This window comes from Cajanus cajan, chromosome 2, assembly GCF_000230855.2.
Source record: "Cajanus cajan strain Asha chromosome 2, NIPB_CcT2T_4, whole genome shotgun sequence".
NCBI classification, from domain to species: domain Eukaryota; kingdom Viridiplantae; phylum Streptophyta; class Magnoliopsida; order Fabales; family Fabaceae; genus Cajanus; species Cajanus cajan.
The window spans coordinates 80,481,184-80,553,272 of record NC_138518.1 but is presented as its reverse complement, the minus strand read 5'-3'; the positions used below and the strand labels follow the sequence as shown (position 1 = coordinate 80,553,272).

Here is a 72,089-nt window from a genome sequence, read left to right as displayed (position 1 = left end):
GCCCATTTACCAACTCGAGAATGTAAAACAGGTTTACACAACATATACTTAATCACATTACTTCGACAAAATATTACAACATCACGAGTCCTAATGTAATACTTCAACTTTGTACAAGCAACATATAAACTTAAACACAATTTCTCTAAAGGGGAATATCTAATTTCTGCTCCTACTAACATTCGACTTAGATAATAGATGACTCTCTCGATGCCATTTTCATCTTCTTGCGCCAGCATGCCCGCAATAGTCGAATCACTAGTTGAAATGTACAACTTCAGTTGCTTCCCTTCAAAGATTGGTGCGAGTACTGGAGGATGAGCCAAGTACTCTTTGATGTTATCGAATGCTTTCTGGTGATCTTTATCCCATCGAAATTCTTGTTCCTTTTTTAAACGTAAAAGAGGAGAAAAGATTTTAGTTTTACCAGACAAGTTCGATATGAATCTTCGCAAAAAGTTCACTTTACCTAGGAGAGATTGAAGTTCCTTTTTGTTCGATGGAGGTTTAGTCTCCATAATAGCCTTCGTTTTGTTTCGATCCACTTCAATTCCTTTCTGGTGTATGACAAACCCCAGAAACTCTCCTGCTGTAACACCAAAAGCACATTTTAGTGGATTCATTTTCAAACCATGTTTTCTTATTCTCTCGAATGATAATTTTAAATGGCTTAGATGATCCTCTTTTCGTTTCGACCCAACAATTATGTCATCAATATATACTTGTACAAACTTACCAATTAGATCATGAAATATTAAATTCATTGCCCTCTGATAAGTAGCACCAGCATTTTTCAATCCAAATGGCATCATCACCCATTCATAGACGCCTAAGGCACCTGGACATCGAAAAGCAGTTTTCGACACATCGTTAGCTGCAATATAAATTTGGTTATACCCAGAATAACCATCAAGCAAACTCATAATTTCATTACCTGCTGCGGCGTCTATCATGTTTTCAGCATTAGGCATAGGATATTCATCCTTGGGCGTTGCTTTGTTGAGATCTCGAAAATCAATACAGACTCTGAGTTTTCCATTCTTTTTGGTCACAAGCACAATATTCGAGACCCACTCAACATATCTTGAAGTTCTAATAAACTTCGCTTTTAGCAGTCTTTCAATTTCTTCTTTAATTTTCTCGACTACTTCAGGGGCAAATCTTCGAGGGTTTTGCTTAACAGGTCTCTTTCCAGGAACTGTGGGTAACCTATGTTCCACCAATTCTCGATCTAATCCTGGCATTTCCTCGTAATCCCATGCGAAGCAATCTTTATACTCATGTAAAACTCGAAGCAATTCCTCCTTTAGATTTCCTTGCAAGAACTTGCTCACGTAGGTTACTCTTCTAGCCTCACCCGTTCCTAAGTTTACCTCTTCAAGTGGATCCTGAGATTCTAACTTATATTCCTAACTTATATTCCTCTTTCTCCGTTCTTTCGAATCCCAACGGTGAGTCGTCGAAGATACAATCCAACTTGGGATCTAGCTCTTGCTCTTGGTTTTCTGTTGTTTTTTCGACCGCGTGGCCTTTTCCATTCCCTCGATCTCCTTCTTTGCTCGAGACATCTTGGTCTCCTTGATTTCCTTTTTTTTTTTTCGTTTTCTTTTTTGTTGGAAACTCCCTGGTCTCCTTGATTTTCTATTTTTTGTTTTTCATCGACCCATGTGGTCGTACTGTTTTTATCAACTTCCTTAAACAATGCTTTTTCACTTTGCACTTCTTCGGCCATATTGGCCGTTCGATCGGCTACGTAAGCCGATATTCGAGCTAAAAAGCTCGAGTAAGGATCTTTATCCTTCATTCTTCAAGTGGAGCCGAATCCTTCTCGGCTCGAATCACAAAACCTCTCCTTACATCCCAGCAAAACATCTTCTTAATGCCTTCTTCTTCATCCATCATTCTAGAATTGTAAGCATCGAAAGGTTTAGTTTTCGCAAACGCTGTCAGTTGTTGGTCCGCGAAATACATCCCAACTTCATAGGTTTTCTGATCAGCTTCAAGCATCTCTAACCCTTCATCATCATTCCAAAAAAAAATCTTTTGGTGTACAGTGGATGGAACAGCTCCTACTCCATGAATCCATTCTCGACCTAGCAGGACGTTAAAGTTTGCCTTAGATGGCGTTACTATGAACATTGTAGTCCTCCTTACACTTCCAATTTGTACGTCGAGCAGAATCATACCTTCAGGCTGAGAAGACTTTCCGGCATAATCCGAAATCATTATGTTGTGAGGTTTTAAATCCGCTAAGGACTTTCCAAACCTCTTCAGCATTGTCTTGGGTAGGATGTTCACAGCTGCCCCTCCATCAACAAGAACCTTATTTACCTCTTGCCCCTCAATCAACAATGTCAGCAATAAAGGCTTGAGGTGTCCTTTCATCTCCTCAGTAGAAGAATCGAACACAACAGTGTTAAACTTGGGAATAACCCTTGATATTTGATTAACCCATACGATTTTCGACTCATAATTGGGGTCCTCGAAGAAGTCCTCTCGATGGATATCTTCTTGTTCATTCACAGCTTCCATGGCTCCAGCATACTCAGTTGGTAAGATCGAAACTACCCCACAAATGTCCTCTAAAGAGTCCTCGAAGCCACTCTCGAAGCAATCAGTGATCATGTCCTCATCATCGTCAACGAACTTTTGAGATGACTCTCCTCTCTGGGGAACAGGGATCGAAAAACGATTTCCTTTTACTCCTTCAAAAGTAGCTTTCCGCATCCTTTGTTGTCTTCTCCACTGAGTTTTACTCAAATTGTTGAAAGGTTGTCGAAAGCCACGACCATAACTTCCCGTTGGGAATTTCCCTAGATTTCCTTGCACTGGGTTCCGTGGATAAGCCATCACTTGTTTCCCTCGACCTATTCCTCCGACCATAGGTCTTGGCGGTGCATTCCATTTGCCAATAGGCACATTAGCATTTGGCACAAAAGTGTTGCCAAACCTCGATGAATTATACATCTCCATCTTTCCTACTGGAGCGTTATATTGAGGCATGTGAACCTGCCTCATAGTTAACCCAGCATTCAACCCGACATTGGGCTTAGGCTTTTGTCGAAGGTTTTCAGCCTTATAATTCATCATCATATCTGACTCCTCAAAAGCCTTAGCAGCAGCCCTATCAAATACAGCACTACATCGAGGGCATAACATCACTTCTCTATCAGCTTCTTTCTTTTTCGACAAGAAATCAACTAAGCTATCCCCCTCTTTAGGATAAATGGGCTCCTGCTCCTTAACAAAATCTTCCATTAGTTCCTCGAGCTTCTCGTCCGAAATGGGCTCAATATTGTCATCCTCTTCGACAATGACATCCACCATATTGATCCCTCCTATCGAGACTGGCTCGACATATCCAGTATGAGCAGCAAATGGGTCTGTGTCCACTTTCATATCTTTCTCCTCAAAAGCAAGGCGACCATCAGTAATCGCCTTTTCGATAAAATCCCTGAAACGCACACAATTGTTAGTCCAATGACCATACATATTATGATATTTACAAAATTTCTTTCCTTTTCTTTGCTCGAATGGGGGAATTTTATGATTTTCTGGGAGTACGATTTGTTTATCTCTTAATAAAATATCAAATATTTTTTCCGCTTTCGTTACATCAAAACTATACTTCTTACTCGAATTACCTTCTACATTATCTCCTAGTTTTAACATTTGACACTGATACGTAGGGCCAGGGCGTAGTTCGGCTAAGTTGATCTCAAACTCCTCACTCGAGACTTCACAATTAGAATCTTCCCCAAGATCTGAATTTTCTAAATACGCTACCTTCTCCTTTCGAACAAATTTGTCAAATTTTCTCAACCTTTCTTTTTCTAGTTTAATTTGTTCGATCCTTCTCACTTTTTCAGCCAGTTGGGCCATATCCTTCAACTGTTCATTTACTAACTTCTTGTGTATCGAGAAATCTAACCCTGTCGCCGCAATCCTAACTAGTTCATGTTCAGGTATATTGGTGTAACATCGAGATTTTAATTGCCTGAATCTATTCAAATAGTCATCCAAAGTTTCATTATCTTGTCTTTTGATATTCATCAGATCGACTATACTAACTTTTGTTTCCTCTCTAAAGAAGTGTTCATGGAAACTACCCTCTAACTGTACCCATGTGTGTATCGAATTAGGAGGTAAGGTAGTAAACCATGTAAAAGCATGTTTAGTTAATGAACTAGGGAAATATTTCATTTTTAAATATTCGTTATTTGCTAAATCCCCACATTCGACTCCATACCTAGCTATGTGTTCAACTGTTGACTCAGTCAATTCTCCTGCAAATTTCGAGAACTTGGGTACTTTTACTCCTCGGGGTAGTTCTGCTTGGGTAATATAATCAGGAAAAGCTGACACGAAATATGGGCGTTCGTTTCGACCTACATCGAATCCATGCCTATTTAATATTCTTTCTACCATCTGGTCTAAATGATCATTGGGATTCCCATTAGGTCGAATTACATTCTGAAAATTTCCATGCCCCCCAAGGTTTTCTCTGTCATTCAAGTTCGCACTCATGGTTCTCGAAGGTGTTCCCTCACCTAGTTTATCCCCTATTTTGTTTATCAATTCATACAGGGGAGTCATAATGTTATGCATTTGAGTTGACAACAAATTGACCATGTCATGATTACTATGGTCTATTTGCTGTCTAAGAGCCATCATAGCCTGGTTACTAATTCCAGTGGGTACGTAACTGCCTTGTCGAATTAACGAACCTTCCTGACTCGTTCCTATATGTTGATAGGGGTCTTGCATATCAAATCCTGGGTTCTTTTTATTTAGACTAGCATACGAACGTATTTCAATTTAGGTGCTTTACTGTGTTATCGTGTTCCCGCGAATGGAGAGTAGGATGAAAAAGTCTTAGCAACTACTTGTTTCAAAATGTTCTTCGATTAAAACAAACAAGCAATGTTCCCGCATGCAAATAACAATATGAATAGAATGAACAATGTATACATTCGCAATACAAATCATGTTCAGATTACATAATGTTCAAGCATTACAAGATTGAAGTCTATGACTACGTAATTAAAAGAAGAGAAGAGAAAAGAAAGACTGCACTAATCCTACTCCTAAAAAGAGAAAAGACAAGTGGCCGAGAAGTGATCATACCCAAAGATGATTCCTCGCATGGAAGCCATATGTGCAGGCAGAGAATGCTTCAGAATTTGGTTAGAGTATGAGTTTTCCGACCTTCGTAAAGGTCCGTACTCCTTGTATTTATAGAGCAATCACGGGCGGTTAATTCTGTACATGTACGCTTTTGACTCATAACCGCTATCCACTATATTTGCTACGTGGTCTTGACTCACAACTTCCTTTAACCGCTCTTCCCACGTTCCTTGTTTCCTTGATTGATTTTTTGGTAACCGTTTTGGCTTAACCTCCATGTTCTAAGAGTCTCAACTTTTTAACTATTCTCGAGCAACACTTGTTTTTTCGAGTCCCATAATTTCGAGTGCTCTCACGCCCCACATGAGATTAGTCACAAGTATTCAGCATGTGTTGATTTTACTTCTCAGGCAGCGCTATCAATTTTTTCGAGTCACATGATTTTCGAGTACGCCTAACAACAAGATATATAACTTTGTTCCCGAGTACTGCCACGTTTCGCCAATTACATTTTATTAAGGCTGTTTTATTTTAATTTTAACTTGTTTTTACTTGATAAAAATATTCATTAAGGGAAAAAATATACTTTAACTACATTGACACAATACCAACTCATAGTAAAAAAAAATTATATCAGTATTAAGACTATTTTTTTCTGGATAACCTAAAACAATAATTAAACTGACTCACACTCTTTCATTTTTTTAAACACATATATTTTACTCTCATAAAGCATGGATATCTACTCTTTTCTTAATTTTATAATATATGTTATTGGTTTTTAAATAAAATGTTAAGTGTGTCGTAGTTACACTTGTTTTAATTAACTAGTCCTAACATGCATGTAGATAACTTTTTTAAATATTACTTTATAATTTAAAATATAATATTATTAGAGGTGTTTAAAATTGAATTGATTTAAATAAATAATTGCAAATCAATCTAAAAAAAATTGAAAATTGATAATAAAAAAACACAAATTAATGATTTATTTCAGTTTTAAAATTTTTAAAATCATGCGGTTAGGTTTAATTTTCAAATTGAAATGTGAAATTCAATCAAACAGCACTTAACTATAAATTTTTTTTTCAAACACATAGTACATGTATACAAAATCAACCTACATAAAATATGTTTTATAAAATAGTAAGTTAATAAAAGACTTTTTCTCTCCAAATATATATTATAATGTTTAAAAAATATCTTATTAAATTGTAAGTCACTAATTGAATTTTAAAATGGAAAATTATAAATTATTTATAATATTTTAAAAAATTAATGACAAATTATATATATGAGAAAAAATATTTGATATGATAACTAAAAGTGTATTAAAGAAGTATTTTAATTAAAATAATAAGATAGGGTTTGGCGTTAAATACATTATACGATTGAAATATTTTAGTATGTGTATATTTTTAATTTAATTTTTGACATACAATCTAAAATAAATAACACAATATTATATATTTTTAGTTGATTTTTAAATAATAAATTTTAAAAATTACAAAAATCGAACCAAATCAAACTCTAAAAAATTAGTTTGATTTAATTTAAATTTCATAATTCATTGACATCGAACCATAATTTTTTTGTTTGTTTCAGGTAACTTATAAGACAACAATTGAAACAAACTGTACCATAAATACCACTAAATATTACAATAAAAGTCTTGGTAATGAATAAAAAAAATTCAATTATATATTAGTTATATTTACATATGATAATATTATTAAACATTAACAAATTGTTTATAAGAGAATAGGTTATATATATTGAGAGCGCAAAATAATTTCATACTATTTTTAATCACAGATCACCGTGTACCATAAAATTATTAATTTTTATAATAATTAACTTTAAGTCATATTAAATATGATTTTTAATCCATCGATAATGTAAAAATAAAACAATGTCAAATAATTTATATTGATAATGGATTGTCATTGAAGCCATTATATAATAGCACTGAGTTGTAAAAATAGTAGTAGATAAATCTTATCATTACATTTACAGATCATATATAATTTACCGATTTATTTGACTCATCCTTATATAACACTAAAGAAGAATTCATTGGAGTTGCCATTACTTTGGAGTCGTTCATTTTAAATTTTTTCAATAATTTATTGGTGAATAAATATTTCTCTTTTTTTATTTTATTTGCAACCTAAATCAAAATTTGAGTTCTTTCACATGTTCATTTCAAAGTCACTCTTCATTTTCTTAGAGAAAAAAAAATAGATATTATTTTGAACTGATTAAAGTAGTGTAATAGAAGACCTTTTAGAAGATAAAATGCACCATGCCTAATCACAATGTATTAGGTATCTAAACTGATCTAACAAAAGAGCTAAGTGGATAGGGCATCCCCACACTTAATTAGTTAATTGCATAACCAACTTATTTCTCAATTAAGTTTTTAATAGAAAAATCAATTTTGGTAGATTCCAAATAGGAAATTACCATTATACCGAAACAAAAGAAAATAACAAAAAATAAAGCAATAAGTTGCGCCTCAGTAAAATACATATTGGAACGGTATCCAATTGATAACAACCAAGCTATATTTATATAATGCGAAAAAACTGAGTCAACAATGTTATGATAGTCCAAGCAATCGGATTAGACATATTTAGCATAAACAAAGAATAATAAGAAAATAAATTGGTCTGCAAAAACAAAACTTCCCAAACTGGAAAAAGTGGGGAATTTTAAACTACTCTCGTATATATGAGGATCAATCACATTAATACCAAATAAACACAGTTCGCGAAGGCAAGCCTGTTCTCAAACAGCACTTTCAGTCGTTCATCAGCTGAGATGTCGATCCCCCCTTGAATGAAGTCCAGCTCTAAAATATATACAGAATTCCCCCTAGATTAAAGAATTTATCTGAAATTAATGAATTCCAAAGAATATCTCACTGGACAATGATAATGACATTGACACACAGTCATCACAACCTCAATTTAAACTTCCGAGAGGATAGTCACTTGAGCTGTACAAGCTACAAGCTTAGAAACAAGCCAGTATCACAAATGACTTTCCAAGATCATCTCTCTCTCTTGCAATTTCCAGGCAAGAGAAATTTATACTCCTCAGCATTTTCCAGAAGAAAAGCAGGAAGATGAACTGCAGAATAGGAATGGGGTATTGGTCCCATTTTACCAATGATATCCTTGAAAGTGTACTCCTCTGGCAGCATATCAAATAAATCACCCCCTTTGCAGATTACTTTCTGAATTCTTTCAGGATTTAAATAATGAGAGAACCTGACTCTATCATAATGACTGTAGGCTTTCATCTTGAAAATGAAATCGCTGATTCGACGAAAGCAAAAGCTACAATGCCAGCCAGCATCTGCCAACATGTCATCAGACTGGCGATAATGTGCATACCTTGTCTTACCAGATTGATACCTATGGATTGAAGCCCTCCAGCTCTTATCATCCACGCGAAATTCGAATGAATAGAGATAATTTTTCAGCTGCAGATGAAGGATTGAGGGTACTTCATCACACCACCTCAAGAGGTTAAGAGTGTGAGCACTTGGTATCTCATCCACATCAGACATAATCAACAAGTCATCATCAGTGATACCAGCTATCTTGAGGAGTTGGTCCAACGCCACACGCTGATATGCCTCCTCAACAAATGGGTTTTCTCCTTTCTTAAATCTCCCACCAATTGTCCCATAAGTTAACCGGGGCTCGACAAAGCTGAACTGCTCCCTGTTGCTCTTGAAAACCAGGGGCTTAGGCAATCCGGTAAATGTAGAATTTGACTCCAGGAGAACAAATTCAGTGATGTAAGGGTACAATTCTCTCCAGCGCAAGTTAAGTATTTCCAACTCATTACTGAACAACACAGCATCATAAACACGTCTAGGGTACTCCCGGACACCCCATCCATGAAGTTTGCATAGAGTCTCCATGGTGACATTTTCGTTATAGTAATGAGGGATGACATTGAAAGGCTTGGGTGGTTTCTCCCATAGCGGCCGCAGAAAGTAGGAGATCTTCTGCCCATGTATATAGATTCCAAAGATGCACATTGGGACAACAGCAAACATGAATATATAGGTTTTCACATCCAACCCACGCAGAATGCAGCGAACTCTTGACATGCCCGATACTTGACTTGATTCCTGCATAAGTAAGGAACATCAAAAATCCACCTTCAAGAATGGAAAATCATGAAAAAATAAATATATTATGCGACTTCATTAAATCATACAAAGTTATCAAAATGCCAATGCTCATCTCTATTGATGAAATTTTTCAAGCATCATTTAACTTAAATCACCGATTGTAATCATAAAGCCAAACTGTATCCAGAAGAGACAAGAAACATGCCCACAAAAAAACCCCGAAACGCAAGTTATTCATCAGATAAACCTTGCACACACTCAAATCCTATTGTGGATGCAACTAAAACGAAACCCCTTTTCCTCCCAAATGAATCTCCCAACATCGGGAGGAAAAAAGGAAAGAAGGTAAAAGGATGTCTTTGTTCACAAACCGCAAAAAAAAAAAAAAAAAATAGTTCAGCAGATTTTTTTCAGTTACAGTAGTTCAGCAGATTTGCAAAATTTAGAAAATTAAAATTAAAATTAAAATAAAAAAGGGGAAAAAAATAAAAAGCTAAAACCTAAAAAACTTAACCTTATCCTGTAGCTAACTTCAGATCACGAAAATCTCGCAGCACAGACGAAAAAACAAAAAACAAACAACAGCAACAACAGAAAACAGAGCAAATCTAGGACAAAATTTCCATCAAAATCTAGATCAACGAAATCCGTAAACTAAAAGAGCGAATCGAAGCCACAGCATGAAGATTAACTCATATCCAAAGCACATGAACGGAAAAGTAACATGGAAAAGAAAAGAAAAAAATAAAAATTAAAGTAATTTTAGATGATATACCTGGCCACAAACATTGCTGCACAAATCATCTTTCTTCTTAGAGCAGTAATTGCCACCAGTCTCGGCCATCATCCACCACATTTTGGCGACCCCTTTACGCAGCGTTTCACTCCAAATCAAAAGCGGATCGCGAGCAGGCAAAATGAATTGTGGCAAACTTAGTGTATAAGCGAAGAAGCGCGTGGTCCTTCCAAACGCGTTAAAACGCAGAGGAACCAAAATCTGAGGTTTATATCCTTTGAGAGCAAAGGATATGACCTCTCTGTGTCTTCACGAATGAGTGGCACTTGTCGTCTCCACACAGATATGGGAACTAAGGAAAAAAGTTCCGTTGCAAATTACAATTACAAGATCGATGATTCCCCTTTCTCTGTGCTATTGTTTTTTTTTTTTTGTTTTTTTTTATATTCTCGGTGCCGCTTTAATAATATTCGTTTATCCTAATAATACATATTTATAACCTAAAGTCTTGAAACTACTTTTACCGAGTCACTCTTCCTCACGCGTCATATGTATCGAGTATTGACTCGCTCGCGACAACTGGTTCTTTTCTGTGTGTTAATATTATTTGGTCTAATAATTATAAATATGGAAACAAAATGTGTTTTTTTATTCGCTTGGGGTTTTGAGAATTTTTCAAGGCACAGTACACGTGGCAGCCAGCGAATGTGTGCCCGGTTTTGCTTTATTATATTCAAGTAGGAAATATTCGTTGCAATAGACTTGGCGAAGGAGACGACGTCGTTTGGAATTGAAACCGGTGAAGGTCGCGTTTGGGTCCAATGGAACACTGGCACGAGGATGATAAAGGGATTTTGGAGCATTAAGTTAAGGTGATTAGAATAATGGGAAGTGACTAATGAGGAACACGTTAGGAGTGGGGGCACGTTAAGCAATGAGGTGGAAAGTGGTTGTGTTGTGGGCCCCCACCACGAGCTTGTCGCTTACCGTTTGGTCCGCTTCGTTCGGATGTGGGCCTGCCCTCGAACCGCCAACCAAGTCATGCTTTAACCAACGTCTTCTTCCAAAAGGCCCAATACTTTATTATTCTTATTTTATAATTATCAATTTCATTGACAGGAAACAAAAGAAACGTTGATGGGGAATATCGCAATCAACTCATACACGACTCAGAGGAGCACTACTAACGACGTACTTAAAATTTATTAGAAATTTAATTAAAATAAAGGAGAAGATCATTAAACAGAAAGCAATTTTTGTTTAAATAAATTTCGATAAATAATAAAGAGTGTGTTCATGAATAGTCAATCGATATCTTACTCCTAAAACAAATAATTTCTTGTTATCATACATAATAAATATAATATATATATATATATATATATATACTTATTTAATCATATTCTATTTAAAGATTAGGATTTAGATATAGGTAAATACAATTATTTAATATTTTAATGGTCACTAAATTATAATACTTTATTATTATACAATTAAACTAAATGATATTTTATATTGGTCAACTTTTTTGAAGTTTGATATTTCATACAATCTTATTTTAATATACACAAAATCTCTTATCGATTTTGCTAGAAATGAGTACAATCAAATATGTAGAATTGTTATAATCTTTGGCAATTTACAATAATCAAAAATAATTTTTGTTAAATATTTGGTGGTGGAGGCATCAACATCTTACAACATACTTATTGGAAGACCAAACTTAAACCAACATAGAACAATTGTCTCAATTTTCAATTTATTAAAAAAACTTAAAGATTTTTATTAAGATGATCAATGTGAGCAAGCATTTTCTAATTTCAATTTTTTTTGTCAATTCCTCTGATTTTGACCAAGCCGGACTACCAAGCTAACCTTTTGTTATATTTAGCAGTTATGAGAATGTCATTAGTGTTCTTTTGGCACAAGAAAAGGGTAAAAAAACCAAGTTCTCATTTATTTTATAAGTTTTGTTTTGCAAGATATATATATATGTATATATATATATATATATATATATAAAGATATCAAACCATTGAAAAAATGGTATTGGCATTGGTAACTTCATCTCGTTGTCTTCGTCCTTATTTTCAAAGTCATCAAATTGTAATCAAAATTAACTACCAAATCAAGTAAATACTTAGAGAACTATAATTAGTGGAACATATGATAGTATGGTCAATGGAATTGCCCAAATGTGGATTAAAGTATGAAATTAGAGAACCATTAAAAGTTCAATGTTTAGCCGACTTCGTTACCAAGTTGACTCTTGTGCTAAAACAAAAAGAACAATGATAGACCATAAATGTTGATAGATCATCTAATTTCAGGGGTAATGGAACAAACAATATTCTTGAAGGACCTAGTGATATCATGTTGGAACAAGCTTTCAAATTCAAATTCAAAGCCACTAATAATCAAGCAGAATATGAAGCATGTTGGCGAGATTAAGGTTGGCCAAATATGTTAGAGTTAAAAAGTTGAAATATTGTAGTGACTTGCAATTGATCACAAAATAAGTTGGGAGAACTTATCAAGCAAAGGAATCTCAGCTTCAAATGTAATACCATATAGTCTTTTAGTTAATTTCTTACTTTGATGACTTTAAGATTGAGCATATTTTCAAAGTACAAAATTCTAGGGGTGATCTCTTGTCTAAATTGGCTAGCACCAAGTGTCTTGGTCAACACTAGACAATCATCCAAGAAGTTGTTACTACTCCAAGTTTCAAACTTAAAACTATCTTCGTTGATGAGGTTAGGGATAGATGTTAGATGATAGATATTTGGAATCATCTTAAAGAAAAACTACTACCAGAAAACAAAATGGAAGCCAAAAAGATCAAGACTAAATCATGAAATTTCATCATTGAAACATGCAAGCTTTTTAAGAAAAGTATCTATTATCTTTTTCTCAAATATTTAACAAAATATCAATCACTATATGTAATTAAAGAGATCCATAAAGATATTTGTGGTGTGCATTATGGAGCTCGATCCATGGCTACTAAGGTCATCCAAGTTGGTTATTATTGGTCAACCATAAAGTCGAATTACAAGGACTGTGTACATAAATGTAAACTTGTTAAGAATCTGGCAATTTACCACTAAAAACTCTTCATCAAATGCAATTGTCTTTCCTTTCACTTGATGGGAAATGAACATACTTGGTCCTTTCCCATAGCAAAAAGGCAATTCAATTTATTGATAGTGACAATTGATTACTTCACAAAGTGTATAACGGAAGAGACTGTTGCAAAAATTACTGCACCAAATGTGCACAAATTTACATGAAATAATATAATTTGTAGGTATGGTCTACTACAACTATCATTATTGACAATGGAGAGCAATTTAGGGACAAAAAAATTGAATGTTTTCTAAATCAACTTATGGGGCAAACACAATGATTCTAGTTGAAGTAAGTGAGAAAACTCATAAAAGATTAACTTTTCATCAAGTTCAAAATGAATGAGAATTACAAAATGAACTTGATCTTCTAGATGAGGTAAGAGAAAATACTCGAATAAAGGAAGAAACTTGCAAATTACATGTCTCACACAAATACAATTCCAAATTAAAGCTAAGAAGTTTCTACAAGGGAGATTTAGTTTGGAAAGCAACTGAGGAAGCAAGGAAAGGTACCTTGACAGGAAAATTTGCAACAAACGGGGAAGGCTCTTACTGCATACTATAAAACTTGCATAATGGTGCATATAAATTAATAGTTAAATGACAAAGTTATATCAAGAACTTGGAATGCTACTCACTTGAAGTTATATTTTAGTTTTAAAAAAATTTGTTTTAACGAGACATCTCAAACAAAAATGGTAAAGGATTGTATGAATACAATTATTATCTTTAGCAGTGAAACATCTCTTTTATTATGACATGTTTGTTTCAACCCATTTATTTTAAATATGCTTTTATTTTAAAATTTGCATTTTACAACATGATCGAGTTTGAAGCCACAATATAATTGGTCAAATTTGAAACTAACTTATAAAATTTACTAAATTTAAATGTTAATCGAATCCAAAGTCAACTTATGAAATTTATCAAATGTAAAGGTTGATTGAATTCGAAACAAGCTTATAAATGAATTTAATATCAACTTATATCTTTTTTCAAACTGATTTAGAGTTTCACTTGTAATATTGTGATGGACACTGATAAAAAAGTAAGGAATTTTTTTTATAATCTTTTTTTATTTTTTTATTTTTTTATTTTTTATTTTTTAAAAATGAGATAATAGAATTAAGATAATAAAATATTAAATAAGGATTTTTTTAATTTAAATTTAAATTTCTAAATATTTTTAATTCAATTATATTAATCTTAAATGACTAAAATATTGAGACAGATGGAATATTAAATAAGGATTGTATTGTACCCCAAAGAGTCAAATCCATTCCTTTAAGATATCCGACAGTGCAAATGGCATAATAATTATACAATATACATATACTGTACCTGCTTAAGGATACACTCGTAGTCTTCTTGGTAAGAAGGGCCGAACGGATACTTCAAACGGATTCTTCAGAGGGGGGAGGTACCTGCAAAAGGCAATCCAACGCTCAAGTCAGGATAAGCACGATATTCTAGGATAATTAATGAACAGTGACATACCTTGTTGTGTGTGACCTATTTATAGCATCTGACATGGGCCTGAGCGTGATGGGCCCTCTCAGATATTTACCAAATTAGGTAATACGGTACTAATTGGTTGTTAGGCTCTAATCATGTACTTACCTTTCTTAATTGTGATTACCGTTATGACTTGTTTAACTCTTCGGCAAGAGGCCGAGCCGACTATTCAATACTAGTCTGAACGACAAATGACCGAGCCGTCTAGTCCGTATACGGCAGCTTGTATACTTTCCGGTACGATCTATGTCGGAACGGTACTTGACCGAGTCGACTCGATGAGTGATGATGGTCCATATTGGCATTAATCAGACTGATGTCGGTTCTCGACCTCATGCCGAGCCGACGTTGATGGTGATGCTTGTACGTGGCTTACTATGCATGAGTGTCTGACGAAATGGCACGTGTTGGCCCACGTGACCGATACGGTCTCTCCGGTACACAAGCCCCCCAGCCTTTGAGGAGCGAAGCGACGCGAAAGGTTAATGAAATAAAAACAGGATTTCTGAGTTGGTGTCTTGAAGAAGAAGCTAAGGGTTACAACTGATGGTGGGATATGAAGGGTTGTAACCGTTGGGCATTTGATGGCGTACGCGAGAAGTTATGGTGGGAAGCGAAGGGATATAACCGCATGCGAAGAGTTGCGCGCCCTAGACCGTTGGATCTAAATGATCCAACGGTAGGCACGAGGGGGTGTCTCTTCAGTTGCCTATTAAGAACGCCTATAAATAGATGTGTAGGAGGAAGGGTTTCCACATGCAAACTTACTAGCTGCTCCGAGCCGAAGATATTTGAGAGCGTTTTGAGTACTCAACAGCAATTGGTCAAGTTCAATCATCAGGTACGTAATGGCTAACCTGGACATTGTTCATGTTGACTCCTCTGGGGACGAAGAGGAATCTAGGTTAAGGACGACGCCGAACCAGGAGGTAGCGTCGGCTTCAGCTTCGAATGGGGGCGATTCCGCAGAGTCGGCTTCGGGGTCCGATCGGTCGCAAAGCGGGGATGATTCGGCATCGGCTGTGGGTTCTGAAGATCAGCCGAGTCGGGGTGGGGAATCGTCAAGAATTTTTCCTCCCATATCGATTCCCGGGTATTCGTGGGTACATGGTGAAGTTGGTAGTGTATACTCTCGGTATACGAGCAAGAAGTCTCTTGTGGACTTCGTATCAGCCATAAAGTTTCTAAACTTTCCCGAAGATGAAGAACCTTCTGCTGTCTTTTTCCAACCGTGCCGAGGTGACGGGGCTTCGAATCCAGACTTCGTTTATTTGAATCAAGGATCGTCCAAATACCCATTCTTTTACGTGTATGATTATATGTTCCGGGATCTGAAGATATCCCTCCCTTTTGACGATTACTTCATGAGTATACTTCGACTTCTTAATGTGGCGCCGAGCCAACTTCACCCAAACACCTGGGCCGCTATGCAAGGGTTTAGGCATTTGTGTCTAGCCCTCGGTCTCCAACCCACTCCACATCTATTCCTGCACTTCTATACGTCTCGGCCGACGAAAAAGGCTAAGTGGCTGTCGTTGATTCGTCACAATGATTGCTTGCTGCAACCTTTTACCACCTCGTACAAAAAATTTAAAGTGGGATTTATGAAGGTGATGATTCGGCCAGAACCAGGAAAAAAGTATTTCTTTGATGCCAAAGGGAATCCCCTATTTCCCTTGTATTGGACCCGGAAGCCGCGCAAGTACGACACGGTTTCCAAATCACGCATGTCCCCGGAGGAGAGAATGAGTCTAAGTTTTTTAGACAAACTACCTCGGCCTCTACCATGTCGTCCTCTGATCCGGTTGTTTGAATCGGCCGATGTAGTCGAGGAACTAATTGGTATAGTACTTTTCTTATTTAATTAAATTTGTGTGTTATCATTGATTTTGACTAATAATGTGCAGGTATAATGGCTGCCCATGGAGATGACGATCTAGACATCCGTAACCTGATCCGGAATCAATTGGCGGCGACTACTGGAAACAGGACTTTAGCCCCGATGGGTGGGAATCAAGCTACCGTCCAAGCTGGTGGGGTAGGGTCTTCGGCTCGGAAAAAGAAACCCACTCGGCCCCAACCTGAAAAAATAAGGCCGGATGCAAGGGCCGAGGAAGAAAGTCGCCGGGCCAAACAACGCCGAGTGGCTAGCCCCCCTGTTCCAGAAGGTCTATCTTCGCCAAGTTTTTTCGCCGGGGACGTCAACGCTCAGGATTTCCTGAGTCAAGACTTAACTTCTGAAGCCGGCCAAGGGATGCTGAGTCGCATGAGCTCGGCTCAAAAATGGAGCTTCTTCTGCGAGTTCCAAGTGCGGGCCGTGGCAATGGCCCAAAGCATAGTTATGCAGCCGAACGGCGAGGCTGATGGGCTGCGCCGGCAGCTTGCTGAGCAGGAGAAGTCTCTTCAAGAGACGCTGGCGGCTTTAACAGACGCTCAAACATCCAACAGCAAGTACCAGGCTGAAATGGATCGCAGAGGGCGGGTTGCCGACGACTTGGCCTTGAAGGTTCAGCGTCTCGAACTTGCTTTGAAGACCGAGACCGACAAGGTTACTGCACTAGGGAAGGGGTTGGATGCTGAGAAGACCGCTTTCGAGGCCTATAAGGAGAAAGCGCGTGCCAAGGTCCTTAGCCAGCATCAGGCCGGCTTTGCCCAAGCGGCTCGGCAAGCCTGTCATTTCGGCGACTTTCCGCCAGACTTCCATCTTGACATGACGAAAGATTTCTTTCAAGGGAAGCTGGTGGACCTCACTTCTATTCCTCCTGATCAACAAGCCGACGAGGAAGCTCCGGCTCGGGCGAACGAGCCAAATGAGGATGTTACAATTCAGGAGGAAGAAGCGCCTGAGGCTGGTCCGATTCCTGGCGAGGCGGAGGTAGTTTCTTAGGTTTTTGCGTTGTAATTTCGGGCCAATAGTGCCCGTTTTTTTTTGTGTTGCTAGGCCGATAGTGCCTTTTAATAAATTCGATTTTTCTTTTCGTATACTGCTTTGAATTCTTTTCGCAATGTTTTTCTCATTGGCCGAGAGTCATCTCGGGTTAGAAGATCTAAAACTAAAGCTGCATCCTTGGCCGAGAGGCATCTCGGGAGGGAAGACGTAGGATTAAAAGTCACATCCTTGGCCGAGAGACATCTCGGGAGGGAAGACTTGTAGGATTGAAAGTCACATCCTTGGCCGAGAGACATCTCGGGAGGGAAGACTTGTAGGATTGAAAGTCACATCCTTGGCCGAGAGACATCTCGGGAGGGAAGACTTGTAGGATTGAAAGTCACATCCTTGGCCGAGAGACATCTCGGGAGGGAAGACTTGTAGGATTGAAAGTCACATCCTTGGCCGAGAGACATCTCGGGAGGGAAGACTTGTAGGATTGAAAGTCACATCCTTGGCCGAGAGACATCTCGGGAGGGAAGACTTGTAGGATTGAAAGTCACATCCTTAGCCGAGAGACATCTCGGGAGGGAAGACTTGTAAAAACTAATGTTAAAAATGTATAGTAAGTCAAAGATAATTGAACTGTGTTTTTATTGATTGGATGCCTCATTAAAAACCTTGCCGGCCAAAACCTCTTTTCACGATTTTTTAAGAGGAGAAAAGACCGGTTCAAGGAAAAGAGTGCATCATTATACATAGTTGAAATGTAAATACATGATGTTGATTCAACTGTAATATGTCTTCAAATGAGTAGAATTCCATGTCCGAGGAACGACCTTGCCGGACAGCTCTTCTAACTTGTACGCTCCATTGTTGAGGACATGCCGTATCCGGAAAGGGCCGTCCCAGTTGGCTGATAGCTTCCCTTCTGAAGAGTTGCGTCTGGCTGACCCGGTTGCTCTCCATACAAGATTACCTTCGTGAAATGTTCTCGGCTTAACACTTGAATTGAAACGGCGTGTCATGCGTTGTTTACATGCCTCGGCCACAATCTGTGCTTTTTCCCGTGCTTCATCGAGGACATCAAGCTCGGCTCGGAGCGAAGCATTGTTAGACTCCTCATGGAAGTGCTGTCTTCGGAATGATGGCTCTCCGACTTCAACCGGGATCATGGCGTCTGCGCCGTAAGTCAGGCGAAAGGGTGTCTCTTTTGTTGTTGATTGTGGTGTACATCGATACGCCCAAAGGACCTCTGGCAACTCTTCGGCCCATGCCCCTTTTGCCGAACCGAGCCGTTTCTTTAATTCGGTGAGGATAACCTTATTGGCCGCTTCGGCCTGGCCGTTCGACTGGGGGTGTTCAACTGATGTAAACCTATGCCGGATGCCAAGGTTTTCGAGGAAAGAGTTGAACTTTTTGTCCGTGAATTGTAGGCCGTTATCCGAGATGATGGCATATGGGATGCCAAAACGGGTAACTATGTTCTTCCAGACAAATTTCTGGACATTAGCGGCGGAGATGCAGGCAAGCGGCTCGGCCTCAATCCACTTTGTGAAGTAATCGACAGCTACGAGGAGAAACTTAACTTGTCCCTTCGCCACCGGAAATGGGCCGAGTCCATCAATGCCCCATAAAGTAAACGGCCATGGAGAGCTGATGCTATGCAGTTCAGCAGCTGAAGCATGGATGAGGTTCCCGTATTTTTGGCACTGAACACATTTTTTGACAAAGTCGGCGCAGTCCCCCTTCAGAGTTGGCCAATAATAACCGGCCCGCAAGACTTTAGCTGCTAAGGTTCGTCCTCCGGAATGGGAGCCACAAATACCCTCATGGACTTCCCTCATCACGTAATCTGCTTGGTGACTATCTATGCATTTGAGCAGCGGGGTGGAGAACCCCCGTCTGTAGAGGTCCTCAGCTATCATGGAGTACCGAGCCGCCTGTGTTCGCAACTTCTTAGCTTCCAACGGGTCGGCCGGTACTGCGCCGTTAGTGATATAGTTCCGAATGGGTGTGGTCCATGAGGGTGATTCATCTATTGCCATGCACTCGGTTGTTACGCTTGGGGAGGGAACTTCAAGATGAATAGTGGTGCGCAGCTGTCCCGGCTTCCGGCTGCTGGCGAGCCGAGCTAACTGATCAGCTCGTTCATTATTGCTACGCAAAACATGGCGAACCTGAACCTCGCTGAATTCATCCTTCAATTTTTGGAATAGATGATAGTATTGTAATAAGTTCGCATCTTTAACTTGGAAATTATCATTGACCTGCTCGGCCACTATCTTTGAGTCGGTCCAGCATATGACTCGCTTCACATCCATCTCGGTTGCCAACCGCATCCCAGCTAGTAGGGCCTCGTATTCCGCTTGGTTATTGGAGGCACGAAAACCGAACCGAAGGGACTGCTCAATTGTGACGCCTGAGGGACTAGCCAGTATCACTCCTGCTCCGCTGCCTTGGGCGTTAGAAGACCCATCGACATGCAAGGTCCATGATTCGTCTTCAAAACGCCCCGAAGGGGTAAGCTCGTTAACAAAATCAGCCAAGTGCTGCGACTTGATTGGACCTCTCGGCTCAAAGGACAAATCGAACTCTGACAACTCGACCGACCATGCCATCATTCGGCCGGCAATCTCTGGTTTTCTTAATACTTTTGCCACTGGACAATCGGTCCGAACAATTATCTTGTGGCTATGAAAGTATTGTCTCAGTCGACGAGCAGTGTAGATGAGCCCTAAGGCTACCTTTTCAATTAACTGGTATCGTCGTTCGGCCTCCTGCAAAGTCCGACTGATGAAATACACTAGTTGTTGCTCTTCTCGGTTTTCTTGTATTAGCGCAGCGCTAATTGAGCTGTCGGAAACCGCTAAGTATATAATCATGTCAATGTTGGCAACTGGTTTGGAAAGGACTGGGGGTGTACTAAGGCGCTCCTTGAAATGTTGGAATGATGTTTCACACTCCTAGGTCCATTGGAATCGCTCGGTCTTCTTGAGCAAGAGGAGGATGGGTCTAGCTATCTCAGCTAGGCAAGGAAGAAAGCGGGAGAGCGAAGTGAGCCGGCCTGCCAACTTCTGAACTTCTTTCAGGGTACTTGGGCTTTTCATGCTTAGAATGGCTTGGCACTTGTCAGGATTTGCTTCAATGCCGCGACTGGACAACATAAACCCTAAGAACTTGCCGCCTGAGACCCCGAATACGCACTTGTCGGGGTTGAGTCTCATTTGGTGGTGCCGAAGCGCGTGAAACACATCAGTCAAGTCCTGTGCGTGTACAGATACGCTACTTGACTTTACTACCATGTCATCAACGTACACCTCCATACATCGCCCAATGTGGTCACTGAAAATTTTGTTCATCAACCGTTGGTAAGTGGCTCCGGCATTTTTCAGGCCGAAGGGCATAACTCGGTAACAGTAATTGGCTGTTTCGATGATGAACGCCGTTTTCTCTTCATCCTGAGGGTGCATTCGGATTTGGTTATATCCGGAATATGCATCTAGGAATGACAGGAATTTGTGGCCAGATGCCCCATCGACGAGCCGATCAATGTTTGGTAGCGGATAGGCATCCTTCGGGCAGGCTTTGTTCAAATTAGTGTAGTCAGTACACATGCGCCATTTCCCATTCGGTTTCTTGACCATTACTACATTAGCTAGCCAAGTTGAGTAGTGTACCTCCCGGATGAACTTGGCTTCTAGCAACTTACTCACTTCGGCCTCTATTGCCGCCTTCCTGTCCTCCCCAGCCTTTCGACGTCGTTGAGCGATCGGTCTTGCTTCTTTGCTTATGGACAATTTGTGACAGAGGAAACTAGGGTCAATGCCGTGGAACGATTCCATCTTGCAAATTGCAATTGGCGAGTCTACTACTATGAAGACCGGAACAACTCCGTAGTAATTTCTAATTTGGATAGCTCCATTCATATTTAAATGATCGTTGAGTTAGCTCAAAATTAATGGTATACTTTATGAGTGAGGAAAACGTCAATCATAGTCAATATCACACATCGTGGTATGGAAACGTTCACTCCCAAATTAATTTCTTAAAAAAAAAACAAGAGAAAATGGTTTTTGCAAAAAAATAAAATAAAATTCATTTAACTCAAAATGCAATAGCTTATCAAAAAAAAAAAACCTCAAAATGCAATATCGATCTTATTAATTCCTTAAAATATGCATTCGGGATCAAATTAATTTTTATTATCGTTTCAATGATTATCACAAGCTCATTTTTAAGTGAGTTCGTTTTTTTAAGATTTTTTTAATTTTATTAAATCACTTAATTTTCTATATTATGCATTTTACATTTTTTGTTTAGTTTAAAAATTATTAATTAGATTTAATTAATCTTAATTTAAATTAATATTTTGACATATTTACATATCAGATGAATAAACATAAAAGTTACACGTTTTCTTTAAATATTTGTTTTTATAATTTTCTTCTTAAAGTATGTTTGATTCATTTTTTTTAATATTGCTTATTTTCCTCATTTCTAGAAAGAGTTTTTAAAAATAAATAAATATTTCCTAAAAATAAACTTAATCAAATAGATATTAATTTAAAATTTAATTTATTAATTTAAAAATTGAATGTATTTAATTTATTAATATAATAAAAAAAATATTTATTAATAGCGAGAGCATATCTTATTAATCTTTTTTTTTCCCTTAAAATGTCAATTTTCCATTATTTTCTAATGATAATCTTTTATCTCTTTTGTATTTTAATTTTAAACTCTTCCTTAAATTTAAAAATACATGTGTAATTAATACATGAAAAAACTTATTTGTATTTAAATGTTCATTCTTAGCTCATAATTGACGGTATACTATCTTTCTAAACGGTTCCAACTTGCTTGTGTCTTCTACCTGAGTGTAGTACCTCTATTCTCTATAGTGACTTAGTGAGTTCTATTAAAAGACAAATATATCATGTTACACATATTTTAACTAGTACATCATGATTATATGGTAGCAGTACTATTTTATTTTGTTTTAATAAATCCCTATTCATATTTATTCTCTTAATTATCATGAATGAAATAAAATAAGTATATATGTTTATGTAAAAATAAAATAAAAATAGAAAATCGATGGTATACATTTTAAGTAAGGAAAACATCGGTCATAATCAAATACACTCGTTCACTTCATTATATAAAATAAAAAATATATAAAAATATATAAAAATAAAAAAAACCTCATTGACGAGAAAAGTTCATTGTTAAATTATAAAATAAGTTCTCAATTTAATCATTAAAAATTATGATACATGTTTTATTAATTCATGAAAATATATATTCTGAGACGAATGATTTTAAGAATGTAAAATTAGTTAATCATTCATATATTGTTAGTGTAAAATTTTTTACATTAATAACTAATTATATTTTTTAAAATGACTTATTTTATTATTATTTTATTAAATAAGTGATTAATATGATACTATTAAAAAATATGATTAATTATTAATGTAAAAATATTTTATATTAATAGTGTATAAGTGATTCACTTATATAAAATTAAGGATTGATGGTGAAGAAGAGTGTTGACTTGCGTGAAAAGGGGGATATATACGAATTAAATGAAGGAGAGTAGGAAATTGGGAAGAAGGAGGATATGTATAGGTCAAAAAGTGAAAGTCACGTGAAGATACCGCGAAGCATCGCCAACCAGACTCATCCAGACAACCACGCACTCCATCTTAAGGATATCATAATGATACCATCTATAAGCAACACTCTCACAAATTACTAACACTTTATTTAAATATAAATATAAGGTAGAAACCTTTTTTTTTTTTAAATGTTCTTATTAAAATAAAGAATTTTTTTCAATAGATAAATTTCTAAAAAAACACTTATAAACTTATATTCTAATAGTAACTTAGCTAATGAACCGAATATTTGGGATGTGTTTTTATTTTTTCACAATTTTTTAAATCTTACACAAACAATCAAAATATTTGACAAGTGTTTTTTTTTTAGAAAGTATTTTTTTTACCATTATGAAGAATAAACGCACTCTTAATCAGTTATATATAAGAATTGTTCCTTTCAAAATATTTAAATATTTTTTTTCTCAATATTTTTAAACAAGCTTTGATCCTTTTGTAAAAATTTTTAAAAAAATCATATTAACAACATACTCTGTAACATATTTTATTAAATATATATTTAATTAATTATTGACTAAAATTTATTAAAAATCATTAAATTTTATACGTCTCACTTATTTGATGAGCATCACCCATAATCTTGTAATGTTCAATAAATTTTAACAAATAATTAAAAAAATATATAAAAAAAAAAGAGTGTTATTGTGTGAGTATATTGCTAGCCATAAAGAAATGCAAAACAATTGTTGGCTATGCTTGATAAACCAAACTCTTCGTGGGTTTGCCCCTTTCTGGGCCTCAACAAACCGAAATCTTTTATTTTGATGGACCATTAACATCTGTATTGAGCCTAGCATGACTTACACATACCTATTATACAAATAAAAAAAATATAAAAAAAAGTTGTAGGAGGATGACATTTTATTATCAAATAGTAAAGATATTTCTGATCATGTAAAATAGGTCAAAACCTATGGGGGAAAATAGAAATAAACTTTATTTTAGTATTATAATAGGAAGTTCTGGTATTAATTTATATATCAAAATCCAATCAAGTTTAATCTCGCACACTAAGGGGGGTGTATTGGTTTAGGATTTCGTAGGATTTTAAAAGACTTTTTTTGAGTAAAAAAGTCCATTGGTATTCAATCAGGATTTTATGTCACTTAAAAACAATCCAGTGGTATTCAATCTGGATTTTCAAGATTTTTTAAAGAGTCCATTAAAATCCACTGGTATTCATTTGAGATTTTTTACAACTTAAAAACAATCCATTGGTATTCAAAAATATAAGGATTTTAAAGGATTGTTGTGTGAGAGGGATTTTGAAGGACTTTCTAGTGTTATCTATAAATACCAGATTCTTAAAACAATCCCATCCAAACCCAACGGATTTTGAAGGATTGTTTGAAGTGATTTTTCAAGTGTTACAATAATTTTCAAGTGGGTTTTTCATCTTTTTTTTTCTATGCTCCTGTCTTCTCCATTTTTTCTCTACTAATAATACTATATTATTATTCATTGCTCATATATAATATTGTAGTACTGTTCTCATCCCATTCTCCTATTTTGTGAAACTCTGATATGTAAATGATAGTGTCATTGACTTGCTCTATTTTTCTGTTCGTTCTCTTTAATTGACTTGCTTTATTTTATTCTATGTAGTTGCTTTATTGACTTGCTCTATTTTTCTGTTCGTTCTCTTTAAACTCTTTAATATATAACTAAAATAAATATAAATATATATATATATATATATATATATATATATATATATATATTCTCTATATCTAAATACTCCCATTTATATAAAAAGATTATATATCTAAATATTTTCTCAGTATCGAGTATACTAATTTTTTTTATATAAAAAATTATCTTTTGTTTCTATATTTTCGTTTTTACATTTTTTTTATAATGATTGAGATATTTGATCCATTTGGATAGCCAAGATATATTCGATCTTGTATAATTGGTGTGCTTCTAAAAATAATAATATAATTTTATTGATTTTGTCTCTTATCCATAATTATTTATATAACTGGTTTTCAACATATATTATTTTAGTAATTCAAATGGGAGATTCACATGAAAATAATAAAGAAAAAGGAAAATAGAAAGAAAACTATGAAGCTTAGACCAAGGAGGATTCCGATGAATTGTTACAATTGATAGTGAATGCTATAAAAAGATGATAGAATATTATGGAGAATTATTATTATTATTTATCTAGACATTATTGTTTTTTTTAATTATTTTATCTTTGACTCTTTTTAAATTTGAATGTATGAATTTTTTTTTAAATCTTATCAAATGTCAAAACTCCACAAAATCCCACAGAATCCATTAAAATTCTGATTTAAAAGTCTTGTAGAATCCATTAAAATCCTGATTTTAAATCTTGTAGAATCCTGCAAAATCTTAAAAGTCATGAAAATCCTGCAAAGTCTTTTAAAATCCGCAAGATTTTTTTTCACTAAAAAAGTCCTTTAAAATCCTAATCCAATACACCCCCCTAAGTTATCCAATATTTTAATATAGAAAAATCATATTTGTACAAAAAAAATTATTATACTACATCATTACTCTTCGATAATGTATAAAAGATATTTGGTAGATAAATTTATATAATATAATTAGCAAATTAAATAAATAACAAATTTATAATATATTATATTAATTTATCTTATCATATCTAATATAATGTATGAATTAGGGTAGAGGAATTTAAAAGAAGGAAAAAATTTTCAAATCGTGATTTATGAGAATTACAAATCTTGACAATTCATGGTTCCTATAAATGATTAAAATGTGTTTGATTGATTATAAATATTTTGATAAATATTTATATATATTATTAGGGAATCAATAACTTTTATTATATTAAATAGGACTAAAAAAAAGTAACCTAACATTTATACTAGAATAAAACTTTTTATTTAACTCAAGAATGTTAGATTCTTATCTACTTTTATATATATGAATAATTTTATAGAAAATATAAATTATTCGAAACAATATTTTTTAAAAATATATTTTTCTTAATTAGTATACCAAACAAGAAATTAACTTTCCTAATTTATTCTTGAGAAAGTAAAAAAAAAAATACTTGAATCGAACGCAGGTGTTGATTATTTTAGGATGAGAACTGTGCGATGAAAAAAATTATTTAAGGACAACGTATGAGCATTTTTTTTATTTAATTTTTATTGTAAACGGAGGTATCTTTAGCTGTGAAAATCACAATAAGCATAATGGAACTAGATTAGTTGGTGGACCCGTCAATATGCTTTTGATGATTTGCAGTTAGCTCCATTTAACTTATAGGCATATAGTTGAACAAGCATAGTCAATGTCATTAAGTTTGGCCTAATGGTGTGATATGTGATTGGAGGTACGTATATGCTCTATTCTTATTATCAATACTGTACAAAAAAAAATTGTTAGACTAGCAATTATGATATACAAAAGAAGAGGCAAAGTAAGTCAATACGTCACATTCCTAACTTTGTATGCTATTGAAAAAAAAAACTTGAGTTTTTTTTAATGACGATAATAAAATTAAAATATATTACTTTAATTGTTTTTTTTATTACTAAGTCATTCTTAGTGAATAAATATCTTAAAATTAAATCTTTCAAATCACTCATAGAACATACATCCTTATAAATCATCAAATTAGTAACACACTAACACCAACCATGTGGTGCTATTGTCACTTTTTTTGGGAGGGGAGATATTGATTAGATATAGATATAAATATCACCTTTGAGGTATACTAGGTAAAATAGAAAATAAAAATATAATGCAATTATATCCTCATAATTTAACCAATTTAAAGTTTGTTTAGATATAAGTTTGAAGTATTTTTGAGAGTCTCCCACTAAAAATAAATAGTATTTTTTAGTAGAGAAGTTTTAAAAGATGTTTTTAAGCTTACGTCCAAATATATTTTTAGACTTGTTTTAGCTTCAAGCATTTTAGGTTTGAGGTTGATAGGACTATGTATCATCATAAGTCATCATTGACTTGATTAAGTCGACCTTATTGTCGTAGTTGGTATTTGGTTAACTTGGTCACAACCAAGTTGGGACTCTTTTGGGTAGATGGATGAGTAGTTATAAGTATTGGTTTGGTGTAGTTGTAACAGATTCAGAGTTACTAGTGATCACCACCATGTTCTTCATATTTTGATATTTTTGTAAAGATAGTTTGTCTTTTATATTGGAAAAAAAATTGCCTTTGAGACAAGATGATATTGAGGGATTGAGACATAATCCTCATAATCTGTTATGACGACATGTTATAATAAAATACTCCAAATACTATAATGATAAACTTATCTATTTGTATTCTTTAGTATTGAAAAATCAATAATTGGAAGTGGTCAACCAAACAACTTTTTACTGACTTGGTTCACTTGAAATTGCCTCACTCGATCCATCCATCTCAGGATTGGCAAGACAATTAGTTATATACTGACCTCACTATATTAAGGTTTTGATCTTGTATCAATAAGGAACTTGATTTCCGATCAAGTCAATCTCACATACCAATATAAGGGGTCAAGTTTAAACTAACCTAACATGTTGCTCTTTGACCAACATCATGATATATAACAAAAGAATCATCTTTCTAAATATGTAGATTGACTACTAAAATACATAGTTAAGATTTTCAATGCTTATTTAAAAAATCTTAGGATTTTGGTACATAAGTGTACTAATCGAGTTATTGCATAACTCAACAAAATCAACTTGTATAACTCGATACATATTAATTTCAAATTTATCAAGTTGTTAATATTAGTATATCAATAATACAAATAAAGCTGAATTATTTTACATGTGGCTTGGTAATTAAAAAGGAAGAATAGATAGTTTTGTCTGACTTAGATATGTACAACTATTTTGGATACAATTATCAAGATAAAGGAAAGAGAACTTAATGATTTTCAAATAGAAGAAAATACATGGACGTTAATATATAAGACAAGAAAAAGAGTATAATTAGATTTTTGGAATCATTTTTGTAAGTACCCAACCTTTATTTTTAGAAGTACTTAAAAGAAGACAATATTAAAGAATTTCTTGCATGTTTTTATTTTGATGAGAACAATTAATGTATTTATATATAATTTAGTCTTAAGGTATAGAGTTAATAGGTTACACACTTTAAATATTTTAAAATTTACTAGATTAGTTTTATAAAGTTTCACCGTATAGAAAGAAAGCATATATGGTAATTAAGAGAAGTCTAAAGAAAAATGGGATTAAAAGAGGATATGATAAGTCATAAGAAGAGAAAGAGGTAAAATAATAAATAAAAATGGTGTTTGTATGTGATATATATATTTAGATGAATTAAGAGAAAATGTTAGAAGAGCGTTAACCTCCCAGAGGGAAAGAGGAGAGAATCATAAGCAGTGAGAGGTGGAGCAGAAAAGCGATCGGAGTGACTAACTGGGAATCTTGTAGTTTCTATACGCACCTTACCCTCTTCTCTATACACCTCCAACCCAGCCTTATCCTTAACCTCTCTCACTAACTCCCACAATATGACTTGTTCCTTAGTGGGCCGGGGCCCTTCCATCATGATCATATTCATGCCCATAATCCTCTCTTCACACTCCTCCAACCTCTTCAAACAACAAACCAACTCCACCGCTTCCCCAAACTTCAACCCTCCCAACCTCTCCTTAAACTCGCTCACTCTGACGCGCACCTCACTTTGCAGCACGGCCCAATCTTCACGGGCCAGGCCCACAATCTCCTCCACCAGGCCATTCTCGGTGGGCTCGGGCCTCTTGCAGATCCCCTCCACCACCGCCACCAGAGAGTCAAACTCGGTCAACAGGTGCGCGTTGGTGATCGCCGAGACCCTGTCTTGGCTATCGGAGTTGGCTCCGAGGAAGAAGAAGCCGAGGGCTCTGGAGGCGCAGAGGAGCTGCTCCACGTGCTGCGCGAACCACCGCACCCAGGAGGAGAGCTCCCAGGAGGTGGGGTCGGCGGTGCTGCGGCGGAAGTTGGAGAGGTTGAGGTGGTTTCTTCCGCCGGAGGAGGGGTAGACGGAGAGCTGGTCCTGGAGGATGAAGGTGCCGTGGCGGACGATGTGGTGCACGGCGATGAGGCACTTGAGGGCGACGGCGGCGTGGTGCGTGGCGTTGAGGCGGTCCATGAGGAGGTCGACGAAGGCGGAGGCGGTGGCGCGTGAGCCGTCGGCGGAGGAGAGGAGCGTGGCGAGGTGCTTGCGCGTGGGGGGCGCGGAGGAGTCGTGGCTAGTGGCGCGGAGGAGGGAGAGGGTGGTCCGTTGGGAGAGTAGCGCCGCCTTGCTCTGCGATGCTTTGTCTTTGATTATTCCGATTAGGTGGGTTAGCTTTGTCATGGTTTTGCGTGTTCAACGATAAACACTCTTGCGCATGCTTCTGCGTGTTAAGACTTTAGCGTTTGGAGTTGGGAATTAAAATTAATTAATGTATTGTATTGCCTCATTTGATAGTGAAATCTCATTCTCATGTTGCCTTATCTCCTGTAATGGAGAGCAAGATTTTTATATGCCTACTTCACATTTCCACATCTTCACATTCAATGCTTCATCTCTATTCTCTAGTCTACATCCTTCATCTTATTCTTACGTCCTCTCTTCTTTTTTCATTTTCATTATTTTTAATATCTCTTTTCAATGTAGGGAGACTCATAAATTTATAATCTAATTTTGTTATAGCCTAATTTGTTATATATGTGACTATATACGGTCGTGTTTCTTAAATTTAGAAGAACATTTCTTGTTGAAAGATGTCTTAAGAAATCTATGTATATCAAAGTCATTCTCGGTCTAGATTCAAAAAAATATCTTGTATCAAACATACAGGGTCAATTTGATATTTTTAAGATTAATTTTCATTAATATTAAAATAATATTTAGTTAATAAAAGATATTTCAAGTATAAATTTGTCTTTGATTGTATGTTTTAGAATATTATGTGAATCATCTTCATAAAAAAAATATTATCTTAAACACAGAAAATAATATAAAAGTAAAAACCAAATAGAGATAATTCAAGTAAGGAAAAAAAAGTTATGTATTTACATGATGATTAATTGGTTGACTTTTATAATAATAATTATCTTATAAATCTCACTAATAATAATTTTTATTGATTAATAGTATAAAAAAAACTATATTAACCATTAAACCCACAATATGAACTACCAATTTCATAATGCTTGTTGATTAAAAGATGCTTTATATATAATTAATGGGATTCACAATAAGTGAGATTCTAATAATTCTTTAAGTGTACAAAAAGTTTAATATTTGTGAAGTATGAAAAATATACAAAATGCATATTATCATATTCTAAGAAAAAAATTACTTGAAAATAAAAATTCATAATTCTAAAGGAAAAAAATCATAATGTTTATGCAATATAACTATTCAAAAGTCATATTAAAATGGTAAATAATTTTTTTAAAATAATTTTAATTTGCTTGTATTGTAAATTGAAATAACCCAATTCGTTATATTGATTTGGTTAATTTAATTTATCCATATCTATTATAAAGGAAATAAGTTTTAGTAATTATCTTTTTTGTTTTTATTTTTTTATTGAACACTATTATCCTTAGATTTAAAAAGAATTTAAATTTTTAAAAAATAAATTTCTATTTTTTATATTGGATATTATTATTCTTAAATTTAACAAAATTTATTCTTTTAAAATTTTTTCAAAAATAAATATATAGAGGTACGAAGTGCCTCTTTCTCTACTAATCCCTATAAATGGGTTCTTTGGATGTGAGTTTGTTTGGTGGTCTCTTTTATTCAATATATAACATATTCACAAGTCACAAATAAATTATTCTATGCATTTTAAGTATTTTTATCAATCTAAGCTCTCGTTTGTAGCGTCTCTATTTCATCTTTCTTTGAAGTTCAAATGGACGCACAGAAACAATAGTACGACAATACAAAGAAATCAAAGAATAAAGACAAATATAAGTAGATCTTTTCATAAATTTATTACTTTTACTTCTTTGATTCTCGTTTTTCTCTTTGTTATATGAACTTTTTTATTTTGTCATACACAATACCTCTTTTATCTCTTACTTTTCTTTTCTTTATTGTATTTTGTCTATTAAATTGGGACATGATTATGATTGTTTTTCCTTTCTCTGATTATGTATTTTATTGTTTGGGTATTGAAATTTATAAGCTATTGATATTGAAATTATATTGTCTTGGGTTGCAGATAAAATAAAATGCATCTTGGAAAAAGAAACAGTTGACCGGCAGTTTTTTCTAAAACTAATCTGATAATCGTGGACTTGTAAACGGACTAAAAGAATAACGATTGATTGTCCATATGCTATTAAATATATACAATACACTGACGTGCTTGTTAAAAGATTCGTCTGCTTGGTTTCAAAAAAAAAAGAAAAGAAAAAAGACTCGTCTATTCAATTGGATTAAGTTTTTTTTTTTGGTAGTTGAAAATTGGATTAAGTTTGGAAGAGAGAAGTAATTTAATTCAATTTCATTATATCATTTATTTAATTTGATTTAAATTTAAACTTTATTCAATTTAAGTTAAAGTGGTGTGAATTGCACCGTTCGTTTTTTAAGATTGAATCAATTGTTAATTAGGACTTTGTTTTGTGTTTTAAGGAAACAATAATAAAAAAACTTAAGATATATAATAAATAATTTTGTATTCGAAGGATCAAAAGTTTTATAAGTTAATTAATTGCTACTAGCTTGATAAAAACATAGAGGCTGGAAAATATAATACAACATGTCAAGTGTTAGCCTCCAAACTTAGGAGGGTACACTTGTTGTAATCACCCGTAACAATGGATGGTTCCTAAAATAATGGAAAAAACACGACCTTTCATTGATGTCAAGTTGGACGCATTTCCATTTGTCATGATAAACTTTAGAAAGGGGTGCAAAATTTTGGCCCAATACAACATCCAGGAAGGAATAAATATCTAATCTATTAATCTATGGACCCTAAGATTCTGTTGGGATGCAAATAAAGTCTCATATTGTTTAAACAAGAGGATGATCATGAGTTTATATACACATAATTGTCTTTATTAGCTGAGAGGTCTTTTGGATGTGTTAGTACCGGAAAATGAATTTGGAGGCACTCGAAATACAGAGGTGCTCAAAATCCTAGGTGATCAGAAAATGGCAAAGAAGTTTCTGAGGAAGGACACGAAGACACTTTTTGTGAAACTCTCGAAATTGTTGAACCAGGAAGGACACGAAGACACTTTTCGAGAAACTCTCGAAATCATTGTACCAGGAAGGACACGAAGACACTTTTCTAGAAACTCTCAAAATCATTGTACCAGGAAGGATACGAAGACACTTTTCGAGAAACTCTCAAAATTATTGAACTAGGAAGGACGGTGCTCAAGAGAAAGGCTCACAGCCTCGCAACCTCTCAAAGTACAAGAAAAATCAGGAAACACTCGAGTAGTATATTTTTCGGTGGTTACTCGAAATCCCAAGAATCCGGACATACACGAACACACTTCGCAACCTCTCGGAATGAAGAACTTAAAGGAGACACGATTTAAGAGCGGTTGAAGTAAATCATGGGATAAGTGTCAAAGGCTGCAGAACGGTTTGGGGAAGTTAATGAGCATTTCCAAGAGTTATCCAAAGACGTGCCCGGGAATAAGCCACGAGGTCGAGGTGGAAGTTTAGAACGGTTATGCACTTCCGGGGCACGTCAGAAACAGTTACCTTTCCCAAATCTTTGTCTATAAATTAAACGAGCCATGCTCGTAGCAAGGGGTCGAAAGTCTAATTCCCACAATACCTCACATGCACTCCGCAGCCTGTGCATAAGGCATATTGTGCGTACGAGACAGCTTTGGGTACGATTTCTCGACCACCTTTCTTTTTCCTTTTTTATGAGTAGCATAGCATAGCGTAGCATAGCATAATCTAGTCTAGTGTAGTGTAGTCATTCTAAACACGTTTCGTTACCCTTACGAATTGTAATTCTGTTACCATTTAATGAAAACTCTATTTTTTGCTTGTACGATTTTATTTTTTTCACTGAAAGTCTTCAATTCTGTCATGTCACGAACACGCATAAATTGAAACGTGAAATCGTGCTAGTTCGAATAAAAAGAATCCGTGAACAAATTCCACCGTAAACAGGATGGTGTCCAAAAACAAAACTGTGAGGACTTGGGCCCAAAACGGACAATATCTCACCAATATAGAAACATATTTATATGTGTGGTAACCCCCTAATGCTTAACAAGTGATATTAGAGCCTGGTTCGATAAGGTGACCGACTCGACAAACCACAAAGGGAAACTAAAAGGATTTCTCCATATCAATTAGCTCCCAACTCAATTTGTCAATTATGGTTGGAGCGTCAAAGTATGTATATGATTTTGCTTTTAATTATTAGTTGATTTCAATCAACCAAGACATAAAGACATTTTTTCTTTATACTTAAAAAAACTATTTTATTAAAAAATCATTATTCAAGGAAGAGATTCACTAAAAGTGCTCAATCAAAGTCCTCAATAAAAATTAATTATTGACAAAGTCAATAAATAATTTATACTAATAATATGATTAAAATGTTTACTTATTTGAGCATTGAAAAAAATTTCTTAAAGAAACATCTTATTTATCCACCAATAGAAAACCCTCGTTGTTAGGTGAAAAATTAAGAAAGACTATTTTATAAACTCAAATACAAGAGTGCAAATAGTTTATGTTCTTGTTCAATCACCCTTTTAACAATAAATATGAAGTTCGATCACTAAGAGACTATTAATTACGAACAAAAATGAATCAGTTTAATTTTTAATATTTTGTAAAATTAAATCAATTTATTATCACCTCAAACACTAAACAATCAATATAATGACCGATGAAGAGTTTTACCAATCGTACTCTAATGAACAACGTTAAAAAATCAACTCAATTATACAATGGGCCATTTTGGGTTCATAAAATCAGGTAAACATCAGTTTCTTATTATTGCAACACTCACGCGTGCTTTCTAATTTCTATAGCCACTTAAACGATCTTGACCCGAATACCTTCAATTAATTTTCAAATAGAATAATTCAAAAGAATTGATTTTGAAAATAATTATGATTGAAACTTTTAATTTATATTTTGTTAGGTTGAGAAAATAAAATTATTTTTAACACGCACATATAAACATATTTATAAAATGTTAATAGATCCAATAAGGTGAATTGATTTTAATTACTTTAAAATTAAAAATTTACTTCTTTGAAAATCAACTCTACTCCCGACAAAAGTTAATTTGAATACTACTTTATTTTATTTTATTTTTTCTTAAAATGAGATTGCAACAGCGTCTGAGTAATTTTTCATAGGTTGTATATATCGCGCGAAACTTTAAATATATTTTAGTCGCTAATTGAGTGGCTATTTTGCAACTTACGTTTCCATTCAGTCGCTAAGTGTGACATGTATTTGCTCACTTTGATTGAATTTCAGTCGCTAATTTTATACTAACAAATTTTTATTTGTTTTTATGTTAATTTTTATTTTTAATCTACTTAATAATTAAAAACAATATATGAAAGTATTAATCACACTGAAATTAATAATGTAAATATGTAAATATTAATCACACCGAAATTGATAATGTGTATATAATAAAAATATTGATGATATTAAATTTGATAATATATAGAGTTTGATTAACATGATGTATTATTAATATAAAAAAATTTATAAAAAAAATGAGGCTGTTTTGGTATAAAATATACCTTAAGATCATCCAGAGGTCGTCCAAATCTAAAAACATTTAAACAGTTATCTAAACAAATCTTCAACCTAAAACCTAGATTTTATATATGTGTAAGTGCACCAACTTCCTAAATTTCCTATTAGAAATTTCCTCAAAAATCTCAAAATAACCATTTGTCCACCTCAATATAATATAGATTAAATACTTTATTAACAACTCGAGTTTTTGTCTAAATGAGAAATGTCTGACTTAAAAAACAATTTTTTTTATCCACTTGAACAAATATTAGATAAACATACCAAATCAACTAAAGTGCAAAAAAAAAAAGACAAATAATTTTTTTTATACAAGAGTGTGAAAAGACTTATGAATTGGTTAAACACACATAAGCTTGATCCCAAATGATAAAAAAGTTTTTTTTTAATGTATTAAAAATTAATAGGTCATTACTTGAGTTATAAATAATAAAAAGATGAAACCGAATTTTCAAAGCTATGAGCCTCGTGGTGTAATTAGTGTGTCTAATTTAGAGTTGATAAAATGAATCAAGTTTGTTTATATAGTTCAAATCCGCCTAATAAATTATAATTAGGATTTGCATTTTAAATTTTAAGTCTGAATTAAGTATAGACTTTTTAATTCAATATAATGAAATCCATATTATAAATGAGTTCAAATCGAACTAATCTGATTAGGCCAAGAATTGCCCATATTTTTTATTAAATTTTGGTGTATGACAACTTTAATAATTAAGAGAGTATGACTAAATGAAGTTATAATTCTTATAAACTATTAACCAAATGGTTATAAAAGTTATAATTTTATCACTTTTATAAAATAATAGATAATATTAATTTATTATATATAAGTGTTTTATGTTAAAAATAATCATAACAATTTTTACAATTATTAAATTTTAATCTCTTTCTTAAATGCAATAATAAAATAAATTAGTTATTAGTATTTGATTACTACATTACAATAATATATCAATAAAAATAATTATCACAATAATTATTTAGCTTGAACTTCAAAAAAAAAATTAAAAATTAAAAAAATCGAAACCTACTTTCCATATAGAATCGAATTTCAACTTCAATTTAGAAGAATGAATTAAATTTACACGAATCATTATAACTTGTGACCTATATCAAACTAGCATTTAATAGATTGAGTAATCCAGTTTATCTAATTTAGTAATTCCCGATCAAACGACATAATAATGAATAAGAAACCACTCATGCAATTAGATACCCATTTTGAAGAAGCTAGGAAAATGGCCACATGGGCTTGTTGTAGAAAGTTCCACTCTTACGTCCTTACTTCAATATCTCCATCCAAAATAGAGCAACATCTTTTAAAATTAATGATTGAAAAAGAAATACTATAAATGAATCATACTTGTCTCAAACTCATGGATTCTACTCTTGTTTCAAAATCAATATCTCATGGATTCTACTCCATGTCTTGCAGATTGTGTTTTAAATATGAAGTGCTGAAGTTGTAAACATGGATTGAATTTCTCTAAAATTGCTTTGCGTAATAAGAGTAACAAGGAGAATATCATGAGCTGTCAATTACGCGTAAAAATGCTTTTGGATCCTTGATTATATATTTATATGGACTATATGATATGATATATATTCTCACTGACGATTGGGCTAAAACGATGTCCCAGTTCTATATAACTTTACAACATAAACTTTTAAATTAAAGTTGATTAATTATCCAAAGACATTTGTCGGGCATGAAAAGGTCGACGCAATACTTACAGATTTTACCAAATATTCTAAATTATAAATATATTTATAAATTAAATGAAATTGAATATATGAATTAAAAAAATTAGAAAATATTAATTCAATTGTTGAAACTTTATTTTTTTTAATATAAATATATGTCAAATTATAAAAATATAACATCCGAAGCTTTGACTTTGAAAACTTCTAAAAAAAATTAATTCAATTGATAATAAAATATTTATGTTTGATTTAGTAATATTTTTCTGTCTTATATTTTTTCATGTGAACTATTGCTAAGAAGAGAATAGATAATTTATAATTCGATTGGAAATCCAAAAAATGTTAATAGTTAGATTTGACTTTATATGAAATCATGTCTTATTTTAATTTAATTCTTTTTTATCAATAAATAAATAAATAAAATACCATTTAAGTGTGTAGTTACTTAGTTGGTGAGTTGAATCGTTTATTTGTTGCTGATATAACTTACTCCCAATTGTCAGATTAACCAACGTTAACATTTGTTATCTTATTGAGACTATAAGTATTTTCTAATAAAATTTTATTCGACTAGTTAAGTATAATTATTATATACGATAATTTTTTTTTAAATATTTAATGTAATTGTATATTTAGAATTCAATCTCAAAATATCTAACTAAATAAAACAGTCATACACTAATTGATTCACTTTTTATTTATTTATTTATTTTATTTCGCATAAATATTTTAAGGTTTTGTTTTAAGTTATTCTGATTCAATCAAAAAATAAATAAAGTCTAATTAATGATATAAATATAGTCTGATTAATGACTATCTCGGTATTAGGCTATTTTTATCTGTTTGTTAGGTAAAAATTGGATTAAGCCCATGATCCTTACATCTTCTCTATTCCCATTCATGTGCTTTGGAATTGAATTTATCTTAAACACAATTGCCGTATTGATGATTCCCGTACTGTGATCGATGATTAATATATATATATATATATATTCAAATTAAATTTAAGATTATTATAAAAAGAAATATTACGTACAATGACATATAAAAAATGTCATTATAGATATAAAATACGTAAATATAAATTTATTTATAATATAATTAAATATAATTTTAATAATTTTAAATAAAATTTAACAATATATATTATATGTCACTATAATCTATATTTATATTTTTTAATTGTATATCAACATGTATTTATATAAGTAGTGTAGATTAAAATAATTTTTTAGTGATAAATATTATGTAATTATAAAATATGTATTATTATATAATAATTTTGTTATAATGAATACTATGTTAAAATAATGTTTAACAGTAAAAATCATATTTAATAAATATAAATTAGTTCTTGATTATTAGTTTTAGAATAATGCATCAAATATATTAAAAAAATCTCTTAATTTGATACCGTTAAATATTATACCCATAATGGAGATAGTGCTTTACCTAAAATGTTAATTCAATTATTGTGCCTCAATATATACATTTTGGGAAGAGCTAGTTTGCTCTAAAGAGACATTTCACCCCAATCGCAACTTATTTAATAATTTTTTAACATCATTTTGATTTACATTTTTATTTAGTTTCACTCAAGCTTTACTGATCCCAATCATAGAAAAATTACTCAAGTTTATATCAAGTTCGCAAGTACCAACTATTATACTTACGAAATCTTTTTTTTTTTTTCCTACTTATGATCGAATTCAAACTCGTACAAAGGAAAAAATCCACGTCTCCTTTTTTTATTATCTAAAGTTTGTCTCTCTTGTTTTAGGGTTGAGATAAACTCGTGTACAAAAGTTATCCCTTTTTACAAAATTTAAATTTAAAGTTTACATATAGACGAATTAAATTGTCTTGAATAAAGGATGGGCCAGTCTAACTTTCCTCACGTTCGACAAAAAATTGTTATATATTTTCACACCCATTTCACTCTTATTCTGCAATTCTAATTTGTGGAAAAAAGAAGATAGATAATATAAAATTTAAAATACCAATGAATTTAGTTCTATTGGTTAAGTACGTAGAATATGAGAGTTATTGTAAAGACTTTGATAAAGTTTAATTTTGATAGATAAAAAAATTTAAATTTTAACTTTTCTTTCTTTTCTATTATCAAAAGTGGAAAGCTTAAAGTGAAGAAATAAGTATAAATAAATTTAGTAAAGTTACTATATCTAGAGAAGAAGAGAGAAAGAGAGACAAGTTCCAAGTTAAAAAGCATTTTGAATAAAATAACATTTAATGTGTTTTATAGATAACTTATATTTTAAATATGTGGTCATAAGTTCAGTCTTTAGTTCGTTAATGTGGGATAATATTTGTTGAGAGAATTGAATTTCTTAAATAAATTTTTGTTCACCTAAAAAAAAAAAAAAATTGTATATCAAGAAATTAATCTAAAACTTTTGAAGAGTAAAAAAATATAGATTAAATTAAACTTTTAGTCATTTATCTTTTTTTTTTTATAGATTTATTTGGTCATTTTTCTTATAATATTTATTGTGATTTTTTATTTCGTAAAGTTGAATTGATATTTAGTCATTTTAAAATAATAATAATTTTTTAATTTTAAGATATGATTTTAAATTATTTTTTTATTAATTCAATATTTAAAATTTGATTCATTATATCCACTTATACGAAACTTATTGAATGCAATAGATGTTCAAACAAGAAAGTGTGATACATGTGGTAAAAATCGCATAAAAAATTATGTCCAAAAAACAATAAAAAAAATTCAAAACAAAAATATAATTTCATATTTTCTAGTTCTCGTATGTTGTGTTTTTTTATACGATTTTTACTATATTCGTAACTTTTTGGATTTAAATGTTGATTGAATTTCATAATTTTCATATAGATAAATATAATATCACAAGTTTTACATCTTAAATTAGTTAAAAATTGATTTAAAATCATGTTATAAAATTGAAAATTATCATTATCTTATAAGAAAATTGTCATATAGTAACATACACTCTATAGTGACATAATAGGGGTCATTAAAAACTATTTTTACCCATACAATAAATATAATATATATTGGTATATTATAAAAATATGGGTATTGATTATTATAACACACAAAGTATGTTGTTAAATCTCATTCAAAACACTAAAATTATATATAACTATATATTAAATAAATATATATTTATATATATTGTACTTATAGTAACACTTTTTTTATGTCACCGTAATATTTCTTGTAGTATATTTTAAAAAGATTAAATTGATCTAAATATAAAAGATAAAAGATAAAGAACTAAAATAAATATTTCTACATATAAAAGACTAAAACAAATCTAAAAAAATAAGATAAAAAATCAAAAATATAATTTAACTTTTGTTATATTATGTAAGTTCTAATAATTCAATGATTAGGATGGGTAAGTAAATTGAAGTAAGTTTCTTTACTTCGAGTTTAATTTCAATTGATAAAACAAAATCAGATTTTACACAATAGACACTGATCATTCATTTTATCCCACAAAACGAGAACAATGTGAAACTAAGTAGTTAATAATTTTAATTGCATGAGAGGAAAGACCAAAAAACTGTATCAGCTTACGGTTTTCCTCCAAAATCATCACAATTTGTTAATAATTTTAATCAAATGTTCTTAATTAATCTTTTCTAGTAAATTAAAAAACTTAAATATATATCATATAATAATTTGTTGAGACTGATAGTTTGTAATCCTGAACTAGTTTTCTCTTGCACACAACTGTGAGCGTGAAAGATAAAATTAAGATTTCAAAGGATAAAGCCATGCTTCTAGCTCTGGTCTGGTTGACCATAATGATTAAACACAGCTCAAAAAGCTGAAGAAAGTGGTGGAAAGAAAGAAAATAATAAAATAAAAACAAAAGGTCACCTGGACCGAAAAAAGAAAATACTAAGCTCCTGATCAATGTCTCCCTCTGGATCAATCAAATGGAAAGATTCAGAGTTAGCTGAGCCACGAACTCTCTGAAAGTTTGCTCTAAGGTACATAAGTTGATCATCTTCTTTATGCACGAAATCCTTGCAGTTCATCACCCCAGTTCCCTCAACAACCGAACGCATCAATCTTAATGCTTCAAAATCAGTTTTCGAGGGCCTGCGCTTAACGGCATACCCCACCTTCCTCCCATTGCAGTACATTGTCCACAAAGGCGTTGACAAAAGAGCGTTTGCGTTTTCATCATCATTATTATTATCATTATCATCGCACTCTAGTGCAATTCTGAGAGACCCTTCTCTCATTTCCTTGGCTAAGATGGTTGTAGGAACTGCCAACTCTAGCAGAAGAATTGGGTTGGTGGAGCTGGCGTTTGCCTGAATGCAAAAACTCACCTTGCCTCTGCGGTATCCGAATATGGTGCCTGTAATGGTAGTTGAATTTGTCAGTGATGGTGAATGATATTTGGTGGGGTTTTGGAGACACACGTTTGATGGTGTTACAGCTTGGTGTTCTTCTTCTATAATGGTGGCGCAGTTGCACGTGGGAATTAGTAGATGCATGAGAGAACGTAGCAGCCTCCATGATCTAACTTGTTTCTCGCAGTCCACTGTAGTCACCACGCCACTGGCCATGTAGATCTAACTTGTTCCTATTGTTTCACTCTACCTCTTCAACATGGTTTAGGGTTTGTTTATATAATGCATAGATGATGTAACCTACACTGGATATATTATTTTTTTTCTCCACCAATATATAACCACTTCTCAATTCTCATATATAAAAGAAATTTAAACCTTAATTGACTATGATATGAGAAATTAACGCCTTTATATTAGACTTAAACCTAGTTGCTTAATATTATAGTGTATATACATTATATATTATGGATAAAAAATTTATAATCTGTGGTTATCGTGGTAACAAAAAATGAATAAATAGTTTTGTTAGTATACAAAATATTGTTGTGCTTTTTGTTTTTTGGATTTAATATTTAACGGTTGACCTCATGTACACTTGTTCAAAAGAAATCCACAAATTCACGGATCAATGTGTGACATGTGTCGATTAGTGTGAAATCAGCCAATCAGCTTCGATATTTTTGGGCTGCCAACTAAAAGGTTTATCTAATGCAACCCCGTTGCTTGATTCTGAAACAACTCATGCACACGCTTTCAGTGGATTGTTCTTTCTTTTCCCTGCTTTTCTCATTTTCCCTTATTCTTTGAGCCTTCTTTTCGGTTGTGGACACAAGTGCGTGTACACCTAGCTGGAGCAGCTATATCTGAAAATAATTAATATGTTAATAATTAGTTTTTTTCTCTTATTTTTGCAAAATTAATTAACATTCATTTCAAATAGATTGGTGTAATGATTAGATACTTTGCTTTATATTTTACTGAGACGATCTATCTAGTAAAAACTGTAAGAAAAAATCGATCAATATATCAATTACAAATTTATAATCACAACATTACATATGAGATTAGTCTATGTCTATTGAACTAAAGAATAATCATGACAGGAGAAAAAATTCAGCCATTGAAAAATGCAGAAATTTTTGTACAGCGATTTCCGTACCACCATAACCCACCCATTCACTATCATTCAATCATTAGGGCACTAGATTTCGGACCATAAAACTCCAAATTCTGATCAATTCTTATTTAATTTGATATATGCACACAAACGGGCATCTTTTTTATGCTTTTCCTCAATGATAAGACCTGCTGCGCCAGAATAAAAAAGAGAAAAAAACAATATGTCGGACTTATTATAACAAACCCACAAAACTAGCACTAAATCTCATTTTCATGTATTATTTTGCATATAGCATGTGAGATGAACTTTGGGGGCAAAGTGTGTTGTTTGGAGGCTAAAAAAATGTGGATGTTTTTAGCTTTCTAGCCTGGTTGCTCCACTCTTGTCCTCTCCTTTCCTTTTGCTTATTTGTTTGCTTCTGAACACTGTCACAGGAAATTGATCTTCCATATTTTTTAGCTTTACTATTAGTACGAATTTTGTGCTACAAACAGATAAATTTAGAATTCATCAACCAATTTGAAGGCATCATCATATATGGAAAAAGATAATGAATGATTTACTGAACTGTCTTGTAATTATCGTTTTCAACATCTTTCGTGCAATCACCTAAAAAAAAATATATCTTTCATACAAAACATTCACTACAATAAAATTTATTATTATCGATAATTATTTAATGACAATAAATTAATAATTTTTATTTTATTATCTAATAAAAATATTAATAACTAATATATAATAATTATTAAAAATATATTTACATCACACCAAAATTTATGATAATTATTTATTGAAAAAAAAACTTAAGATAATTAAAAAATATATAAATGAATGATAACTCTCATCTTATAAGTTTATTTTGTAGGGTTGAGTTAAACTTATAACTTACTATTCTAAATTAGTATAAATTAAATATTTTAGTGATATTGCATACAATAACTGATGTGAAAATGTTAATGAAATATTTTACCACACTTTTTATTACAACTAAAAATTATATTAAATATCACTAAAAGTTCATTTTATTATAGAGATTTCATAGTTTTTTCATGTAACAATATTTTCTTTTCAAACTATGCATGTAATTGTTATGAGTTTTTCTTAACAGGATTAGAAGAATCAATAATTATCAAAATTTAATATCAATTTACGGCAAGTGTAACTAGATATAAGAGTTAACCATAAATGCATAAGATAAGATTCAAAATTATATAATTCTAAATATATATATATATATATATATATATATATCAACAAGATTAATTAAAAAGAAATTAGGTAAGTTACTTATGCAAGAATAATGGTGATAAATCCATGATCCTTTCGTTGCAGCAATTAATAAGAAAATAAATTTATTCACGTAGGTGAGTTTAGTAACATTTGTCGGTAAATGAACATTTGATTGTTTTTATTATAAAATATGGTTTTGTCACGTTAACGATTGTGACGTCGCAATAGCAACACCACATCGATTGAAAAAAAAATAAAATAAAAAAGCAACAAAACAGCAGCCACCAATCAATTAAAAAGAACAAGGCTAGCAACTAACACGTGCAGAAAACCCCAACTTCAAAAAAATAAAAGCTTGATTTTGGATATGCATTTGGTATGAACATTCTTAGAGCTTATATTAAAAGTGATGTCACATAAGCTATAAGCCGTGGCCTTCAATTTGAAAATCTTGAGCATAAGCGCTTTCCCTGGCAATGAAGCTTTTGATGTGAAATTCAAGGTTCCTACTAGAACATCTGACCAAAACTTGGAATCATTGATTAATTTTCTCACCATAAAATTTGTATAAGTGCTCACATTTATGTGGCTACGCCCTGGGACTAAGTTTGCCCTTATTGGAACTTCGCCTACAATGATATCATGAAAATTGACATAACCAATAGACTTTGTATAGTCGAAGCATCCATAGTTTGGATTCTCTATAGTGATCAACGTGTCTATACTCATGTTCATGGTCAAAGTGGGTAAAAGGGAAAATTCAAAGTGTTGTAGGCCAACAGGGTGAACAGTGATGTTAGGATCCTTGGGTTTAAAGATCAGAAACAAGACCGCAAAGGTAACAATGTTAAACAATAGTAGAGACATGATCAAGCAAACTTTGAGCCCTCCACTAGCCATGGTTTCTTCTGATTATGGGTATTGAGGGGATGCAAGAAACAAAGACTCGGATAAATGAACAATAAAATTTGAGATGAATGAATGGAATTATTTAAGGAGGCTATCCTTTGTTGAGCAAAACTAGCGGGACCGTAGGGTGCCAAAAGTTCAAACATTGTATGGAAATTTGTGATTCTGATTTGTCTGTTTCCTGTTCAAAGATTGAGGTGTATATGTTTCCCATTTGAATATAGATATATAGATAAATTTGATTCAGGGAGATATATATATTTTTTAATTGACATGAATCAAAATAAATATTGGCTCAAAACGTAAATTGTTTATATTTTCCTAGTATTTTGGCCTTTATTTATTTATTTTTATATCTATACTAATATTTTAATTTGTGTACTATACATGTTAAATATTTATTGTATATAACTAAAAGTTATAAAACAAAAATTATATACAAATAATTTTATTTGAATATATAAATTATATTTAAAAATTTGTATAAATAAGTATTTTTAATATATAAATTATATTTTAGATTTATGATAAATAATTTATATTGAACACAAGAATACATAGTCATATTTATTTCAAAAATATTAAAATTTAATTTATAAATAATTATAATAAATAAAAATTGAATTAGATAAGAAATTAAAAAAAATTTAAAAACATTTTTGTGCCAAAAAACATTTATGTTTAATATATAAGTATTGATTTTTCTTTTGATTTGATTTTTCTTCAACAAGTATTTTAAATTTTATTATTATTATTATTAATTTTTTTTAAAATTAAATTTTAATATTTTAAAATGATGATCAATAGTTATAAATAATCTCTTTACCCAAAAAATAGTTATAAATTGTGAGACCCTACCCATTTTGCATTCCCATTTTACCCTTAACCATTTTTACTCTCACTCACTTGGCTGAACCACCTTCGACTCTCTCATTTTCCTTCCTCACTCTCCTCACTCTTGCCCTTTGGAAACCATAGGTGTTGTTGCTGAGTAGGGATTCAGACTTCTTCTTCTCCTCCGTGTCAACTCAAGCATTCGCCGTTTGTTCAAGCTCTTCTCCGTTCTTCCCCGTTCTAGCTTGTCTCCTTCCCGGAAACTCGGATCTTCGAACTGAGGTAAGGGAAGTTAGTTTTGTTGCGTTTCTGGCTGAAATGAGTCTAGGAACTCATTGTGATTGCGGATGAGTGATGGTTCTTGGCTGATTTGGTGAAAATGGGGTTTTTATGGGGTTTTCGGGGTTTCAAGAAATTTTGGGGTTTTTAATGAATTGTGTTTGCATGTTGAAAATGAGGCGTTTTTATTGACATTTGATGAGAATGGGAACTTTTGGCTGGATTGCATGTGGTTTTGCTGTTAAGTTTTGCAGGATTTGGACAAATTTTGAACTTGGGAAGAGTTGATGCTGAGTTCGCGCTGGGCGCTGTTCTCCGCGCCGAGCTTGCAAATGGGAGTCTCTAGTTTGCCCACGCCGGGCGTGACTTGAGCTGCGCCGGGCGCGATATCAAGGGTGACATGTTTTGGGTACTCTGGTGCCGCGCTAGGCGCGCGTTTGGGCTCGCTGGGCGCGGAGGCTCCTTGGGAGTCTCTGCCAAGAGAGCGTTGGGCGCAATGCGAATTGCGCTGGGCGCAATGCGAATTGCGCTGGGCGCGAGACCTTGGTAGGTCTCTGCCTTCCCCACGCTGGGCGCGAGTTAGGCCACGCTGAGCGCATGAGACTCCTTAGAGTCTCTGCCTGGCAGGCGCTGGGCGCAATTGGAATTGCGCCAGGCGCGTGAGAGTCTTGGACTCTCGGGTTGAGTCTCGCCGGGCGCGAGTATTCTTGCACTGGGCGCGCTGGCCCCTGGTGCTCTCGGGTTGAGCCGTGCTGGGCGTGATCTCGAGTGCGCCGGGCGCGCAAGGAGGTATGGTTATACATGTTGTTAGCCGTTGAATTTTGCTGAGGTTGATAATCAATGTTGTTATATGCTGAACTAGGCCAAACTTGATGAATATGCTGTGCTGACTAGGTGATAAGGCTGAGAAAATAATGTTTAGCTGTATTAGAGGTATAATGTTGTGCTGAGTTGGGCCGTGATCGATGAATTAAAAAGTTGAGTTATAGTCTTGTGGTACTATGGAATGTTAGGTTGAGTTGTGAGTAATAAGTGTGTTGAATTGTTGTGTTGTGTTGTGCTGAACTGTATGATGTTATCGTCGCTAAGTCGGTGTTGTTATTAGCCACATATGTGGTGCTATTATAGCCACTAAGTCGGTGCTGTTGTTGCCGCTAAGCGGTGCCGTTATAGCCACTATTGTGGTACTGTTATTGCTGCTAAGCAGTGCTGATATTGCCGCAATGCGGTGCTGAGAATGTTGTATGCTGTGAGTGGTATAAGCAGTGCTGGTATGCTGATAGCCGTAGTTGTTTTCTATCATCATATTACGCATATATGTATGTTGATTTTATTTACACTAGCTTACCCTTTGTTGTTTCCACGATGTTTGGACTGCAATGATCATACTATGTATGGGAGCAGAGCAGGAATAGGTGAGTGACTAGTGGTGAGTGACTAGTGGTGAGTCTTCAACGGACCGGTGGAGCTGATCTCTTTTGTGATTGTTTTGTTATTGAGCTACTTGGGTTAGTAGCACTTGATTGTATTTCCGTACACTTTAACTCTGTTCAGATTGGATCATGTATATGTATATTCTAGACTCTATGTGTATACACTTGTTCTTTTCTGTGCGGTGTTTCTAGTATGCTGTGTCGTGCGTAGTGACCAGCCGGGTTGTTACATAAATGACATTGTTGCTCAATATAAAATATTTATCATAAATCTAAAATATAATTTATTTGATAAACTTTAACTTTTAAAATTTTTAATTAATTATAATATAATTTATATATTTAAAATATTTTTTTATATAATTTTTAATCATATGATATAACATAAAAATATACCCGGTGCATCAGGCTAAACTACTATAATTGCGTATTACCTATTTTAGTTTACACAGTAGATAACTATTTTTTATATAATTAATTAATCTTATATTTTTAAATATAAAAATTAGATTAAAATTTATAATAAATAAATATATTTGAATATATAAATTTTGTTTTAAATTTATTAAAAATGGTTTATATTATGATATAAGGTTCCTTTTAACTATTGATATTTCAAAAAAGTATTAAAATTTGATTTTAAAATAAAGATGAAAAAATAATTTAAAAAAGATTAAAAATTCTTAAAACACTTTCATTGAAAGAAAGAAAAAACTCATATTAACACTTTAATTAGTAGCAGTCTCGTTTGAAGAGTAACTCTTACAAATATTTTCATTCAATATAACTTTTATATAAAGAGAATTATTAGTACTTTTTATAAAGATAACAACAATAATAATTCATAATTTGATACTTTACATTGGTAATTTATTAAAATTAAATTATTTCCCCCTTACCATACTGCGTATGAATTTATTTATTTATTTCAAGAGAATTTGTATCCAGAACCTTATCTAAATTTGTTGTGTGAATGAAGGAGTAAGCTTGAAAGTCGAAAGCAAGATTTTCCATGTCTTTAGCAGCCACGTGAGCAATGGGAGGACAGTAAGGGCAATGGGCATTTGACGGTGGATTTAGAGAAATTATTAGATAGTCAACTCCATTGTTCCTTTGTTTGTCTCTTCTTGTGTATTTAATTAAAGAATGACATTTTGCCAGGTAGAACTAGAAACTAACACAATGTTAATACTAATTTATAAGATTTTTGTAGTAAAATATGACTTACTAAATTAAAATAAGAATTCTTAAAGGTTGGATTACTTGGTGAAGCAAGCACTCACCTAACTGTCCTGAGTGGTTCGTTAGTTAGAGGCATGAAAGTGAAGTAACTGAAGATGGACAAAAATAGCATGCTAGCCTAACATAACATGTCCACCTTCTATTCAAATCTCCAACCATCGAACAACATGTTCTCTTTTTCTCAACTCCTCTACTTCTCTTCACCTCCTATTACTTCAATTCAATGCTCCTATGGGAAGAACCAAAGTTTCCACCCTCTCTGCCAATAACCACAATAATAATTACATGCTTCCTTATTCCAACCCTATAAGAGAAACTCTCGTTAAAAAGCCACATAACCTCAAAGATCGATTCCCCTTTTCACTCTTTGAATTATTCCGCCGCCTCATTCATTCAAGTACCCCATTCTCCTTCCATTTTCTCTCCTTTTTAGTTATACTTCTCTCTAGCTAGTTAGTGTATGTTAAAAGTACTCTTACTTTAGAAGGAACGATTCTTTTTCATTTGTGCATTGGAATTCACAAAAGTATTTTTGCAATGGTTATCCAGACATAGCCTTGGTAGTTACTGTTATATACTAAGGTGTTCTGTTTTTGATACTTCACTTATGTGGGTTGAGTTCAATTGTAGGGAAAGTTGATGGGGGCTCACGAACTGAGGAAGAGGAGAAAGTCTACTCTTGGTTACACACCTTGGCTCAGTCTGACAAAAACTTGGTCTTTGAGTACGTTAGGTCCACTGAAAGAGGCAAGTACTTTGTGAATTATACTTTTTGACCTCGTAAGACAATCATATCTATGTGTTATGCTTATCTAGAAGTAAATGATTACAATCATACCTATGTGTTATGCTGATGTAGTAAATGATTACTATCATATCTACTTAAACTTTATAATTAATGTTTGAATCCGAACTTTTTTGAATGCAAATTACTTAAATTTGCTAGGAAGGTTCTAGGAGGTTTGATTACATGTAAAGTAGACTACAGGGTCCAGTGTTTTCAGATTTTCATTGTTGTGGTCAGTGAAATAAACAGCACCCTCTAGTTTTATGTGTCATATGAAGGGTGTTCTTCAATTTTGTGCAGGCTTAAGTTTCACAGAAGCTGAGAGGAGACTGAGGGAAAATGGGCCAAATGTTCCACTTGAGTATTCTTTTCCAAAATGGTGGCATCTTCTATGGAACGCTCTTTTCCACCCTTTCAATCTCATTCTGATTGTTTTGGCTGTTTTATCATTCATTACCCTTGACTATCCAAATGGAGCAATCATGCTCGTATTGGTTTTCATCAGTGTCACCCTCCGTTTCTATCAGGTATTTCTACATCAGTATGTTGCATTGAAATAGTGGAGTCCCTTTAATCTTGAACCTTTATTGTGGCTCTTAGGAATACAGCAGCTCAAAGGCAGCGATGAAGCTTTCAGAATTTGTAAGATGTCCTATAAAAGTTCAAAGATGCGCGGGTAGAATTGTTCAGAAAGAACTTGTAGTTCAAGTTGATCAGAGGGAAGTAGTTCCAGGTGACATTGTGATTTTTGAACCTGGTGACCTTTTTCCTGGAGATATCAGGTTGTTATCTTCTAAACAACTTGTTGTAAGGTACGTTATTTATGTCAAATGCAAAATCTGCTTGTTTAGTAGATGACAGTGGACACTTTTATTATTCCGTTTGCCTTTTCAGATAACAAAATATCAGATGGTGATTTGATACCTTGTTAACAGCCAGGCCTCACTAACCGGGGAATCTTGGACAACTGACAAAACTGCTGATATCAGAGAAGATCTCAGCACTCCTTTATTAGATTTAAAGAACATCTGTTTTATGGTAAGTTACTTAGCAACACAATTCCCTATTAGTATTTTGTTTCAATGGAAGTTATAGCTTCAGTTCCTACAAAGCCCCAACCAGAGTATTTCATAGAACATTAGAACATATGCCTGGAATGGATTAGTATTAGACTACCAGTATTACTATTTATTTCCATGTTATTTCTTTTAAGTAGTCCAATCCAAGAAAAAACCCAAATGCAACTCCAAAGCCAAGCTCAAATAAGAAAGCCAATTTGTGCTGTGTACATTGCTGTTTTTTTACGTACTTCTTCATGCAAGTATTGAATCATGAAATGTGTTTTTATCTCTAAGAGGAAAGTAAGCTTAACATTGCCCAAAATTAGAATGGATGTGATTTTTGTTTAGCTATAAAAACTTTAGCAGCATTAGAACTCAGTCTGGATGCTTCTGCAAGACAGAAACTGCAGAACAAATTTATTAAGTTTAAGGATGAGACTATAGTACTACTAAAAGACAAGAATCTGCTTGAGGCTAAAGAGACTCTTTTCCCAGTTCAGATGTCAACATAGTGCATGTTGCTTCATTTTTGTTAGGCTAAAGGGATTTAATAACTCATAATCAGAAATGAGGCATGAACACCATACCAATCTTAAATCTGTGTGTGCGCGTGTGTAAGCTACTAAGGAACACCATACCAATCTTGAATTAAGGGTCTATACAATATCTCTTTATCTGAGGTTCCATTCTTTCCCAACTCAAATTCCTCAGTAAAAAATAGTAAGCTTATTTCTCTTATTTGTCAAAGATAATTTCGGCTGGACCTTATACAGTCTTGAGCAGGCTATCTTGTTATGCTGATATACAGACTAATTTACTTAATTTAATAGTTATGCATTGTCAGTATGAAAGATTTTACATTGTCAATCAATTAAAAATCATCTTTAATATGACTTTAAGATAGTTATTATCAAAGTTAACAAACTTATCATATATATATATATATGGTGATTTATGATTTACTAATGTGCATATACTATTTTTTCTAATTTATATCTCATTTTTTGCATTGCGAAACCCAAAACACAGTAATATACTAAGGTTGCTCTACTTAATTCATGAGGATCCAAATATGTATCTCAACTCATTATTTGCTTATTTTAGAATTTTGTAATTTTCTATATCTTTAAGATATTGTGGCCCACAAAAATATTAAATTTCCGATGAGCAATTATCTGATTGAATGGAGAATTTTGCTGAGAAATGATGATTAGTTATGAACATCACAGGGCACAAACGTGGTATCAGGTACTGGAACAGGCTTAGTGATTTCAACTGGATCCAATACTTACATGAGCACCATGTTTTCAAAATTTGGGAAGAAGATGCCACCAGATGACTTCGAAAAGGGCCTCAGATGGATATTTTACTTGCTTATTTCTGTTATGCTAGCAGTCGTTACCATCATGTTTGTGATAAACTACACTACATCTCTTAATTTGAGTGAAAGTGTTCTTTTTGCCATCTCAGTTGCATCTGCTCTGAATCCTCAGATGCTTCCCCTCATCATTAACACATGCCTTGCAAAAGGAGCACTTGCTATGGCTAAAGACAGATGTATAGTAAAGAGTTTAACATCTATACGTGAGATGGGATCAATGTAAGTATAAATTCGCATTAAAAACATATCTTAAATTCATATGCAGTTGCACAAATTTGAACTAATTTATCTTAAAAATATGATTTCATGTTTCCATTCTGACCCAGCATTAGTTACCCTGTCCTTGCCATCAAAATCAAAGAAAGGGGAAAAGAGAAATGGAACCTACATTAATGATTAGATTAGCAAGCATTTTAATTTCAGACTAAACTAGGGAAAATCAGAATGTAAAAAGAAAGAAAAGGATGCAACAGCATCATTAACAATAAATGAAAACATATGGTCCAAAAGTAATGCAATGAATATAAGATTAAGAGGCTTGTCTTGTTCCAAATATGCATCTTTCTAGCAAATACTTTTTCTATGTACTTATAATTATTTTCAATGTTGCAGGGATATACTCTGTATTGACAAGACAGGCACACTTACGATGAATCATGCAATCATGGTTAACCATCTTGACTGCAGGGGTTTATCCCAAGAAAAAGTTTTACGCTATGCCTTCCTCAACTCTTACTTTAAGTCTGATCAGAAGTATCCTTTAGATGATGCAATTCTGGCATATGTATATTCAAATGGATTCAAGTTTCAGCCATCTAAGTGGAGAAAGATAGATGAGATTCCTTTTGATTTCATAAGAAGAAGAGTATCTGTCATCATAGAAACAAAAGACAGACACTCACAATTCTTTGGCAGGTTCATGGTAACAAAAGGAGCATTGCTAGAAGTGTTGAGAGTTTGTTCTTTCATTGAGAATTTTGATAAAGATGAAATTTCCATCTTCACTACATATGATTATCAGCGGATTTTAAATCTCTCAGAAGATTTGAGCAATGAGGGGCTAAGGATTATAGGAGTAGCTATAAGGAAGCTGGAAATGGTAAGTTTTTTCTTCTTTCATATTCTTTCTTTTCATGCAAATGACATCGATTTTGCATCTAGATAGTTTAAGAAGATTAGAACCACTTCTTGTGTCTTCTTTAAATTTCTCTTCCAATATTTTAGATAGAACAAGTTCACCAAAAAGACGACATTCTCAAAACTATTCTAGTAGGAGAGCTTATTCTTTGGTTCAGGATCTATATGTGTCTATGATCTCAGTTAACCTTTACGTAACACATAATTCAGCTTTTCAATGTACAAGGATTATTAAAATCTGGTTACGTGTCATGGGCAGATTAGCCAAGACTATGGATACATGTTGTCCCAAACCATACAATAATTTTCATTCTTGTAGGGAATGGTCTCTCGTGTTGAATTTTCATATGACAAAATTGTGTCTATCTCTTCATAAGAATTAAATAGGAGGATTTTTTTTTAATATGATTAATTACACTTTTGGTCATCTATATTTCACATTTTAAAGAATTTTATCATTCAACTTTTAAGATCATATATTTTATTATTTAATTTTTAAAATTTTATCACTTTATTAATTAACTATTTGATATTATTAATTAATTATTAACATGAGACATTAATTATAGACATAAATTATTGATATGACATACATATGATAACGTGAATTTGACATGTTAGTCGTTAATGTATTATGTTAGTAGTTAATCAATTACATCAATGTAATAACATCAAACCATGAACTCACAAAGTACAAAATGTGTGAAATTTTAAAATTTAGTGGAAAAATGTAAAATTTCCAAGCAACAAGGTGATGTAAAAATTCAATATGAGAGGATAAGAGAAGAAGGAGCTCCTCACTGGCTGTAGCTGACTCACTTTTCAATTTACATGTAACATTGCAGCTGCAAACACGCGAAACAAGTAATGAAAGCAAAAGAGAAGACGAGGATATTGAAAGAGACATGGTGTTCCTTGGCTTCATAACCTTTTTCGACCCTCCCAAGGACTCAGCAAAGCAAGCACTGTGGCGTTTGTCTGAGAAGGGAGTGGAAGCCAAGGTTCTAACCGGTGATTCTCTCTCCTTGACAACAAGGGTATGCAGGGAAGTTGGCATAAGCACCTCACATGTAATAACAGGTCCTGAACTAGAGCAACTAGACCAAGACACTTTCCATGATACAGTTAAACGAGCCACGGTACTAGCTCGTCTCACCCCAATTCAGAAGCTCCGAGTGGTGCAATCCTTGCAAACAATTGGAAACCACGTTGTTGGGTTCTTAGGAGATGGAGTGAATGATTCACTGGCCTTAGATGCTGCCAATGTAAGCATTTCTGTGGACTCGGGTGTAGCCATTGCCAAAGATATGGCAGATATTATCTTACTTGAGAAAGACCTCAACGTGCTTGTTGCAGGAGTGGAGCATGGTAGACTCACCTTTGGCAACACAATGAAGTATGTTAAGATGTCGGTGATTGCTAACTTGGGAAGTGTCATTTCACTCCTCATAGCAACACTGTTATTCAAGTATGAGCCCTTGACTTCTAGACAGCTTCTTACTCAGAATTTCATATACAGTGTGGGACAGATTGCCATCCCTTGGGACAAGATGGATGAGGAGTTTGTTAAGACACCTCAGAAGTCCTCAGAGAGAGGGTTGTCCATGTTCATACTGTGGAATGGACCAGTGTGCACCCTCTGTGATGTGACAACACTCTTGTTTCTTTGGTTTTACTACAAGGCTTACACTGATGTGACTCAGAAGTTTTTCCATTCAGCTTGGTTCATTGAAGGCCTACTCTTGCAGACACTCATCATCCACTTGATCAGGACTGAGAAAATTCCTTTCATACAGGATGTTGCATCTTGGCCTGTGATTTTCTCCACTGTTGTGACATCTGCAATTGGAATTGCACTTCCATTCACACCCATTGGAAAGGTCATGGAATTCACCCTCCTACCTCTCTCATATTTTGGATTTTTGGCAGTTCTTTTTCTGGGATATTTTACAGTTGGCCAGGTGGTTAAGAGACTTTACATATTGGTTTATAAGAGATGGCTTTGAATATCAAATTCACATCCCAGTTTTTTTTGCATGAAATGCTGTCATGAAGTCAATGTCATGCACAAAAATTTTGTTTTGCCAGATGAGAGTATGCATGATGATAAGAGGCAGCGGGACACATGCAACATTGTTGTAATTGTACCCTACAGTTTTCAAAACAATAGGAATAACATGCATGAATGAATAATACGTGCATTGAAATTTTGTATAGTATATTTAGCTAATTTAAGATAGTTGTGTAATCAGTTCTAGATCTGCTTATTACCTTCCTTCAGACAATAAGCATCTGTGTAACATGTGGAAGTGGAACATTTGAAATATTCGACTTGCCTGCATTTGTATGAGTTGCATGTTTTCCCAAGCCTTTTATAAATTAGCAAAAACGGTTTAGTCTGTATTCGATGAGACAGTTGAGTAGTTTGAAAAGCTCATCACTTAAATTATTTACTAGAGATTGGTTAAGGATGTATTTTTTTTTTGTTGAAAAATTTACTATCTTTAAAGCTTTGAATTGATAAGCTAACGGGCACTAGAGTATAATTTATAGCTTGGTTTATTATTAGTCTATTAACGAGTTAATTTCTCAAAAAAAACAATTTTTGAAATCAAATGTATTTGGTTGGACTAAAAACATTACAAGTCATAAAAGAAGAGTTATTTCATGATTTATGAGTACTGTAATTAAATATAATTATTGTTCACAAAATTGAATTTTATTACTATTTTTAGAATAAAATTTTAATTTATTATATTTTAATAAAAGAATATAAATATTGAATCACCTTTATCGATATTTATTATTTTTATTTAAATATATATTATATTATATGTAATAAATTGTGTATATGTCAAATTAAATAATGTCAGACATAATTAATCAATCAAATAATTAAAATAATTTATTTTAAGACTGTATTAGTACAGAATTATTGAATTCTTTGTAGGTAGATCAAATTTTGTGAATGATTTAATTTTATACTTAATATAAAATTATTGTCTATAAAATTATTTTATCTTAATATTAATCAGTGATTCAATGCACTATTCTATATTTAATTTATTAAATTAATTGTATCCAAATAATCTTATTTTATAATTTATCTATTTTTTAAAAACATAACATCGTTAGATTAATTGTACATAATTAAGTATATATTCACTTGGTTACTTGAAAAATAGAAGAAGAAAAAAACAAATTGAGTTTTTGCCAACGAAAAATGAATGTGACAATAACAGGTGAAATAAACTCTGAACACAAAAATATTACATTATTATTTAAGTGCAATGTTTGGTTGAATACTAAAAATCATTTTTAAGGTAAATAAATATTTTACCTTTGAGGCTTTGACAATTTTATTTGTTTTAATTATATTAATTAAAATATAATATTATTATTTAAAGATTAGTCAATAAGGTAATGTATCAACCAAAACGGGGTGGTGGCGCAGTTGGCTAGCGCGTAGGTCTCATAGCTTCTGAGTTATCCTGAGGTCGAGAGTTCGAGCCTCTCTCACCCCAAGTATTTTAATTTGTGTATTTGGTTTTTGCAATACCAAAAAAATAATGTTTTGGTAATACATTTTTAGATTAAATAAATTAAAAATATTAGAAGATTGAGGTATAAAATTCATTACTACACAATTTTCATATAATTAAGATGTGAAAAATGAATAATTATTTAGTTCAAAATCAAGACAATTAATAAAAAATGTAAAGGCTATTTTTAAAGTACAATAGGACTTCTTTTCATTCTTCATGGGAATATATATATATATATATATATATATATATATATATATATATATATATTATTGTAATAGTTAAAGATGTAACATTATAAAAGTTGTAATGGTATTAGTTAGGGATTTTGGCCTTCAATTATGTACCTTATTCGATTTGATCATTTTATATATGTATAACTTGACCTGACCTCCATACTGATCACTATTTGGTCGTTTATAGAAAGCACGACTCAACCTATATCTATATCGTATCAACTAAAGTTTTAGAGAAGACTTATTACACTCCATTTTAAGAGTCAACTTCTCAATAAGAATTTTTAACAATTGGACTCGTAGAGTACCACAATGCATATTTTTACAATGAGATATTCAACTTTTAAAAATAACATTTCTTTCAAACCTAAGTAAATCAACACAACTCAACATCATGCCTTAAGCATTATTAACACAGCTACTCAACACTACACATCATACAACTAGGGATGGCAAATATACCCGTACATGCGGGTAATACTCGAACTCGTCCCGACTTTAATGGGGAATACCCAGTTTGACCGGGTACGGGTACAAGTAAAATTTGATATATTAAATCAGGTACGAGTACGAGTATGTACTTACCTGTCCCGTACCCGTACCCATCTCCATTCATATTTTTAATTTAATACCCACTTTTAATTTAATTATATTAAAGAATTTTAATATTTTTTTATGTGTGATTATTTATTATAATATGAGATAGAGAAATAACCTAATTATAATTATAATATAATAAAAAAATAATTTAAAAATTTATATTTTTTTACAAAAATAAAATAAAATTGACAGGTACATGTACGAGTACGGGTACGGGGACGGGAATGAGTTTGGCTCGCGGTGAAGGGGACGGGTATCATGAAACCTGTACCTAGGGGTGGGTATATGGACTTGAGTCCGCGGACCGGTCCGTAAGTCCGCGGACTTCACGGATAATGGACCCATTTTTTTTAATCCGTATAATCATACGGACTTTTTAGGCCCGGCCCGTTTAGTCCGCGGATTTTGCGGATTTAATCCGCGAGCCCGCGGATTACCCGTTTAAATGTGGACTCAAATTTTATTATTGGAGATGGTTGATTATATTTGATAGATGTAATTGGACTTACAAATATTTTATGTCTGTTTTTAAGATATTAATTAAGACTCTATGTTTTAAGGTATTTAGACTTTGATGTACTGGCTTTAATATTTGGTTAATAGTTGGTATGCTTGGACTTTAAATTTTAAAGGCATTGAGACTTAAATATTTCTATTAGAAATTTAGAATGTGTAAACTTTGTTATTTAAGACTTTGATTTATTATTTACAATGTTTGATGTTATTATTAAAAGTATATTTATATGATTTTATATTTTTTTTCCTCATGTTTTCATAGGTTAAATAAAGGAAAAGAAATTCAAAATCTGAATCAATATTCATTTAAACAATTTAGATTTAATTGGGCCCGCGGACTTATCCGTTTATCCGTGGGCTTCACGGGCCGGATACGGACTTGAAGATTTAAGTCCATTTATTTCGCGGACCGGATTTATCCGGCCCGTTAAAAATGCGGACTTCGCGGACCGGGCCTTAAACGGGCCGGACCGGTCCGCATACCCACCCCTACCTGTACCCGCCTCGCCCCGTTACCATCCCTGCATACAACTATTACTACATTCCATCGTTTAACAACTTACAACAGTTTAAACATCAATCTACATCATCTGGTATCAATGTATAAAGCATTAGAATCATACACCAACTTATATGATGTGAGCAATTCAATCTATTAACAAAGGTTCAATACTTAATAAAACAAGTTTTTCATCAAGTACCTCACACTCATTGTCATTCTTCCCACGTATGGTGTGATTGAGGCAAAGAACCCTCATGTTAATGATGTCTAATGTAGCAAACCATATGTTCAACCCCATTTTAGGTGTCTGACTCACGCCCAACGTCACTATACTGGCGCTCAATATCATCAAGTCTGAGAGCTCCAAAGGCACTCATGCCCGGTGCCATTCAATCCACATTCAACATGACCAAGTCAAAGAGTTCTCCTCTAGCTCATACCTGACGCTACCAATCTCATGTTTGACGTTAGTGGGGTAAAGAGCATTTGACCTGTATTACGTTTGGTGTCTTAAAGTTGCACTTGACGCAATGATAAATTTTATACTTGACAAATTCACAAATTTGTCTTCCTTCACATAAAAACTATAAATTTTCCAATATGCATAACATATATTGCAACCATACACCATAAGCAGTTCATCCCCAACCAAAATAGCCACATGCAACCAAGAATTGACTTCAAGATCGTCATCTCATATTCAACATATTCAAGAACTCCAAAAACTAAAAAAAAACCAAGAATTTCACTTCTCAATTATCATCGCAACCACAATATCAACGAAAAACAAGTAGTGTGCAACTTAACAATTCATCCAGAATCAAGTTATAGCTTCCTTTACTCGAGGATTGACTAGGAAGAGGTAGAAGGAAGCAAAACCTTATATACTTTTTCATATTAGTTGACTTAACCTCAACTCATAACAACTAAAAACTCTTAAAGATTCCTAAATTCCTAAAATTCTTCAATAATTAAACAATAAACCATAACATATAATTTATTAAAATAATAATATTTCACAAAATATGCAATATTACAAAAGTATTATAAAAAAATCAAAAGAAAAAATAAAAATATTTTAGAGGGAAAAAATAGTATAAAAAATTAGAAACAAAGTTAAAATGGTGCAACTTAAAAATTGAATTAAACAATAATACAGAAATATTTTTATGCTAGAAGAATACAAAATAAAACAACAAAAATAATATTAAATTACAAAATAAGACAAGACTAAATCTTATTTTAAAAAAAGTATTTTTTTAAAGTTATTCACGTCTTTGTCAATTCACATGGCTTTTCAATATTGAGTATTTAATTTTATTTATTATTTATAATGCTTATTCCTTTTAAATATTGTATCGGATAGGATAGCATCAATGTGTCTAATTTCCAGCATGTACAAATATTATTTGTTAAATTTAATTTCAATTTTAACTAAAAAATTTTCCCATGGACTAACCAAATAATTCTATTTAAGTAAAATTAAAATAAATAGAATAATTGTTTTTCCAACATCATTATTATATAAAAATAAAATAGGATAATTTTTTTCTTCAAAAATATTTTCAGAAAAGTTTACCAAATATGGCCCTCAATATAGATTTGTGAGATAAACTATTTATTAAAAATAAAAATAAAGTTAAATACCCAATAGAAGAAGAATTGCATCATTTAATATAAAAAATCTATGACAAGTTTATAAAACAAAAATGTCAAAGTTATAATTTATCTTTTTGAATATAATTTTAACAATATTCCTTTTTATTGCAAATTTTGAATCATATCACCTCTCTTTTTTTTTTTTTTATCTTTTAAAGAATAACAACATTTTCTAGTCATTCAACACCTTTTTGCTTCTACATAAAATTAGTAAGTCAAAGATGTTGGATTACATATTGCTAGTATCATTACATATATCATGTTATTTTATTACTCTAATTTGTTTCTAAACAATTATATGCACTTAACTATAATAATTTAATGGATTATCATAATTATTTGTTAATATTTTAACAATTGCATGACAAGTAGAACATGAAAAAAAAAATGTCATACACAAACTTAAGAGGTTCACTATCAATATCAACTATAAAATAGCATAGATTGTATCTTTACATTTCATACACAGGCAAGATTGCTACGATTTTTATTTTTTTTTTCCTTTAAAGGATGTTGACAAGTATTTTATATATTTTCAGAATCAAATATTTTGGTTATTCTCGATTAACAATTTAAAGACTTTAAGTTTGAAAACATGTAAAATTAAAGCATTGACATTCACAAATGTAGAGGAACCTAACATATCTAAAATGTATTGTAGTTCATTTTTACTTCATAAATTATTTCTTATGAGTGTGTTGTTGCTCTTACTTATTTATCAAAGTTAGATTACTAAAATTTATATTTTACTCTATTTATTATAAATAATTTTTTTAGTCCTCACTTTTATATACAATATATTAAAAGGATATATATATATATATATATATAATTTATAATTATTAAATTAAATATATATTATTGTATAAGCAGATATCTCACTCGTATATAAGCACGAATACGGTACTAGTTTTTTTAAATAAAAAAAATAGTTGTTGATTGGGAATTTAGAACTTGTAAAAGGAATAACCTTTGAATTCGGAACGTAGATTGTAGAGCTTCTTAAAGAGAGAAATAGGTGAGATTTTAGAACATATAAAAAACGAAAGGATGCTAAAAGGTCCTACCGGGAGTCGAACCCAGGTCGCTGGATTCAAAGTCCAGAGTGCTAACCACTACACCATAGAACCGATTTTGCCTTTCCTCAACAATAGATAAATAATCTCTAAAATCAAATGAACGCCATCACTCTAACTACTTTATTTAATCATTTTCTTCCTTATGATGTACTGAATTCTCCATTTAAAGGAGAATGGATGTTTAGGATTTAATTTTTTGAAAGGAATAAAAATGTAAAATAACAAATTGTTGGTCCCCTTAAAATTAAAAGTATGGAAGGTACAACAACCAATTTGCCTCCAAAGGGTAAACTTAAAAATTAACTAATCTGTGGAATTAACATAAAAAAACTAATTAGTGGAATTTAAAAATGAAATAAATTAAAGTAATTGACATTAATTTACATTTAAATTTATTTAGTTACATATTAATAACTACTTTTACATATTAAGTAAGTCGAACAAAATGTATTAATGAATTTACAATGACTACTATTTTCTATGTACATTTACCTTAGAAATAAATAGAAATACAAGTATACTATAAAAAAAAAAACTAAATAGAAATGGAGAGAGTAATTTGAATTTGTATTTTTAATTTAAATATTTGTCTTTACTCATATAATAGAAGATATTAATATATTTTAATTATTACTATTTATTTATGCATATTTGATATTAATTTAAATCTGATTATTAAAAGTAAATATTTGTTTTTACATATAAAATAATCATTTCATTCTTATTCTTTGTTTTCGCCACATCTTGTACCTTGAAAAACCACCATAATCCTCTAAAGAAAAGAAAAAGGTCGAAGACGCATCTGCCTCAAGTCACAAATGAGATTTTCTTTCTAAATCTGCAATTCAGTATTTTTAATCTTAACTTTGTTTATAAATTCTTTTGTTTATTTATGTGACGGTCATACGGGTAAATAAAGAGGTCATTTGCTTTAAAGTTTGATGCTGAATTTGGGGCAGTTGGATTTTGCTTGACACTACGGGGAACGAATGGACACACTATTTGACTGTTTCGTTCAAGTCGTCGGAGAAACTTTTTGTAATAGATGATTGGTCTATTTTTACAAGTTTTATAGAATAATTTTAAAAAGTAAATTTGCTATAGAAATTAGGATAGTTCTATTCGGAGCATAAAAATTATTACCAAAGGAAAAACCTCTTCATCTTTGCTCAATTTTCATATTATATAATAATAGTTATTTTTTATGTTATCAAATCAAATCTATCTTTATCTTATATTTTTATAAAATCATTTATCATGACATATATGATTTTTTCTAGTCTATTTAGATCGATATTTTTAATGATAAATATATTATTTTATGATTTCATCAATCAAGTATATAAAATCGAGATTGAAATAGTCTATTTAGAGTAGGTCGACCCTAAGTCTAGTAAGATACACTTTAAATTGATATTCTTAGTTATAACTCTATCTTCTTATGGTCTAGTAGACTAAGTTGAGACTAAATTTTATCAATTCATAAATAATTTATAAAACATGAATTAAATCGATGTAGATTTGTCATAAGCTTATGACACTCTAAAAAAAAAAATTTAGATTTATGGTGTTCAACCAAGTGTTAAAATAATATTATTCTAGACAAATTAATCCTTAATTATCACTTTAAATTCTTTTCATATCAGCTTAAAAAAACCAAAAATCTACACAATTGTCCCCTCTTTCATTACGGTAAACTTGTCCCGTTACAAACCGAGAGTCAAAATAACAAGTGCGCATATTATTTATCTAAGATCCATAGAAAACATGTTTGAAACAAGGTTTTTTTTTTTTTTTGCAATTAGTATATTTTTTTATGCCAAAAAAGTTTGATGCACAATCTGAATATTACAAACTTTGTAAAGCGCATAAATCCATTGGCAGAGATATGTTCCACAGAATCACAGGCAATCGAGTAGGAAAAAATTAAAAGAGGGAAAGGGTGGGAGAATTCAGATGTGAATAGAATAATAAAAGAGAGGCAGAGAGCAACTATTCATAGCAGGCACTCAACAAGCACATGTTGAAACAGACAAAAGACAGGGTGGTCCAATTCCTCAAACTTTTCCTATCATTGTATCCCTATACGTCTGCTAGCAATAAGCATAATGGTATAATCTGAAGGATAGGTTGTATGTAGATGAAAAACCCAAGTTCCACGTGAATCAAATATAAAGTATATAATTTCATACAACTCTCACTTTATAAATTTGTTCTAGGGTTAAATTATACTGAAATCCAAACATAGACATATGTGGAGGAGAAAATAGCATGACTACCTTGGATAACACCCCTTCATCCTTAAATTTGGGCTAAGTGTACGTTTGATTTGTTTTTCAAGACATAGCATGTGGTTTGTTGCTTTAGGTAGTGGGTAGAGCCTGAGTGTCCTTTACAAAGGAAGAGTTGAACTCTGGCTCCTAGAGTGTGTGGAGAACAAAAATTTGCTGTTATGCGAAAAGGACCTTCTCATTGACATGGTCCTCTTGTGCAACGCAAGTCCAGTTGAAGCCACCTTGTTAAGCGCCGAAGAAGTCGAAGTCTCACTACCACGCTTGCCAACACTCGCTTTTCCACCATCTAAATGGACCGCCACGTCACCCAACAACAGCACTGAAGAAGAATCCACGGAAACAGTCCTCCTCAGAGGCTGCGTTGCCTCTTCTAAACCCGAACAATTTGGCAACAACAAGAGCAAATCTTTACCAGTAGAAGATACATCCACACGAGGACCATGTCCATGCTGAACCCTCACTTCACTGCTCTCCTCATCAGAATTCTCCACGTGGAGCTCTTGATCACCCGAAACAGAAACGCTTGTATCCGTTTGATGATGGAGCACGGGTGCACGGCAGAGGGGACAGTTTTTGTGTGAGGTGAGCCACGTGTCAATGCAAGGGATGTGGAAGGCGTGGCTGCACTTGGGCAACAACCTAAGACTCTGGTCGTGTTGGAATTCCCCGAGGCAAACGGAACAGTCGGTGGCGTCTATTATTCCGTCTTCTTTCCGGTATCTGAAGACGGTGATGGAATCTATGAGCGATTGTTGGAGGCCCACGGTGCGGATGTACCATATGGGGTGGACTACCGTTAAATCTTCATGGTCGTTATCCGAAGCGTTGGAATCTCCGTTAACGTCGAAGAGTATTGGGGCATCTGCGTCTCTTCTGTTGCGGTTGCGGTTGCTGCTATATCTCCAACTCCGAGAGGTGAATAACCTTATGAGAAGGGAGGCGGTGCAGAGGATCATGACGAGGCCTACCATGCACGCCATGACCACCATGGCCATGTGAAGGGCATGGCGGTGGTGTTCTTGGAGGGGTACCGCATGTTGTGAGACTACTCCGGTTAGGTTGTGTTGAGGAGGAGGACCCATTATGCTCTCTGCGCAAACTGTTGCATTGGTTTTGGCATCACTATATCTATATGAGAATTTGAGGCATGTTTCATGGCACCATTTCCTTTTCCATTGACTAGAGAATTTGCTTCGTGCTTTCTTTCCATGCTACCTTCCAAGTCAATCCACTTTTTTATGGCTTTCCGCGTTAACTTTAATTGTGGTGGGGCGTTACCACATTCTTAAAATCTAATCTAAACAACTCTTTTCGGATACAAATACCACTTCTTCTTTTTTTTTTTTTTGGAAACTAATTTTGCCTGGTCACTATTAGTAAGACTTTTGCTTTCGTTTCATACGCAATACATCAACGAAGGGTCTAAATCGAAGTGCTAATAACTTGTTGGTTAATTTAATAGGATTGTTAAACCCCTTCTCACGAATTAGTCTTTGTAGAAGATTAAGTGTACTTTTCCATCATAACTTCAATGATCAAAATCACAATAATAACAACTTGCTATTGTTATGGCTTATCGTTAATAGTGACTATTTTATTTATGATTTTAAATAAATAATTTAATTTCAATTATTTATTTAAATTCAAAATTTGAGATTAATCATTCTCACTATCGTATAAAAATATAAAAATGTCATTCTCATAACCATATCCTTATCCAATGATATGTTATAAGTTTTTCTTTAATTATATTATTCTTATAAAATATTTACCAACTTTGTCAATAATAATTTCTATTTGTAAGTCAGATTTCTCTTCTTAATTTATTTTTGTTACATAATACTCTCAAATCCAAAACTCTTATAAAAACATTTTAGTCCAATTTCACTTAAACTATTGACTTATTGATAATTACATATTACAAGTTTTATAAAAAAATAACATGTTACAAGTTTATTAATTTTAATAAATAATGTCTTAACATTTATAGAAGTAAAATGATATCTTTAGACACGATTTTATATTTAAAACAAAATTTAAATTTCAGTTTTTATTAAAGAATACAAGTATTAAACTATTTTAATTAATAATTTTTATTAAAAAATTAAAGGGCAATGTTTTACTCGATATATAGATTAAATAAAAGAGAAATTAAAAAAAATTGAAAGATAAAATTAATAACTTAAATATATGTTTTTGCGGGGCATACATGCTTTTTATGGATATTAATTAATTTTCTTTCATCCACCGCCACCGGCCGCTTAAAATATCGTGGACACTTTATGTGCCAACCAGGTATTCTCTAAACAAAAAATATTTTCTGTCTCTGAAATAAAGTATCAGTTAAATGAGGGATAATATAAAATTTTTACATTCTTATTATATAAAATAAATATAGAATTTAATTAATAATTATCATTTTTCACTCAATTCATTGGAGAAAAATAAATGTTAATTTTTCATCAATATCTTTACATATTTTTTGATTATGTCAAATGTCATACCCTTTTAAGTAGTTTATTTTTATATGTTAAATTAAAAGGTATTTTCTTAAAGCTAGTGTATTTCTTAGTTTATTTAAGTTTAAAATAAAAATATTATTCTCCGTGTTTATTCTTTTTAAATTTTAATGTAAAGTTGTTTCAAGTAAATGTATGTATTACATATAATTTTTTAATATTTTATTAATTTAAAATTTTATTCAAATTTAAAAATACATAATAATATTCACTGATTATGGTTGATTAATAGACTCTCGTGACTCGCATAACTCCTTCGTTATTACGGTTACATCATTAGCATTATCCGCTTTAAATCTTTTATTTATAATTTTGGCTTCTAATTTTTAAAATTACATAATTTTTTATGGAAAAAAATTAGTATCATTCTATACTTTTATTTTATTTATATTTTAAAATATTTATTTTAATCTTTTATATCTTAAATTTGGTATGATTTGATTCTTTTAAAATAATTATTATTTTCATTTTTATGATATAATTTTGAACTAACTTTTAATTCATTTGAAATTTGTAACATTAAATTCAAAATTATAAAAATTAATTAATGTTTGAATTTAAAAGGTTATAAAAAAAAAGTAAAAATCACGTAAAAAATATATCTCACGAATAACTAAAAAATAACATGAAATTATATATATATATATATATATATATATATATTTTTTTTTTTTTTTTTTTCTTTGACTGCTTTATACACTTATTTTTATATGATTTTTATCATATTTATAATACTTTTGTATTTAAACCTTAGCTATATTAAATTTTTTTCACATAAATAAATTTAATAAGACGAGTTTCAAGCATTAAATTAGTTAAAAAATATTCAAAATTAATAATAATTATTTCAAGATCGTCAATTTAATCCAAATACAAAAAAAGTCAAAATAAACATTTTAACATATAAAAGATGAAAATGAATCTAAAAAGTAAGATTAAAAACTAAAAGTATAATTTAATCTTAAAAAAAAGACACTTAAAATATGAAATCTCAAAATTCTTGAATTCTCACATTTTATTTAATAAATTTTTCATAAAAAATTTAATTAATAAAAAATGTGTTAGAAAGTTATTGGCAATTTGGGAGCATTCCTCCAACAAAAACATTTGGTAAACATATAAACAAGTTTGCATGTCATAGCCGTAATCAAATAACAGCAACATTTTCTGTTGATAAGATGTTTGTTATATTTTCTGTAAAAAATTTACCTAAAATTGAACTACTCATACGAGATATATATACCATCCTCAGAGAGCAATTGACCATTATTTCATTTTTTTTGGTCATAACTCGTAACGCTGTATTCATATGATTGTTGAAATCCATACCAATCAAACGTGTCCAGTTAGTGGCGTCAAAAGAGGAACTTTTCCAGCAATTGTTAAGCCATAACCTTTGTGCCCATCGTACTCAGCAGGATATTTTATCATTAACCTTATTGTATGAATCCCTAGATCTCGTAGTATCTGTCATAGATGTATCATTCAATTAGTTGAAAATAATGTGTATGCAGCCAAAATGAAACAGTAGTTAAATTACGATGAAACATTTTCCAATGGGCATAAGCGAAAATAAATTAATTGTTACGGACAACATGACAGTTTAAATGGATAAATAGACACTAACATATACGTAGTATTTCTTTTGATTTCCAATGTTCTAGATGAAATGGTTAGAAATGAACTTGAAGTCAGATAATAGGACAAGATATATTAATTTTTTCGAGATATTTTTTTCTTGATTAATTAGGAAAAACTTAAGACAACTAAAGATGGCACAAATGAATCCCAGAATTTAAGGCCTTAGTAAAATTCTTATAAAATTAATAAGGAGGTCGAAGTTTTAAGTTTGAGCGTTTGAAATTCAAAATGCAGTTATCAGACGTTCAGCAGTAATTGAATGACAGACATCATGAATCATGATCTTAATCTAAATATATACCTATACATCTCAGGTTCTGAGATTGGTCAAGTATATCTTCCATACTGATAGTTTTCAATAAAGGTTTATTTTCTTTATTCATTGCAAATTTCATATTTTCATCAGATAATCATGAAAGTTGCCCGCTTTTATTTATTTGCATTCTTTAAGCTAATCATTTGTCACTCTTTAGCTTTTACTTTCTAGCATAATTGCCTGTTTGCAATACATTTTTATTCACTTTGTTATTTAATTTTTAAACTTTGATGGAAACTTTCCAATGTGTATTGAATAATAATCTCTAGATATAGTTAATAGATAACTAAAATGTACCTGTGCTTCAATACCGTACTCACTAGAAACACCCTCGTACTTGTCATCTTCCAAGTGATAAGAAGGGACCATGTGGCCTAAGCCGATACCTCTACCTTCATGTCCTCGGAGATACAGTAAGACACCCCTGCCTTCTACTTCAATTTGCTTCAATGCAACTGCTAACTGATTTCCACATTCACACGTTGTTGCCCCAAAAATGTCACCAACCACACATTCTGAATGTACTCTCACAAGTACGTCATGCCCATCACCTATCTCACCCTATTAAGTGTTGATATCAAAAGCATGTCATAGTCACTAACACAAGAACAATAGTCAAATTTCACCCTTGCCCCAGAAATGAACGTAATCAAAAAATTGGACTGATTTTTATTCAAGGCTTGCAGTACATTGATTGCAAAATTCCTCCACTGATTTTGTCGTATCTCTAATTCAACAAAAAAACGACTAACCAAGGATTATTATATCTCGCCAACAACGAGCCAATAAATCAAATTATAGAAAATTGCAATTTGACAGTTGCAGCAGCTCAAGATCCTGTTAAGCATATACAATTATTGGTAAATCAAGCACAACCTAACAAAGAACGAGACTTGGTGATTACAAAATAACTTAATCTGACCGACTAGGATTGACCTTGTAATGAGGGTTAGGATAGTATGCATAAAATCCTTGGTTTATACCTTATTTCTGCAGTTGTAAACCAAAATTAAGGTTAAACTGCAGAATTTTCCGACCAGTTTATTTTAAACTTTGTTTACCCAAGTTCAGTGTTGAATATTTATATGGACAAAACTTAGGTGCAGTATAGTGTTACTGAGGTAAGACTCTTGCTCATTGAAAACAGCAATACCAGTACTTATAGGATTGTATGAGTTTTTTTCCTATTTATATACCTAGTAAAAATTAAGACAGGTTTCATATGAGAACTCAAGTTTAGTTGAGCTGCTTACTTTAACCATCGCAATATGCTCAATCCCATCCAGACATGACCGATAACAATAAGCTTTGAAATGTCCCCACATGGTGGGTATCAGTGCAGCTGAAGCACACTCTACAAACTTCTCTCTCTTTCTTCTGTATCTGCTAGTTCAGACCATGCAAATATTAGAGATGCACCTATTAAAATTCTTAACTCAAGCTTCCTTATGATAATTTGAGGTGGCATATTTTCAAAATTCTAAATTTGGGCCTATCCAAACTGCAATTTGACCGGTGAGACTCTAAACATTGGAACAAGTTTCTGTCAAAACTAGGAAATGTCTGCAGGCCTACACTTTGATCAGTAGCTACTATTAGATTGTTATTCTATGAAAAATCTGGTGATCATAATTACCATTTACCAGGTACAAGTACGTGATTCATCACCTTTTACATTATTATTACCAAATTTCCTTTAAAAAGAAGCCTGTATGTGACACATGAATTATCGCAAGAAGTTAGAATTCTGTAACTAGGCTGGTGATTTCTTAAAAATTACCTTATTAAATCAGCAATGGATATGATTTTGAAGTTTTCTTGCATTGCAATTTGTCGAAGCTTTGGTAACCTGGCCATTGAACCATCATCATCTACTATCTCACATAAAACTGCAGCAGGTTCCAGGCCAGCCAACAAAGCAAGATCAAGTGAAGCTTCTGTGTGTCCAGGTCTTTTAAGAACCCCTCCTTCTCTATACTTGAGGGGAAATATATGACCTGGGCGATTGAAATCATCAGGCCTCGAACTTCTTGATGCAAGTTTGAGGATTGTTGTTGCTCTATCTTGAGCAGACACTCCTGTTGTAGTGCCTTGCTTTGCATCCTATAATATAATATGCAATCATTTTGGTATCGAATAAGAAATCAAATCAATATTATGTGCTTAATGATCATTATCCCATTTTCTCAATCAAGAATGAAAAGCCTATGTACCACTGTCACTGTGAATGCAGTGCAAAGGTTTTCTCCATTATTCTCCTGTGTCACCATCAATGGGAGTTGCAACCTCTCTAAATCTTCTTCTTTCATGCTTACACACACTATCCCAGTTCCATACTTGACAATAAATGCAATTGCTTCTGGCGTTACCATTGATGCTGCCATTATTAGATCCCCCTCGTTTTCTCTATCTTCATCATCTACGGCAATAACTAACTGCAAAATTTATCCCAAATAAGTAATTTTTTTAACACCCTTGATGGATAAAGAATTGTTCAACAAAACAACAGATTAATTATTAACCTTTCCCTGACGAATATCTTCAATGGCCTCTGGGATAGAAGAAAACCCTTGTGTAGGACAATCCAGATCATGTTCATTTGTATCAGCAAAGAAGCCATTGATTGTAGGATTTATCTCTGGAGAGACTCTTCCAAAAGAAAATGTGTCCAGTTTCTCTCTAATTCTATCTGGTTCTTCTACCAAGCTGTCAATTATGACATCTTGTCTTGGACTGTTATTGTTAGGATGAGATAGCAGATCTCCTTCTCCAGATACTAAAGCCCTCACGCTATCAACCTTAAAACTAAATTTCACTTTTCTAATGGGACTAGCCCACATGAAATCAGATTTATACCCGTTTGAATTGAGTGGGGGCACGCCAATTACAGGACACTGCCTTCTAAAACAGAAGCAACCATCCAATTAGACAAGTGGAACCAGAAGAACAAAGTAACAACAATACTTAGAAGACATTAGAATGAATAAATTTGCCATAAGCGATAAGCACAATGCATGCATATAGGATACTTCATACTTGGCTGAAAATCTTCTACAAGTGAGTCTAATACAAGTATATAACACCAAATTAATCTCTTACTATTAAGTAATAATGTTTGACTAATGAAAGTCACATCTCACAAATACAGATTCATTCTTGATAGTCAACTTTGGGATACTATATGGACCATATTCATGGGCCAGAAAAAATGACCAAATTTACAAAGAACAGCGATTATCACTTGTAAGTTGCAAAGTTACTTCTACTACAAGTTAATTCGTCTAGCCAAGCCTTCACATAAGATATCTTTCATCTCATATAGAAGCCTCCTGGTGTTGCCTACCTCTAACTTGGGAACTTGTGCATTGAAATGCATTCCCTCACTCTGCTGTATTGGAAAATCACAATCTTACCTATCTACCTTCATTCTGCATAACTACAGATACATCCTAAACCTGATTCTTGTACTAAACAAATGGAAAAAAATATTACAAGCCAGCATTTAAACAACTAATTAGAAGTGCATGCAAATAAATGTCCTAGAATATGATAGTGTCACTTTATAAAAAGAAAAGAAAACTCGATGCCTTATTCATTTTACATGCAAACATTGACGTTACTAATGTTTCAATGAAACGCAAGGAATCTCCATTATTTAGATTACACAAAAAACTGTCAAAAAGTTCCAGGACTTGACACGATCCGAATATTCAAAATATTTGCCACGGATTTGAAATTTGCAGACATTATTTTGCACTTGTGTGTTGTTTCAGACTCGTTCTTACTCTCTAATTGTACATAGATTAATATAGGACTTGTAATCCATATATATGATTCGCTTTTATATGAATCCCTCCCAATGTTTCCCATGAACGACACTATAGGCATGATAAAGCCATGCAGGGCACGTCCTACATTAATCTATGGAAAGAAAATATAAATACAGAAAGATAAAAGAAATTTAATGGCAATTAATGAGAGGCTGAAAACTCACTTGGAAAATGTGCGCAGGGAAATGGAAGAACAATGAAAATTGATGAAAGCCATTCAGTGTGTGATAGATACGAACAAACGTATGTAAGATAAGAAGATCGAACACCACACCATGAGACTGCAGCTGCAGCATATGGTTCCAAGATTTGTTATATATATTGGTAGCTCCGATGACGTGGCACTTGTCTCTTCATGACCATGTACAAATCCAATTCCTTTGTCTCTTTCTTATATAGCTTTTACTTGCTTTCCAGGGGAATTTCTTACGTGACCTATGGTAACCAGGAATGTGAAAATAATGTACACAATTTGCTTCAGTAACAAAGACTTTTACGGGATTAATGGCTACCATTGAATTTTTTAAACACAAGAGGCACACATTTGAGATCTTATTTACGGTACATTAAATTTATTATTAGTGATAATTATTTAATAATAATAAATTAATTTTTTATTTTTTATCTAATAAAAATATTAATGACTAATATATAATAGTCATTAAAAATGTATTTACATTACACTAAAATTTACTATTGATGATAATTATTTATTGAAAAAAATTTAAGTTTTGCATTGACTATAAATAAGATAATTAAAAAATATATAAGTAGATGATAACTCTTATCTTACAAGTTAGTTTTGTAAGATTGAATTAGACTCATAATTTACTATTCTAAAGAAAAATTTGAGGACAACCCTCATCTTATAAGTCTCATGTCGACTAAAGGTATAAAA

General features: G+C 32.5%; 6 protein-coding genes and 2 non-coding genes across 9 annotated transcripts; 2 read left to right on the top strand and 6 right to left on the bottom strand.

The window, feature by feature from the left end:
* Positions 1–7,676: 7,676 nt before the first annotated feature.
* On the bottom strand, positions 7,677–10,504 carry LOC109793227 (uncharacterized). Its single transcript, XM_020352690.3, has 2 exons — positions 10,056–10,504; positions 7,677–9,277 (listed from the first exon to the last, which is right to left on the bottom strand). Exons 1-2 carry the CDS (start codon positions 10,134–10,136, stop codon positions 8,183–8,185), a joined length of 1,176 nt encoding a protein of 391 aa, XP_020208279.1. The 5' UTR covers positions 10,137–10,504; the 3' UTR covers positions 7,677–8,182.
* A 17,962-nt stretch (positions 10,505–28,466) lies between these two features.
* Positions 28,467–29,773, bottom strand: LOC109793228 (putative clathrin assembly protein At4g40080). Its single transcript, XM_020352693.3, has one exon. It carries the CDS (start codon positions 29,537–29,539, stop codon positions 28,532–28,534), a length of 1,008 nt encoding a protein of 335 aa, XP_020208282.1. The 5' UTR covers positions 29,540–29,773; the 3' UTR covers positions 28,467–28,531.
* A 10,518-nt stretch (positions 29,774–40,291) lies between these two features.
* On the bottom strand, positions 40,292–43,295 carry LOC109793226 (protein MIZU-KUSSEI 1). Its single transcript, XM_083070002.1, has one exon. It carries the CDS (start codon positions 41,249–41,251, stop codon positions 40,547–40,549), a length of 705 nt encoding a protein of 234 aa, XP_082926128.1. The 5' UTR covers positions 41,252–43,295; the 3' UTR covers positions 40,292–40,546.
* A 4,877-nt stretch (positions 43,296–48,172) lies between these two features.
* On the top strand, positions 48,173–54,804 carry LOC109813482 (uncharacterized). The gene is made up of 8 exons (XM_083069272.1): positions 48,173–48,485; positions 48,719–48,835; positions 49,176–49,402; positions 49,476–49,687; positions 49,811–49,913; positions 51,166–51,536; positions 51,930–52,416; positions 53,300–54,804. The coding sequence occupies exons 1-8, from the start codon at positions 48,320–48,322 to the stop codon at positions 54,458–54,460; spliced, it is 2,844 nt and encodes a 947-aa protein (XP_082925398.1). The 5' UTR covers positions 48,173–48,319; the 3' UTR covers positions 54,461–54,804.
* Positions 54,805–55,893: 1,089 nt separating this feature from the next.
* Positions 55,894–55,978, top strand: TRNAM-CAU (transfer RNA methionine (anticodon CAU)). The gene is given in 2 exon segments: positions 55,894–55,931; positions 55,943–55,978. It is a non-coding gene; the product is annotated as a tRNA-Met (tRNA).
* A 4,592-nt stretch (positions 55,979–60,570) lies between these two features.
* Positions 60,571–60,642, bottom strand: TRNAQ-UUG (transfer RNA glutamine (anticodon UUG)). Its single transcript has one exon. It is a non-coding gene; the product is annotated as a tRNA-Gln (tRNA).
* Positions 60,643–62,554: 1,912 nt separating this feature from the next.
* Positions 62,555–64,168, bottom strand: LOC109813509 (uncharacterized). Its single transcript, XM_020377701.3, has one exon. The coding sequence runs from the start codon at positions 63,965–63,967 to the stop codon at positions 62,984–62,986; it is 984 nt and encodes a 327-aa protein (XP_020233290.1). The 5' UTR covers positions 63,968–64,168; the 3' UTR covers positions 62,555–62,983.
* Positions 64,169–66,493: 2,325 nt separating this feature from the next.
* On the bottom strand, positions 66,494–71,608 carry LOC109813518 (bifunctional riboflavin biosynthesis protein RIBA 1, chloroplastic). Of its 2 annotated transcripts, none has more exons than XM_020377714.3 (7): positions 71,356–71,608; positions 69,884–70,262; positions 69,575–69,796; positions 69,142–69,464; positions 68,615–68,744; positions 67,659–67,922; positions 66,494–66,871 (listed from the first exon to the last, which is right to left on the bottom strand). In XM_020377714.3, the coding sequence occupies exons 1-7, from the start codon at positions 71,406–71,408 to the stop codon at positions 66,737–66,739; spliced, it is 1,506 nt and encodes a 501-aa protein (XP_020233303.1). In that variant the 5' UTR covers positions 71,409–71,608; the 3' UTR covers positions 66,494–66,736. The 2 variants fall into 2 exon arrangements, with proteins under 2 accessions (XP_020233303.1, XP_020233304.1); XM_020377715.3 differs by having other exon boundaries at positions 69,884–70,259.
* Positions 71,609–72,089: the final 481 nt, after the last annotated feature.

Coding starts and splice junctions, on each gene's coding strand:
- LOC109813518 (XM_020377714.3), bottom strand. CDS start 71,408: ATGGCTTTCATCAATTTTCATTGTTCTTCCATTTCCCTGCGCACATTT. Junction 68,745..69,141: donor TCCATTGCTGATTTAATAAG/GTAATTTTTAAG, acceptor CTGAACTAGCAG/ATACAGAAGAAAGAGAGAGA. Junction 67,923..68,614: donor AGCATATTGCGATGGTTAAA/GTAAGCAGCTCA, acceptor AACACTTAATAG/GGTGAGATAGGTGATGGGCA.
- LOC109813509 (XM_020377701.3), bottom strand. CDS start 63,967: ATGGGTCCTCCTCCTCAACACAACCTAACCGGAGTAGTCTCACAACAT.
- LOC109813482 (XM_083069272.1), top strand. CDS start 48,320: ATGGGAAGAACCAAAGTTTCCACCCTCTCTGCCAATAACCACAATAAT. Junction 49,403..49,475: donor TCACCCTCCGTTTCTATCAG/GTATTTCTACAT, acceptor TGTGGCTCTTAG/GAATACAGCAGCTCAAAGGC. Junction 52,417..53,299: donor CTATAAGGAAGCTGGAAATG/GTAAGTTTTTTC, acceptor GTAACATTGCAG/CTGCAAACACGCGAAACAAG.
- LOC109793227 (XM_020352690.3), bottom strand. CDS start 10,136: ATGTGGTGGATGATGGCCGAGACTGGTGGCAATTACTGCTCTAAGAAG. Junction 9,278..10,055: donor GCAGCAATGTTTGTGGCCAG/GTATATCATCTA, acceptor TTACTTATGCAG/GAATCAAGTCAAGTATCGGG.
- LOC109793228 (XM_020352693.3), bottom strand. CDS start 29,539: ATGACAAAGCTAACCCACCTAATCGGAATAATCAAAGACAAAGCATCG.
- LOC109793226 (XM_083070002.1), bottom strand. CDS start 41,251: ATGGCCAGTGGCGTGGTGACTACAGTGGACTGCGAGAAACAAGTTAGA.